The sequence below is a fragment of the Clarias gariepinus genome, chromosome 11 (genome assembly GCF_024256425.1).
Source record: "Clarias gariepinus isolate MV-2021 ecotype Netherlands chromosome 11, CGAR_prim_01v2, whole genome shotgun sequence".
In the NCBI taxonomy this organism is placed as follows: Eukaryota; Metazoa; Chordata; class Actinopteri; order Siluriformes; family Clariidae; genus Clarias; species Clarias gariepinus.
In genome coordinates this window covers 2,871,657-2,943,745 of record NC_071110.1, presented here as the reverse complement: position 1 = coordinate 2,943,745, position 72,089 = coordinate 2,871,657, and the positions used below count along the sequence as shown (strand labels likewise).

At 40.9% G+C, this 72,089-nt stretch overlaps 3 protein-coding genes across 3 annotated transcripts; 2 read left to right on the top strand and 1 right to left on the bottom strand.

Moving 5' to 3' along the window:
• Window positions 1-1,581: 1,581 nt before the first annotated feature.
• On the top strand, window positions 1,582-19,240 carry LOC128533238 (tripartite motif-containing protein 16-like). Its single transcript, XM_053507496.1, has 6 exons — window positions 1,582-2,210; window positions 17,301-17,396; window positions 17,610-17,843; window positions 18,032-18,191; window positions 18,464-18,523; window positions 18,693-19,240. The coding sequence occupies exons 1-6, from the start codon at window positions 1,620-1,622 to the stop codon at window positions 19,238-19,240; spliced, it is 1,689 nt and encodes a 562-aa protein (XP_053363471.1). The 5' UTR covers window positions 1,582-1,619.
• Window positions 19,241-27,065: 7,825 nt separating this feature from the next.
• Window positions 27,066-38,768, bottom strand: LOC128532950 (tripartite motif-containing protein 16-like). Its single transcript, XM_053507101.1, has 6 exons — window positions 38,166-38,768; window positions 35,851-35,946; window positions 35,009-35,242; window positions 34,688-34,820; window positions 34,322-34,381; window positions 27,066-28,806 (listed from the first exon to the last, which is right to left on the bottom strand). The coding sequence occupies exons 1-6, from the start codon at window positions 38,742-38,744 to the stop codon at window positions 28,283-28,285; spliced, it is 1,626 nt and encodes a 541-aa protein (XP_053363076.1). The 5' UTR covers window positions 38,745-38,768; the 3' UTR covers window positions 27,066-28,282.
• A 24,725-nt stretch (window positions 38,769-63,493) lies between these two features.
• LOC128532948 (E3 ubiquitin/ISG15 ligase TRIM25-like) lies at window positions 63,494-68,187 on the top strand. The gene is made up of 6 exons (XM_053507099.1): window positions 63,494-64,099; window positions 65,327-65,422; window positions 65,540-65,773; window positions 65,962-66,094; window positions 66,274-66,333; window positions 66,578-68,187. Exons 1-6 carry the CDS (start codon window positions 63,512-63,514, stop codon window positions 67,102-67,104), a joined length of 1,638 nt encoding a protein of 545 aa, XP_053363074.1. The 5' UTR covers window positions 63,494-63,511; the 3' UTR covers window positions 67,105-68,187.
• The last annotated feature ends 3,902 nt before the right edge of the window (window positions 68,188-72,089 follow it).

The following is a 72,089-nucleotide window of genomic DNA, read 5'->3' as shown; positions in this document are numbered from 1 at the left end:
TGTTTGTCAGTCCAGTCCCAGTGCTCAGTGTGGTGAGCAGGATCCAGTTATAGAGGGAGGTGTTCAGGCCTAACAGGCTCAACTTCCTGATTGGGTGTTAGGGATGATAGTATTTAATGCTGAGCTAAAGTCTATGAACAGCATTCGAATGTAGGCGCCTTTGCTGTCTAGGTGTGTAAGGGCCAGATGGAGTGTGGTGGCGATGGCGTCATCAATGGAATGGTTAGGACGATAAGCAAACTGCAGCGGATCCAGTGAGGGGACAGCAGGGTCTTGATGTGACCATGACAAGCACTTCAAAATGACAGGTGAAAAAACTTTCTTATGTGAGGTGAGTTTATTTTGGAGTTCTACACTCCATGCTCGTGTCTGATTATGCAGTATTTCACTGGATGGCAAAAGCCTGTGACCATGTGTGTGCGTAAATCATATTTTATTTAGTGTACAGCATGCCTTTAAGGCAAAAGCAAGTCTCATTAAAGAGATTAAAAATCCATTCTCTGCTCTTCACAGAAACACTGCTCTGTTGCGATTCTTTTTAAAGGTAAAGTGCAGGTTTATTTGTTTTATTTTCACTTAACAGCAGTGATTCCGTTAGAGTGTCGATCAATCGAGTGCCATTAGAGAGATTTCTTGTTTATTTTTCAGATAAAACAGTCTTTGCGTTGTGTGCACGTGTGTGTGTAAAAGAAGTGGAGGAAGAATCTTTAACTGTGTTAAACGAGAAGGGGGAAGGGGAGGAGCTCCTTACTTTAGCTTCACACACACACACACACACACACACCACCTGCGCGCACAAATGGAAACACTTATCTGTCAGGATTTATTTCTTATTTCTTATGGGAAAATTCAATTTGGTTTATGAATGTTTTGGAATACGAGCCAGCTTCCGGAATGAATTATGCTCGTAATCCAAGGTTCCACTGTATATACTTTTTATTTAAGGATCAATTTATACACTATGTCAAAATATCAGATTGTTGTAGATGTTACTATAATAAGATTAATGGTCCAGCTTCCATACTGAGTCTAGCTGTGGACCCTAGGTGTTTTTGTGTGCTTCAGGGCCCCTTATTTTGATTTAAATTGTTTTGTCTTGGTTCACTGCTAGGTTTTCTGTTGCACAGGTGTTCACAATATTATCGTAATTAATACTATAATTTAAGCTCCATGTCCTGCACTAAGTACTTGTCTCACATCTGTTCATTTACTTTGTGTCTCGTGAATCTGTCTTCTGTCTCACGGTCTTCTAATATTTTTCGCTCTTGTTTTGCTTTCATGACGTGTCTTAACACGTTTTGTTCATTTATGTCTTTACACAACTGCTTTCCTATTTTGACTAAAAACACATTTAAATATGCAATATTTAGTCATGAATCTAAATACATTTGAGTTCCTAATGTAATTAATGATTAATATTATCATTAATCATAGGGAAGGCTATGTACACAAATTCTTGACATGTAGTGTTTTAATCCTGCCGGTCTCTTTGAAGCCACACCCCCTTTCTGTCACACTTCACAAACAAACAGATCCAGACAGCTTTTTTCCAAGAAAACGAAACTTAGTTGAAGTTTGCATTCTGAGTGAGTGTATGTGTGTGTGTGAGAGTGCAAAAAATGGCAGAAGCCAGTATCTCAGTAGCTCATAATCAGTTCAACTGTCCACTGTGTTTGGACCTTTTGAAGGATTCTGTGACTCTTCATTGTGGCCACAATTACTGTAAGGTGTGTATTAATCGCTTCTGGAATAAAGAGGGTGTGAGGAGAGTCTACAGCTGCCCCCAGTGTAGAGAGACTTTTGCTTCAAGACCTGTTCTATGCAGAAACAACATGCTGGCTGAAATGGTGGAGAAACAAAATAAGGCTGAACTCCAAGCTGCATCTCCCGCTCAATGTTACGCTGGACCTGGAGATGTGGAGTGTGATTCCTGCATCGGAAGAAAACGCAAAGCTGTTAATTCCTGTCTGGTGTGTCAGGCATCCTATTGTGAAGACCATCTTCAGCCTCACTATCAGTCTCCTGCCTTTAAGAAGCACAAGTTAGTGGAAGCCTGTGCAGATCTCCAAGAGAAGATCTGCTCTCCGCATGACAAACCGATCGAGATCTACTGTCGTACTGACCAGAGCTTCATCTGTTACTTGTGTGAGATGGATAAACACAGAGGCCATGACACTGTTTCAACTAAAACAGAACGAACTGAAAAACAGGTGAGAACTGGGATTTTTGTAAGACTATCAGTGTATCATACAACTTTATAATACTCTCATTAGAGTATTTAACTCATTAACTAATTAACTGATTAAAGTATTTGAGTTGGTAAAAGATGCAAAATAACATTTCCACTTTTCATGGAATGAATGTGAAGTGAATTTTAAGATATTAACACTGAAATTGTTAAAGAAGAGTGGAATAAAAGTGTTATGAGAAACATAATCAGTGAACTTTAAACAAGAGTACATACAGTGGGGCAAAATAGTATTTGGTCAGCCACCAATTGTGCAAGTTCTCCCATTCAAAAAGATGAGATGCGGCCTGTAATTTTTGTAAAAACATAGGTATACCTCAACTATGAGAGACAAAATAAGAAAAAAAATCCAGAAAATCACATTGTAGGATTTTTAAAGAATTTATTTGCAAATTATGGTAGAAAATAAGAACAGTGAAACCTCGGATTGCGAGTAACGCGGTTTGCGAGTGTTCCGCAAGATGTGCAAAGACAAAATAAATTTTGACTTTAAAAACGAACAAGTCTTGGTTTACGAGTACCAAGTATCGTGTATCACATATGCGCTTCTTGTTTTGACACCGAGCGTCACGTGATCAAAGTTTTTTCTCTCTCTTGCACTGCGGACTTGTGGGTAATTGTCTCCCCTGCTAGGTCTTAGTGCGCATCTCTCACTGGAATAATTACCATCCGTGCACGCGTGTACTGTTTACTATAACACTGTGATTACGTGCTTATTGGACACCGTGCCACACACACACACACACACACACACACACACACACACACACACACACAGCGAAACACTTATCTGTCGGGATTTATTTTAACCTTTTTTTATGGTAAAGTGCAGGTTAATTTGTCTAATTTTTACTTTATATTTTGTATTAATTATTTTTATGTATGTTATTATGCTGGTATTTTGGCCCATTCCTCCATGCAGATCTCCTCTAGAGCAGTGATGTTTTGGGGCTGTTGCTGGGCAACACAGACTTTCAACTTCCTTCAAAGATTTTCTATGGGGTTGAGATCTGGAGACTGGCTAGGCCACTACAGGACTTTGAAATGCTTCTTACAAAGCCACTCCCTCGTTGGCCAGGCTGTGTGTTTGGGATCATTGTCATACTGAAAGACTCAGCCACTTTCATCTTTAATGCACTTGCCCTTGTTACTTTTTTCCCAGCTTCTGATGTCCCCCCCGTGTGATTCTGTAAAAACTAACACCAAAAAGTGGGGACAACTAGTTAAGTCAAGTAATTGTAAAAGAAAAAAAAAAAAAATCACCAGGACCAAGGTGGTATATTCAATGTAAATGATCAACATTAATTGACAAAACTAACTAGCTAACTAAGACACCTAATTAGCTGACTAGCCAAGGCAGATATAAAAACTATACAAAAGACAACAAAAAACACCATAAAGTGCATGTGCAAATGTGCAAACAAAAACAACAACACAATGCAATACTCTGTGATAAAGAGTTGACTTAATGCAAGTAAACTGTCCGTTAAATAGATAAAAAGCGGTAAACATTTCTTGTTAAAGTAAAACCAAAAACAGAAGCATTCTTGGGTAAATAACAGATTATAAATATTGAACAATGAAGCATTTGTAAGTTGGTGTGTAAAATTGCTAGATGGTTGTAGATCAGTGTGTTTATGCATGTGTTTGTCATTCCAGTCCCATTGTATTGAAGTGGTTGTGTTTAATTAAACTGATTACATTTATAGCATGCACTTCATTATTTATCCATCCAGCGTTTAGCACAATTTAGTGCATCTTACCAACTCTGTTTCTGGTGGCCAACGATAATAATACAAAATCAGGTAGTTATCAATTATGAGCAAGGTAACGTAAGATCTGGGCAAATGTTTAGACTCTAAAATACAACAAAGACAACAGTTCTTTATAAAGAAACAAGAATTTATTGGACTTCTCTATAAAACTACGCTACTTAAAACACGCGCGCACACACACACACACGCACAGACAAACAAACAGTTTATAGGGTGAAAGTAAAACAGACAAAGTCACAAGAGCAGAGTCTTAAGTTTTTTAAGACCTTTTTAGTTTTGGGTCGGGTATCAATTTTTAGGAAGGTACAAAGCCTTGTTTGTTTATGTGTGTTACATTTCGCTCTCCTACAGTGGTTCGCCTCCAGCAAAGAGAATCACAGCATTGCTAATTGGTTGGTGCGCTGTTGTTGGATGACGTCTTTTGGGGAAACCTTTGGTGATGCGTTGGTTGCTTTGGTTACCGATTGCTCTAGAACTTCTTCTGAGGGTTTCTTCTCTGCAAGACTTCGAAATCCTAGCATGAAGTTGAGAGTTCTTGAAAAGTGGATGACTTGGTTGCTTGGTGGTGCAGCGGCGAAAAAGGCAATGTCGAAGAGCACCTGCAAGGGCAGAAGAACAAGAAAATGCAAAAGAACAAGTGATTTGGACCTGCAGCGGCTTCCTTTGCCTTGTTAAGTTTCCCGCTGCTCTGTTGCAAAGACGTTGCTTTGTGTCACTGATGAGATAAGGTGATGGGCTTGGAGAAGCTTTTAGACATTCCGGAAGTTGATTGATTGCTCACTTTGGGGTAGCCTGTTCATCCCTACAGAATGCTGAGCTGAAGTCTAAGAACAGCATTCAAACGTAGGTGTCCTTGTTGTCCAAGTTGGTGAAGTCACCTTAAGTCACAGACTCCTTGAACATGTTCTAGTCAGTGTTCTCAAAACAGTCCTGAAGAGCAGAGGTTTTCACCTGCTTCAGAACCAGTTTTAATTGTCTGATAAGTGGTCTGTATCCTGAAACTAGCATAACAGTCGATGTGTGAGAGCCAGATAGAGTGTGACGGGAATGGCTTTATCTATGGAACAGTTATGGCGCTATGCAAAGTACTATAGTCATCAGCCATGGCAAAACACAGCACCTGTCGTTGGAAAAAGGTGTTCTGTGCATCAAAATAGGCATAAAATCTGTTCAGAGCTTCTGGAAGGGAGCCACACTGTCACAGGCAGGTGATGAGGTCCTGTAGTTGGTGATGGCTTGTATTTCCTACCACATGCGCCATGTGTCACAGCAATCTCTCAAGTGGTTTTAGATTAGTTGGGTGTGTGCAGTTCATGGCTTCTGTTGCTCACTGTTACACTGGACCTGGAGATGTGAAGTGTGATTCCAGCACCGGGAGAAACAGTGTTGATCAGGGACAGGTTGGCCCTTGCCGTTCCTAGGGCCAACTTGTCCCTTACTATGAAGGTGGAGTCTCAGGTCTTCAGAAGTGCACGCACCTTTGCAGTAATCCATGTTTTTTGGTTGGGGCATGAGATCAGGTTCTTGGAAACAGTGATGTCATCTGTACACTTGTTGTTATAGGTGTTCCCTGATGACATGTAGTCCTCGGTAAGGTCGCCTTGTCACAGATTCCCTGAACATGTTCCAGGTAGTGTCCTTAAAACAGTCCTGAAGAGCAGAGATGGCCCAGCTGGTCAGGGTTTTACCTGCTTTAAAACCAGTTTTGATCATTTGATGAGTGGTCTGTATTCTGAAATTTGCATAACAGCCGATATGCTCAGGGGATTTTTGTGTAAACAAGATCTAGCATGTTTTCCCCTTTCATTGCAAAGTCCACATACTGATGGAATTTGGAGAGCAATGGTTTGGGATTTGCATGGTTAAAATCTTCAGTGTGTTTATACAGTTCACAGAGCGCCTCCTTAAGATAAGTGGAAATGTACACTCCGATAATGAAAAACGGTGGTGAATTCCCACAGTAAATAAAAAGGTCTACATCTAACTCCACCAACAATGAACAATAGCTGGGAACTAGTACTTCTTACACTATTTCGTGTTAATGTAAGCACAAAGGCTTTGCTGCTTTTGTTGTGAAAACAAAGATGCAACAGTCTCTGAACTCATGCCGTATAGTCGGATGTAGTTCATGTCATGCACACTCAAGCTGCAACCGGCACTAGGACCCGGAAGTAATGCGGTCGCAAACCAGGAAGTATAAAACGAGTAAACAAACTACGATTCAACGCTCAGTCATTGAGTTCAGCCCATGTCGGTTCTGGTTGTCCATCCATCGATTAGTGAGTACTTACTTTCTTGGGTTTCGCTTTCTGATATTGAGTGTGTGTTTATAGGACGCGGGTTAAATTTGTGTTTTTCCCTTGCTCCCCTTTTGTAAGAATCCTTAAACTAAATCGCGTGGTTATCCTACCTACTCGCTTTCTTCCGCGTTTGGGTTCACCATCCACGCTACATTGGGCTAATCGCTAAAGCTAAGTCATCTGGTCGCCCAGTTTAGTTCATCCTGACAGAATGACTGAGCCCAAAGCAGTGAACCCAGCAGATTACGCGCATCTCTGTGACGTGGTTGACCAGCATGCCGAGCTAATCAATAAGCTAACCGGGGAGATCGCTACTTTGCGCCAGGGCGTCCAAGACATCGCGGCCTTGCGCCGCGAGGTGGCGGAGCTCAGGCAGGAGAACGCGGATCTCCGGGCGGCTGTTGCTAGCGCGGCGAGCCGGCCCCCCGCTTCTTCTGATGTTTTTCTCTCATTACCAGAGAAATGGAATGGCATGGACGGGAAGTGTAGTGTGTTCCTAACAGCGCTCGATCTGGTGTTTGAGTTTAATTCCACCAAATACTCCACCGATCGGCTACGCATTGCTCTCCTCGTCTCGTTGCTATCTGGGCAGGCAGCAGAGTGGGCCACGGCAGTACTTAAATCAGACTCAGACACCGCCTGTAGGTGCATGTTATTCACAAGTTCTGACGCGTGTCTTTAGTTACACAGTGTCACTGACGACATCAGACGTTTCGTTGATTTCTTTGTCTCTTGTTTATTTTCAACATCAAAAACAACGGTTGTTACAGTTTCTTGCATAAATCCACTGTAGTCACGACGAGTCGCTTGCTGTGTTCTGTAGCTTCGATAGATTACAGTTACAACAACTTATTTTACTGTATTCCTTTTAGCTTACTGTCTCACGTTATCACGGTCAAAAGCTTGTGTGCTCCAAACCTTTCTGTATCCTTCCGTGTCTTAACAACAACTACAACTAACGTGCGTGATAGACATGGAACTGCATAACTGTGGGATGATGTCACAGAACAACACATGAAATGATGTCACAATACAAATTATATTTATGATACTTAATGCTTAATGTTTAACTAATAAACTGAAATAAGATAAACATAACAACAAATCACAAGAATGAAATATGGCCCTTACATTTCCAGCCCCTAATTGACAGGCAGGAAGACTGACAATTACACACATTTTTTGTTTTGTTGTTTTTTTTCTTTTTTTTACAATTGGGCCACAACATTTACTATTGGATTAAAATTTGAATTAACTTTCTTAACACTTTAGAATTAACTTTCTTAACACTTTAAACATTTTTTTTTTTTTAACGGTTTAACTTAAGGTATTCATATTGCTGCGTACCAAATAAAAGGAACATGACTACTTTATAAGGTAATTAACAGTCCATTTCACATATCAGGCACAGCTTATCGGTGGGTCTTTCCAGGGTACTGGTTTTATGACAGGGTGTTTTGCATGCTCAGGCATTGCAGACCTACCAAGACGTCCTCCTACTCTTAGCACTCCATCCTGCAGTACTGGATGGCATCTGTGCTCTCTGTAGTTTTTACGAGATTCGCTGAGGCTGAGTGTTTAATCTCAATGTCATCCTCTTTCGTCGACAGATCGTGAATGTTTTCAGGCCATTTACTCTCTGGTGTTTTAAGAAAGGGCGGACCATGGATCCAATTGTTGGTTTTCATGAATTTTTCACAGGAAACTCCTCTGGAAGCAGCGTCAGCTGGGTTTTTCGAAGTGTTGACGTACCTCCACTGCTGTGGCTTGGTTGACTCTCGTGTGATGGAGATTCTGTTAGCGACAAAGGTTTTAAAGCGAAGTTTTTCATTAACAATGTATCTCAAAACAGTTGTGCTGTCGGTCCAAAACACAGAGTCCAGCAGTTCTATTTCCAGTTGACCTTTCAACATTTTGTCGTTGTTTACGGCGACCACTGCCGCTGTCAATTCCATTCGGGGGATAGTAGTTTGTTTCAAGGGCGCTACGCGAGAATTCCCCATCATGAATGCACAGTGTGTAAGTCCATTAGCATTTACTAACCTAATATATGAGACAACTCCATATCCCATTTCACTTGCATCTGAGAAGTGGTGAAGTTGTGCTGTATTTGTGACTCCAAAGTCAACTGGTTTTACGCATCTTGCTACACTAAACTCAGACAATTGATGCAACTCTTGTAGCCAGGCCCTCCATCTTTTTATAAATTGTTCGGGAATGTCATCGTCCCAAGCGAGTCTCTCTTTACATAACTGCTGCATTAAGATCTTAGCTGGCAGTATGACTGGTGCAAGGAAGCCTAAGGGGTCATAAATTGAACTAGTGACTGACAAGATTCCTCTTCTAGTCACAGGCCGCTCTTTTAAACTAATCTTGAACTTGAGCGTGTCTGAATTAATACACCACAGCACCCCTAGAGCCCTCTCAACAGGGAGTACGTCTTTACTCAGATCTAAGTCCCTCATGTCTTTAATTCTCTCACCCTCAGGGATGGAAGCTAGCAATGTACGACTATTACTTGCCCACTTGGTGAGGTGAAACCCTCCACTTGCGCACAGTTTGGTGAGATTACTATATAGCGCAACTGCTTGACTATGACTAGAGACAGACTTCAAGCAGTCGTCTACATAAAAGTTTTTAAGTACTGTGTTGACTGCCTCGGCAGATGCATTGCTGCGGTTTTCTTCTGCTGTTTTCCTAAGGGCGAAGTTAGCTACACTTGGAGATGATTTTGCACCAAACAAATGAACAACCATTTTATACTCAACCAAGTCCTGACTCACGTCTCCCTTCGGCCACCACAGGAAACGCAACAAGTCTGTGTCCTTTTCCGGAACTCTGACCTGATAGTACATGGCTTCCACATCTGCCATCATAGCAACTTCTTCTTGTCTAAAGCGTGCGAGCACCCCAATGAGTGAGTTTGTCAGGTCGGGTCCCTGCAGAAGCTCGCTATTTAATGATATTCCCTGATAGCTAGCAGCACAGTCAAAGACTACCCTTAGCTTTTTCTTTTGAGGATGGTACACACCATGGTGAGGTATGTACCACACCTGCCCGTCTTGTCGACTTAGGTGGGGTGTGGGGACCTTGACTGCATGACCCTTCTCAAACATGTCATTCATGAAGTTTAAATACTCTTTGTGAAAGGAGCGGTTATGCTTAAACTTCCGTTTGAGGTTCAGTGCGCGCTGCATGGCTGCGCTTCGGTTATTGGGCATTTGAATAGCTGCTTTCTTAAATGGGAGACCGATGTAGAAGTGATTATCGGTAAATTGCAGGGAGTTAGTTACAGAGTCTAAAAACTGATAGTCCTCTTGTGACAACTCAGCTTTGTCATCACAGTTCCGTTCAGGAAAATCATGGTTGTACTGTTGTATCAGCATTTGTTCCACACTTTCGATGGAGACTCTGTTGACTGCAACGCTCACTTGCTCATTGTTACATGTGCCTTCCTCGACCGACTCTCGAAGAGGTCCATTTATGGTCCATCCAAGAGCAGTCTTTACTGCATATGGCCCATTGTGCCTGCTGTTAATTACTCGCCATGGTTCTAGGAGCCTGTGCTCTTTGTTACCTATGAGAATTTCAACTCCAGCATTAATGTAAGGCAGTTTTACTTCGCTGAGGTATGGCCACTTATCAATGTCGTGCTGTTGTGGAATATTTTCCACTGAGACTGGGATACTCTTTTGTGTGAACACTTTGGGGAGTTCAACAAAGGTGTTTTCTTCCAGACTGCTAACCTCTAGATCAGTAAGCACATAGCTTTTTACTTGTTTCTTCGCGTTCAGGGTGCTTAACATGATGTCAATTTTTTTACCTTGTACGTTTAATCGCCTTGCTAGTGACTCTGTACAAAATGTAGCAGAGCTACCTGGGTCCATAAAGGCGTATACTTTTACTGTCTTGTTGCCCTTTTTGGACTTTATTTTAACAGGTACTATGGAGAGAATACAGTCATCTCCAGCCCCGACACACGCACTCGTTTCGTGACTCGCTGCAACAGGCAATGTTTGAACTGGTTCGGTTTCGTCAGCCTTTGCGATCGCTTGAGCTGTGTCTTTTGCTGCAATGTGTAGCATGCGAGGATGTTTCTTTGAGCACAGCTGACAGGTAATTTTCTTCGTGCAGTCTTTGCTTAAATGTCCTTTTACTAAACAGCCAAAGCAGAATCCATTCTTTTTTAGAAAGTCCAATTTGACCTTATATGTCTCATTGTTAAACTTGTGGCATTCGTCTAGGGTATGATCTTGCTCACAGGATGCACAAGGTTTAGTGAAGGCACTGATAACTAATGCACCACTACTCTTTACTGTGATTGAGTCTCTATGAACTTTACCAACCTGTTTTACGCCGGTCGCAAAGCTGCTGCCCCTCTTTTCTTCAGTTTTTTGCTTGAATCCTGGAGAGGATTTGCTGCTGTGTTTTTTACCACTAGTCGTTGTACCACTAGTCGAAACGTTCAGGTCTCCAAAGAGTGGGTTGGACATTACCTTTGCTTCTCGTTCTACGAATTTCATCAGCTGCACGAACTTAGCTCTTTCCTGATTGCGCTCCTCGTACTTGTATACGTGGCTTCTCCATTTTTCACGCAATTTGTAGGGCAGTTTTGAGGCAACACCTCTCAAGTTGGTAGCATTGTCTAGCTCATCCATGTAATCGATGCTTGACATGGTATTGTAACATTCTACTAGGAACAGGGAGAAGGTTTTTAGCGACTTTCCGTCCTCTGACTTTATTTCCGGCCAGTTGAGTGCCTTTTGCATCAGCGTTGTAGCGATTATTTGTCTATTTCCGAAATTGTCATGTAACAGTTTCATAGCCTCTGCGTAGCCACGATGTTCTGGCATGAGCAGGCAGCTTCTCACTAGGTTCTTAGGCTGTCCTTCAGTATACTGCTCGAGAAAGAACAGCCTATCATGATTGCTATCAGTGTTGGTTTCGATGGCGTGTTTAAAGGCTCTTACGAAGGACGTGAACTCAAGAGGGTCACCATAGAATGGAGGAACGTTGCGCGAGGGTAAGGAATGTTGCCTCTGACTCTTTGCAAACATTTCTGTAAGATCTGCCTGAAGTGGCATCCTACCCTGAGGCTCCACTATGTCAGTGTTGTAAAGTGAGTGTTCGTTACCTTGGGTGGGCCGTTCCATTAGGGTGCTTGACATTATGGGTTTGGCACTCACTGGCATGCTTAAGTGGGTTGCTCGGAGGCGTGATGGCAGCTCGAGGTATTCCGTTGCCGAACTGTGGTTGCAGTGGTCGTTTTGCTCTGGTTCCGAGGGGCGTGCACCACTCGTTTCGACGACCACGCTCCGTCTGGCAGGATGTTGTTTTTTGCGGTTCTGGTAAGAATTTAGTTCAGCATCGGCCATTGCAAGCGCCGTTTCCATTTCCAGCCTTTCCTTTTGTGCCTTTAATTGTGCTTGTTTAGCCTTTAGTTGTGCTTTCAATTGCTCTTCCTCAATTTTTAATCTTGCTTTCAATTGCTCTTCCTCAGCCTTTAATTGTGCTTCCTCCAGCTCCAGCGCCTGCCGATGGCTTAAAGTTGCTGCTTTAGCCAGCAAAGCTGCTCTATTGGCTTCTGCCTTTTTTAGTCGAGCTTCGGATGCTGCTGACGTTAAGGACCTCTTGGATGCCGATGACGTTACGCTTCCTTGCCTTTGGGGGGCGGGCGTCTTACGCTCCGCCATTGACACACTGTCGTTTGGCGAAACTCCATCGTCAACTGTTTGAGACGGCTTAAAGCGATTACTAGTGTCGGCGATCCACGACTCCACTCTTACCATGAATTCTGAGCAGCGCGTTAATCTAGGGTGAAACCAGTGCTGCTGATCAGTTTCACGCTCTTCAACCTTTGCGCACGATCGCACTTTTACATTACTTTCAATAAAGTCGTTTAGCAGCGCTTTGTATTGGCGGCGCTTGGCTTTAACGTCATGCAAATTACAAGCATTGTCCATAAGCGCCTCTAGTTCATTGTATAATACAGTCAACTGACTCCACTTGCCTTCTCTGGCGCTCTTCAGTTCGTCGAGCACCATCACCTGCTCAAATTCGGCGATAGCGGCGTCGTCCTCGCCGTGTGACATGGTGAAGTTTAAGGCAGGCAAGTCCTCTTCTCGCTTTCGGTTTCGGTTGATGCGCGTTTTTGAAGTCGCACGCGCGCTCTTCACAATCTTAAGTCACTTATCTTCATTTCTGCGGCGGAGAAAGCTTTTGACTTTAATGTAGGTGCATGTTATTCACAAGTTCTGACGCGTGTCTTTAGTTACACAGTGTCACTGACGACATCAGACGTTTCGTTGATTTCTTTGTCTCTTGTTTATTTTCAACATCAAAAACAACGGTTGTTACAGTTTCTTGCATAAATCCACTGTAGTCACGACGAGTCGCTTGCTGTGTTCTGTAGCTTCGATAGATTACAGTTACAACAACTTATTTTACTGTATTCCTTTTAGCTTACTGTCTCACGTTATCACGGTCAAAAGCTTGTGTGCTCCAAACCTTTCTGTATCCTTCCGTGTCTTAACAACAACTACAACTAACGTGCGTGATAGACATGGAACTGCATAACTGTGGGATGATGTCACAGAACAACACATGAAATGATGTCACAATACAAATTATATTTATGATACTTAATGCTTAATGTTTAACTAATAAACTGAAATAAGATAAACATAACAACAAATCACAAGAATGAAATATGGCCCTTACACCGCCCATTCATATAATGAATTTACACGTCAACTCAGACTCACCTTTGAACACCCTGCGAGGTGGAGACCGACACCAAGCTTGTCCGTGAGTCGCTACACCGTGGAGTTTAGAACCCTTGCCGTACAGACATCTTGGGGAGACGCCGTGCTCCGGACATCCTATTACGAGGGGCTGGCGTCACGTATAAAATACGAGCTTGCCGGACGAGAGCTTCCAGCCACGCTGGAGGGACTAATCCAACTAGCCCTCTGCATCGATCAGCGTCTCCTCTCTTGTCCGAAGCCAGCTCAGAGGACCCTGCTGCCTGTTTCCACCTATCACCGTTCTGCACCTCCACCACCAACCACTTTCACCACCGCCACTACTGGACCTGTCGAATCTCCACCTCCTGCCGTGGTTGACACCAGAGCCGGGGAACCCATGCAATTAGGACGCGCCTCCCTGACCGCAACAGAATGCGAGCGCCGGTATCGAGAGGGTTTGTGTGCCTACTGTGGGTCCGCGGCACACCACCGGGCGATCCGTCATGTCTGTCCGGGAAACGCACAGCCCCAGTGAGGCTGAGGAGAGACTCACCGGGCCCCCTCCATATCTCCACTACGACGGACACCACCACCTCTCACCCTACGGTTCAGGTAATCCTCCAATTTGGCCACAAACGAGTCAGAAGTACTGCATTCATCGACTCCGGGGCAGCAGGTAACGTCATTGACTCTTCTTATGCCAAAAAATGGGGGGTAAAATCTGAGGCGTTATCCCAGCCCGTTGGGATCACATCTGTCGACGGCTGCCCCCTCTCCACCAGTCCAATACTACCCAGATGGAACCTATCATCCTCTCCATTGACCAACACCAAGAACAGCTTCGTTTCCACGTCACCTCCATTTCTTCACCTCCCATCATCCTCGGACATCCCTGGCTGCAACAAAATGACCCTCTCATATCCTGGAGACAACATCGGGTTCTACAGTGGGGCGCGACTTGCACCGAACTATGCCTAAAGGCAACGGCTGGGACGTGCTCTTGGGAGTCCGAGGCCCCCGACGTCGACACCAACGCCATTCCAGAGGCATATCGGGACCTGGCCGAGGTCTTCTGCAAGAGGAGAGCCACCCACCTTCCTCCACGTCGCCCGTACAACCTCGCCATTGACCTCCAACCTGGCACGATTCCATCCCGCGGCCATCTCTACTCGCTGACACCCACAGAGACGCAGGCGATGGAGGAGTACGTAACCAACGCTCTTTGCCAAGGTACCATCAGGCCCTCCTCCTTAACTGCCGCCGCTGGGTTCTTCTTCGTGAAGAAGAAGGGCGGCGAACTTCGCCCATGTGTCGACTATCGGGGGCTAAACAACATAACCATCAAAAACCGACACCCACTGCCTTTACCAACTCAGCCCTGGACGCCCTCTCTGGTGCCACCATCTTTACCAAGTTGGACCTCTGGAGCGCCTACAACTTGGTGCACATCAGAGAGGGCGATGAGTGGAAGACGGCCTTCATCACCCCAACTGGACACTACGAGAGTCTCATCATCCCCTTTGGACTGTGTAATGCTCCCGCTGCATTTCAACACCTGATTAATGACGTTCTCCGTGACATGCTTGGCTGGTGGGCATTCGCCTATCTTGATGACATCCTCATTTACTCACGCACCGCTAAAGAACATATCCAGCATGTCAGGGCGGTTCTAAAGAGACTACTCACCCATCAACTGTACTGTAAGATGGAAAAGTGCACTTTTCAAGAGCGCTCCACCACGTTCCTGGGTTTTTTCATCTTGCCCCAGGGTGTGGCCATGGACCCGCAGAAACCCACAGAAACTGAAAGTTGTGCGTCATTGGCCCCAACCCAAGACCCTCAAGCAACTTTAACGGTTTCTTGGGTTTGCGAATTTCTATTGTTGCTTTATCCGGGACTACAGTACAGTTGCTGCCCCCCTAACTGCTCTGACTCGTCCCTCATCTCTCCCTTTTCACTTCAACCCTACTGCTATCTCCGCTTTCAAGAAACTCATCGTTTTACCACTGCTCCTATTCTCCTTCACCCTGATGTCAGTAAACCATTCGTTGTAGAGGTGGATGCTTCAGATGTGGGCACTGGAGCTGTTCTCTCCCAACAGGGTCAAGATCAGAAACTACACCCATGTAGTTTCTTCTCCAAAAAAATTTACTCCACTCAGCAGCGATACTGGGTAGGGGACCGCGAGCTGCTGGCCATAAAGTGGGCTTTGGAGGAATGGCATCACTGGCTCCAGGGCGCCATTCATTATCTGGACGGACCATCAGAACCTCATCTCCATCATAAATCTGAAACAGTTGAATCCACAACAGGCGCGGTGGGCATTGTTTTTTGAGAATTATGATTTCCACCTCTCATACCGCCTGGGGTCCAAGATCACAAAGGCAGACGCTCTCTCACGACAACTGGAGTTGGATTTTCCCTGGGCGGACCCCGCACCTGTCCTCCCATCTTCCAAGATAATCGCTCCACTTCAACTGGACCTGGAAACGAGAGTTCACCAGGCGCAGACCACAGAGACCGAACTGGCAGGTGTGCCACCTGGACGACTCTATGTGCCCGGAACCATGAGATCTGAGGTCCTACAATGGGGTCATTCGTCACCCATATCGGGACACCCGGGCACAAGACGGACCCGTCTCTTTATCCAACGAGACTTCTGGTGGCCATCTCTCGCTAAGGACGTCAAAGAGTTCGTTCAGGCGTGCCCAGTGTGCTCCAGGGCCAAAGATACAAATCAACCTACATCTGGTTCCCCGGAGGCCCTGGACGCACATTGCCGTCGACTTTGTCGTGGGCCTGCCGGTCTCCGAAGGAAAAGATGCCATAATGACCATCGTCGATCGGTTCTCTAAGGCCGTGCACCTGGTGGCTCTCGCTGGACTCCCGTCAGCCAAAAGGACAGCTGAGCTGATACTAGAACACGTGGTCCGTCTGCATGGGTTCCCCAAGCCCATCGTCTCGGACAGAGGGCCCCAGTTTACTGCCAAATTCTGGAAAGCCTTCTGCCGTCTGATCGACTCCACCTGCAGCCTATCATCCGGATATCACCCACAAACTAACGGTCAGATGGAGCGGACCAACCAACAACTAAACCGCTATCTGAGATGCTTTATTGCCGATCGTCAGCGCTCCTGGGCTCACTACCTCATCTGGGCAGAACTATCCCACAATCTTCATGCCTCCTCAGCCACGAAGTTAAGCCCATTTAAGGTATGCTACGGCTTCCAACCCTCTATGTTCAACCACCCAGAACTGGAGGTTGATGTGCCGTCAGCCCAACAGTTAGTCCGCCGGTGTCGGCGGCTGTGGAACCAGGCCAACAGATCCATCCGGCAGGCCAACACCCGTTACATTACCCAGCATCGCCGTCGACACCCCCCGGGACGATTGTACCACGTAGGTGACAGGGTATGGCTTTCCACAAAAAATCTTCATCTTTACACTGAATCATGCAAACTCTCACCTAGGTTCATCGGCCCATACCGCATCACACTACGGATAAACCCAGTCACCTCCCGGCTCCAGCTGCCTGCGGCGCTCCGGATCCATCCAGTATTCCACATCTTTCAGCTGAAACACTCCACACCACATCCTATGAGGACCCGGAAGTAATGCGGTCGCGAACCAGGAAGCGGTCGCAAGCTAAGTCATCTGGTCGCCAGGTTAGTTCATCCTGACAGTTCAGTTTATTGTAAAGGAGAAGACATTGAACAGAAAATTGGATAGGAGAGACGGTCATCCAGGGTTTGTTTGTTAGCCCAGCACATACTCCTGCCCACTTGCTGTGCGATGTGCTTTTGCTTCCTTGCGCACCACTTCCTTAGGCAATGCCAAGGACTGGAGGCTTAGGCCTAGTCTTTAAAGAGGCCTGAGAAGGAGTGACTGTGATCCTTGGAGTGGGAATAGATCAACAGTGTTTCAGATGTCAAGAAAAAATCATCTCAGACGGATCAGTGTAGACAGTGTATCTGCAATGGTCTATGGTGCTACATAAAATCACACTTAACTACACATAATTAAAATAGACTAAAACACCGTACTACATAATCTGCATGTGAGGAAACAATAAAAAAAACAAAAAAAACCAAATAAGAATAGTATAGTTGCTGACAAATAAATGGTTTAAGAGTTAAAAGAGTGCAAGAGGATATTACAATAATAATAAAAATAATCAAATAATGAACCCACTGAGCTCCTAATTAACAAAATACATGTCATTTGGTCTCAGAATGAACTAAAGGAACAACAGTTGAAATCCCAGCAGAGGATCAAGGAGAAGCAGAAAAAAGTGCAGGAGCTGAAACAAGCTGTGGTCGCTTTTAAGGTGGGAAGTGAACAGATTCTTCTAATCATAGTGTCATAATGTGTAAATGCGTGTGTGAATGTTGACTGGAGGTTCTGCCACAGTCGTAAAAATGGGAATAAATACAATGGTCATTATTGGCCTCCATGCTCTCTAGTTGGATTACAGAAATTTCTTAATGGATGAATAGATACTGTATCTACTGTATATTTATGTTTATGTGTGTCCTAACAGAGGCGTTCACAGGCAGCAGTAAATGACAGTGAGAAGATCTTTACTGAGATGATCAGCTTCATGGAAAAAAAGCGCTCAGAGGCGACAGAGCTGATCAAAAATCAGGAGAAAGCTGAACTGGGTCGAGCTGAACGACTCCTGAAGCAACTGGAGCAGGAGATTGCTGATCTTAAGAGGAGAGTCACTGAGCTGGAGCAGCTTTCACACACACACGATGACATCCACTTCCTCCAGGTAACACTCACTGTCTGATCTACAGAGGGCGCTGTTCCTCACAAAGTTTTCTTTTAAAAGCTCATTACAGCAACAATAAATGTTCCTGTCTGAGATCACAAGTGTGTCTTTGGTCTGATTCAGTCTGAGATTCATTCGTTCCTCTCCTACACTTTTCTCCTTCTCTATGATGTGTTTCCTCTCTGTAGAGTTTCCCGTCTCTCTGTGTTTCCCCTGGATGTGAGGACTCACCCAGCTTCACTGTCAATCAACATCTCACATTTGATGGAGAGAGGAAATCTCTCTCAGATCTGAAAAAACAAGTAAACAAAGTCTGTCAGAAGGAATTCAACAACATCCGTCCACAAGGTAAACAAGGAAACAATCATCTAACAGAAATTAGAAAGCATTGTATATTGTAGATTTATTGTGAACTCACAATATACCTACAATGAAAAATAAAACAAATCAACAATGAAAATTGTAAATAATACCTTGATTTCAAGTTTAGGAACCCATAAAAGTGGCATTTAATTGTTGTGTTTATCTAAAACAAGGCTTGTAGCAATTCAACACCATAGCGAGTGCCGTCACAGGCTTAACATTCTTCTCAGGTTTTGGTCTCTATTTTATCTCCACAGCTGCAGCGTTATTTCAGATACTCCCTTTACAACTGAAAAGTAGAAAGGATTTTCTACAGTGTAAGTGTTAAACACACACACACACACACACACACACACACACACACACACACACACACACAGATATAAACGTGATCAGTCTTTAACTAAAGACTGATGTTGTGTGATATTTAAACATCTCTGTTTGTTAGTGAATTTTTAAAATCTGATGTGAATTTTATTGTTTTAGATTTTAGATTTCTCACTTTGGATCCCAACACAGCACATCCTGCCCTTATTCTGTCTGAGATGAACAGATCAGTAACAAACAGTTGGACAGAACAGCGACACATTAACCATCCAGAGAGATTTGACTCCTGGACTCAGGTGTTGTGTGAGGAGAGTGTGTGTGGACGCTGTTACTGGGAGGTGGAGTGGAGCGGTGATGTGTACATTTCAGTGTCATATAAAGAGATCAGCAGGAAAGGACGGGGTTATGAGTGTAGGTTTGGATTTAACAATCAGTCCTGGAGTTTGATGTGTTCTCATCCCTCTGTCTCTTTCTGGCATAACAAGGTTAACACACTGATCAGAGGTCCAGCGTCCTCCAGAATAGGAGTGTATGTGGATTACAGTGCAGGAATTCTGTCTTTCTACAATGTCTCTAACACAATGAGTCTTCTCCATAGTGTCCACACCACATTCACTCAGCCTCTGTACGCTGGGTTCTGGGTATCAAGTAGTTATACCTCATCTGTGAGGTTGTGTGATCCAAAAATAGAAATGTTATTTAACTGAGATGTGTTTAAAACGTTTATTATTATTTTTAACATTATAAAAAATCTGGTTTGGCTTTGGCAAACACTGTTTTATTTGAAATAATAAAGTTTACTAAAACTGCTGTGTCGTCCTGTGCTACTGCTGCTCGAAACACAAAAGCCATTTTTTGTATCATCACTTTAGTATCATCAGTGAACGCCAAAAACAAAAGAACTAGCCTTGCTGCTCCAGTACTTATGAGACTGAATGTTATAAAGAAATTTAAAGTAAATAAACTAAATACTTCCTACATACCAGGTCAGGACCGTTCAAAGGGTCTGATTATAATCCATGTTAAATTGTTAAGCTCTAGTTTATATAATAATAGAGATGCAATTTTCTTAAGATGCTTGCTTAATAAAGATGCAAGCAGGCACAGACTCAGCTTAGAGGAAAGTTTCTTACTGAAGCATCATGAACCCACGCGTGTTATCACGGTTCAGTTCTCACCTAACCACATAGCAAACCGTGTTTTCTCAAAACATCTCGGCTGGGCTGCTGACCCAAGATCAAACAAAGGCCAAGAAATACACTCTTATTTACAATATATGCTTACTGAACATTATTTAATAAACAAGAGAATAATTAACATGCTATAATATCCCTTTCATACCAGGATAATAATAACACAAAGTAAAAGATTATTTTTTTTTAGTAGTAAAGAATTATTTTAAAAGTATATCAGTGCTCTATAGCAAAAAATATTTTATTATTTATTTAATTCACTTTAATCATAATGTTAAATAATACATATGATATTAGCTACTAACAGATATTTACCACCTAAACAAATGTAAATTAGTGGTTATTTTTGTGGAAAAAAGTTGATGCTTTCGATTTTCAAATATTTTCTGATTAGACCAAAAAGTAATATTCAAAGTTTAGATTTAAACATGTAAGGTAGAATTTGTTGAAAGCTTTTTGTGTTCTTAATTTTTTAACAATTCAAATACTTTTAATATAAATAATTAGTAATTATTAGTAGTTAGTACAGTGTGAACAGCTCCCGTGTTCCTCACTGTGTTTGTGTGGGAAGTTTCCCGGCTCGCAAAAACATGCTTGTAGGTGCACCGCCTATGCAAAATACCCCTAAGTGTAAATAGATGTGTAAACGTGTGTGTGACTTGTGATGAACTGCCATCTTATCCGGAGTATTGTATTTCTTCTCAAACTAATCCCAAACTAGGGTAACGCAGTTGCTGAAGATGAAGACTTGTGACTGAAGACTTGTTCTGGAATAATTTTTCTTGTAGAAGGTACTGTAAAAAGATGCACAGTTTAAATGCAATGCAGAGTCTAGTCAATTTACCTCTTTTTTTTGCTGTCACCTGTCAAGGAAATCTGTGATGAGGAATTCAACAAAATCCATCCACAAGGTAAATAAGCAAACATTTGTTCTGTATCATATGGAGCCCCTAAAGAGACATGGATGAGGAGAAAAATCTGCTGGAAAAGAAAAAAAAAAGAAAAAGAAATGTAGAAGAAAAAAACCAAGACATAGTAGGAAAAAATTAAGACCCTGTTCCTTTTTTAAGCGCCAAAATACGAAAAGGGCAAGCTCAGAGTACAAACTGGATGTCTTAAGGTCAATTTGGGCCAAGCTGACAGTAAAACTCAGCTACACAGAAGTAATTCTCTCCATGCCTGTTTTTTCTTTTCCAAATTTTACCTCACCCATGTTACCTCGCCCAGATTTTTTTTTTTTTTACAATTTTTTTTTCTACCCGCATCCCTTTAGGGGCTTCATAGTATCATATTGAAGAGATTCATAAAAATTATTTTACAGAAATAAGAATTAAGTGTTGCGCCCCTAGAAATGGGGAGAAATAATCACAAGAGTGATATGTGGTGTTTCCTCAACAATAGGTTTACTGCAATGAATATTCAAAAATATAACAATTCACAGAAATGCAATTAACAGGGTTGCAATTGTTGTAGGAGAATACATACTCACATACATACTATATTTCCCTGAGACATTTTAGTTATTGTCAATAAGCACAATTCAAATTTTTCCAGCTTTCTTAGTAACCCATAAAGTAAATTTAACTATATGAACTTTTAGAACAACTATTCTGCTATATCTATACCTATAAAGTATGAGGCGCCGTATAGGGCTTAAATCAAACTTCACTCATGCACACACATATGAAACACTTGCATACACATATATGAAACACTCACACATACATATATACTACTAACTGCTCAAACAACTACATATGAAATGCGCGCGCACATACATACATACTTTCCGCACACACACACATACTTTCTGTGCACGCGCACAAAGCCAACTGTAGCGGTGTAGGGAACGAGTAAACAACGGATCTTCAGTTTAGCGGAAAAGGGAATGGATAATTTCCTATAAGTCATTACATATCGCTGGAGTGTGAAAAATTTTTACTCGAAAAATAATTTATATTTTTTTATTATAATTATTATCGAGGACAGGCACGTGCACACATAGAGATCAAAGGGGGCTTGAGCACCTGCCCTTTTTATTCCTGGAGAGAAAGTGCTTTTTTTTTATTTTTTTTTATAACATATATTCCTGTTTGCGCACAGCTTCCCTGTCAAACAAATATATTTATTGAATAATAGTATATCTAAATATCAGGTCAGGAGTTCTGAAGCGAACAAAAATGTTTTCAAAACATGCACATTGTGGAATGGTTTCCTTTGCTGCTCTATAAACCTAGTGAATACTAAGGAGACCAGGGTTTCTGTGTGAACTGATTATTTTGTAGACATCTTTTGAAAATTAAACAATTGCATGAGTTTGAGGAAGATAAAATTAACTATTTTAATTATTTTTTTTTAAAGGAAGTCAGTGTTGCGTTAATATATAATACTTTTTTGTTTAAAAAAGAAAAAAATACGTAATTACGAGAAGTGCCCTTTATTTCACTCGTGCCCCTTCCCCTCAAAATGTCTGTGCACGTCCCTGATCGAGGACATCATATAAATAGGACACAATAATTTACATTTTAAATTAAGAAATTAAGAAACCATTCATATTATATAGGCTAGTAATCTGTAAAAATAAATAAATAAATAATACGTTATATATTTTTTATGGTATCAGTTTTTGTTTCAATAAATGATCTATATTTCATGTCCGTAGCGTGAAATTTCCACAGCAGCAGCGACAGGTATCCGAGGTGCTTGTGTTACAATCCGCTAGCGGAGGCGGAGGGAGCGCGGCATCCTCCGTGTTGAGTAGAGGAGGAGGCAGAGGAAGCTTGACGTCCTCGTCGTCGATCGGTGGCGGAAGCTCATCGACGATCGGCTCCTCAAGGAGTAGGAACAAGATCGCCTTCTGCGTGGCTTTTGTGAAGATCAGAGCCTTCTGCGTGGCTCTCGTGAAGATCAGAGCCTTCTGCGTGGCTCTCGTGAAGATCAGAGCCTTCTGCGAGCCTTCACACAGGCCCTATGGCCACACACAGGCTAAGGGGCCACACACAGGCTAAGGGGCCACACACAGGCTAAAGGCTACACACAGGCTAAAGGCTACACACAGGCTAAGGGTTACACACAGGCTAAAGGCTACACACAGGCTAAGGCCTACACACAAGCTAAATAATTAAGCAAAACTGAAACAAAAACATGTCTAATGTGGTTTTAACGTAACTTTATTCTTTCATGAGTTATTTACAAGTTTTTGATGACTTATAAACAGTGTTATAAATGTGTTAAAACAATGCCAAAAAACATAATCACACACAACCAATCAATACATTAAAAGTTGTCAAAATGTCTCAAAAACTCAACTCAATAAAAAGCCAAAGAATATGAGTGTGTCTTAAGTAATGACTTAAAAATTTCAACACTCTGAGCAGACTTTATGTGAGCAGGTAAATCATTCCACAACTTCGGTCCCACCACTGAAAAAGCTCGCTTACCTTTATATTGTAATCTGGCTCTCGGAACATCCAGAAGCAACTGATTAGACGACCTCAGTGCTCTAACGGGAGTGCGGATATGTAAAAGCTCTGATGAATATACAGGCGCCAACCCATTTAAAATCTTAAAAACAAACAATAAAATCTTAAATCTAAAGGTAAGGCTAATTGGTGTTAGTTCATAAGTGTTAACAAGTATGAGGTTGAATCCAGTAATGTTGGGTAAGCACTTTAAATTTTTGTGGTCAGGTCATGTTGATCAGCTTTCTTTGAAGCCATGGCTTGTTTGGTACTCTGACATGTACCATTAGGTGGCTTAGTGGTTAGCACTGTCGCCTTGCACCTCCATCTCCTGGATTTGATTCCCATGTCTGTCTGTGTGCATGGAGTTTGCATGTTCTTCCTGTGCTTGGCGGGTTTCTACTGGTCTCCAGTTTTCTCCCACAGTCCAACAACATGCAGATTAGGCTAATTGGGGTTTCCAAATTGCCCGTAGTGTGTGAATGTGCATGTGAATGTTGACTAGAGGTTTTACTTCGGTCGTACAAAATGGTAATAGATATAATAGTCACCAGTGGCCTCCATGGTCCCTGGTTGGACTATAGAAGTTCCTAGATTCCTAGAGGTATTCACCTCCCTCACGTGATGTGTAGACTGAAGCCTTTGTAAGTGTTGATTATATAGAACGAGACACATATGATTTTGAAAATGATGTGGATCCACAGATTAATTTATTTAATCATATTAGGGACTCTTGTCAGTATTACACTGAGGAACAACTTGATGAGGTGCAAATAGCTAGAACAAGCATTTTCTTTTATACATTTCAATTGTAGAAGTCTATTAAAACACTTTTCTGAAATCAAACATTTTTTAGAGACAATTAAAGGAATATTTAAGTTAATTGCTTTAACTGAAACATGGATAAAGAAAGGCAAGAAGGTTGATCTAAAATTAAAGGGCTATGATTTATATGTCACTAACAGAGTCAATAGGATAGGAGGGGGAGTGGCCCTCTATATCAATAATGAATTGAAATGTAGACCAGTTAAATGCATGAAAACAGCTATTGATGATTTAATGGAAAGTGTAGCTGTAGAAATAGAATGAGAACGAAACAGGAATATTGTTGTTGCATGTGTATATAGAAAACCAGGATCAAAAGTGAAAATCTTTCTGGATAAATTAGAAGAAATGATTCATGGTCTAAATAACAAAAGAAATCTGGTAATTTGTAGAGATTATAATATTGACCTTTTAAAGGTAGATTCACATATTCAAAACTCAGATTTTTGAGATATTATATAAAAATGGGTTGTATCCATTAATAACGAAGCCTAGTAGAATAACTAAAACTAGTGCAACTTTAATAGATAATATCTTTATAAATGTTTTAGAGAATCACATTACTAGTGCATTGGTAATAAATGATATAAGTGATCATCTGCCTATATTTGCAATATTTGACTATAAGTTGCCTTAAAAAAATGTATACCATCAAATATATAAAAGGAAAAGGAGTGCTGATCATATTAATAAGTTTAGGAATGAATTATTAAAACAAGAGTGGAAAGAGGTGTATATAGATGATGTAGACAATGCTTATAATTCTTTTTTTGAATGTTATCTTACTTTGTATAATAAGCATTGTCCTGAGATTCCATGTACAACCAAACAAAGGCAAAATAGTAAACCTTGGATAACAAAAGGATTAAAAAATGCATCTAAAAAGAAAAACAGACTTTATAAGGAGTTTATTAAATCAAGAACAGAGAATGCAGAAAAATTCTATAAATAATATAAAAATAAGTTGACTGATATATTGAGACATGTAAGTACTGTGGTTGTTGTCCTCCTGTGTTCTGGTGTGTTTAGCTAGAGTCAGGTAAGTAGTTAGGGGTGTGTTTGGCTAGGAGCGTGTTTAGCTAAAATCTATGTTGAGTTACCGTAACTAGCATGCTTCTAGCCATAGCCCATTTGTGTCTCTAGCTGTTCTGTGTTTCCTATCCCCCTAGTGCCCCAGTGCGATTAGACTTAGAGTGCCGCCTCGCCTAGCCTTAGAGTGCCGCCGAGCTTGTTAGTGCCGCTTCGCCTAGCCACTGGGTATCCTCCATTTATGTTTCTGTGCCCACATTCCCTAGTGTGTGTTAAGCTATTAGGTAAGTGTAGCTTAGTGCATGTTGGGGCTGAAGACATGTTTAGCTAGGTGTATGTGTAGCTAACTGCCATGGTTAAGAGCAATCTTAACCATGTTTAGCTAAAAGCCATGCCTAGCTGACTGCCATGTCTTTAGCCCTAGTCCCGTCTCTCTCTAGTCTCTCTAGTCTCTACGTGTCTCCCCTCTCTCTAGTGTCTCCCCTCTCTTTAGTGTCCAGTTTCAGCTCCACGCATAGTTTGTGTGTCCTGTTATGTGTTTGTCCTCCTTCTGCCTGTGTCTCGCCACAGAACGTGTCATTTGTCCCCCTGCCTGTGTCTCGCCACAGGATGTATGTTTATCCTCCTTTTGCCTGTGTCTCGCCACAGGGTGTATGTTTGTCCTCCTTTTGCCTGTGTTACGTCACAGGATGTGTTCATCCTCCAGTCTGTGTCCTGCCAGAGAGTCCTTGTTAGCACAGAGTTCAGTATTGTTTGAGTTTGGTTGTTCCTTTGTTTGTGTCTTTATTTATACTTTGTGTTGGCTGTTCATTAAAGACTCTATTTTGATTACACAACCCATCTGCCTCTATGCCTGCTCTCTCGGCCCACGGCGATCAACACCTGCCTTTACACCCAGTTCGTGACAGTGAGGTGACTGAAAATGAAATATTATCAGTAGTTTATAAGTTGAAAAACAAGACCTCAATGGATGGTGATGGTATTGGTATAGAAATAATAAAAAACAAAATTGATTGCATTATTAAACCATTACATTATATAATTAATTATTCTTTTACAGAAGGTGTTTTCCCAGATAGTATAAAAATTGCTAACGTAATACCGTTTTTTAAAAACTGGAGACAAACATATTTTTAACAATTATAGACCAGTATCTCTCCTATCTCAATTTACTAAAGTGTTTAAAAAAATTTTTGTTTATAAGTTAGATAACTTTATTGAAAAACATGAATTATAAAAAAAACAGTATGGATTTAGGTCAAATAGGTCTACAAGTTTGGCTATCATGAGAACTTTTGAAGATATTACAAATGCAATAGATAGCAATAAATACACAATAGGAGTGTTTATTGATTTAAAGAAGGCATTTGACACTATAGATCATCAAATTCTCATTTCTAAATTATGGAATTAGAGGAGTTGTACTGAAAGGGTTAACTACCTATTTACAACAATGACAACAATATGTTGAGTTTGATGGTTATAAGTCAGAATGTATGAATATTGAATGTGGACTTCCACAAGGCTCAATTTTAGGCCCTAAACTTTTTATTTTATATATAAATATTTTTGAGGTTTCAAAAACGCTACATTATGTATTATTTGCAGATGATACAAATTTGTATAGTTCAGGAAATTATAAAAAAAATTTGGCTAATAATATTGAAGTTGAAATGGTTAAACTAAAATTGTGGTTTGATGTAAATAAATTATCTTCAAATTTGAATAAGACAAAGTTTATGATATTCAGTAATAAAAGAAAGGAGAAAGTCAGCTTATTTATTAACAATGTAAACATTGAGAAGGTGGATGAAATTAGATTTCTAGGAGTCACCTTGGATAAGAAATTGACGTGAAAATGTCATATATTGCATGTAAAAAATAAGATGGAAAAAAGCCTATTTATTTTGAATAAGGTTAAATACAGTTTACCGTATAATACAATGAAAATGTTATTTAAACTATTGTGTAGAAATATGGGGAAATACATATCATAGCAACATTATGCGTTTATTTATTTTACAGAAAAGAGCCATTCGAATTATTTTCAAAGCAGGATATAGGGACCATACAAATCCGCTCTTTATTAGGTCAGGATTATTAAAATTCAAAGACATTGTAGAATTACAAACTTTATTAGTAATGTTCAAAGCTAGAAGTAAAGCTCTTCCACATGACTTACAAAAGTTATTTGTTTTTACTTCTGAAGATGGAAATCACAGACGGCCATATGACTTTAAATATCCAATGGTCCAAACAAACCTGAAACAAATGTGTTTGTCTGTTGCTGGAGTAAAAGCATGGAATTCTCTGATGAAAGATTTAAAAAGTTGCAAAAAAAATGTTGGTATTTAAAAGGGGTTATAAAAAGAAACAACTTGAATTATATCAAACTGAAGTTTGATTCAATTTGTATGTGACCAATATAAAATGTTTAAATAAATAATAGATATGTTGGAGTTTTGGTGATGGTGGAGGAAATAATGTTAATGTCATTTATTGATTATGTTAATAAATGTTGGATGATGGTGGAGGGAACAAATGCTAATGCCATCTACTGTTTATGTTAATAAAGGTGGCAGATAAATATAAGAAAATGATTCCTCCATCTGCTCCTTTCTGATTATGGATATGTAAAGGAAAACTTAAATGAGTTGTATGTGTCTTGTACAAATAATGCATTTTCATGAAAGGAACAAATGATGATGATGATGATGATGATAGATGGATGGATGGACATACCATCAACTGTGGGGCTTTTTAATAGAAAGCGATGAGGAGATTTTCCAAAATCATGTCACATGAATGTAATTTACCACAGTTATAACTTGAGATATCACAAGCTGCAGAAACAGTTTGAAGTTGGTCAGTGACCATTCGCTCAATTTTAAGTGTTATTGGAAACAAGTTCTAAAAGTAGTTAAACTTGTAAACATCATGCATGTGTTCTGTCATATTGCCAGATAATGCTTTTGTGTTTCCACCAGCAGCAGTTTAAGTAAACTTTATTGTTTCAAATTAAACAGTGTTTCCCAAACATTTGTAACAGTTAAATGTTTCATAATGTTTGATAACAAATATTTTTAGAAGCATCCTACATTAAAAGATTATTTATGTAATTTATCTTATCTATAGAAAATTGGTTAGAAATTAGTAATAACAGTGTTACAGTACACACAGCTCAGTAAAAAAATTAATCTGACACCGCAGTTCTAAATTTTGTAAACCCTTATACTTATATTTAATTTGAGTCACATAACCTCACAGTTGAGTTATTTCCGAATACCCAGAACCCAGCGTACAGAGGCTGAGTGAATGTGGTGTGGACTGTGTGGAGTAGACTTATCGTGTCAGAGATGCTGTAGAAGGACAAAGTTCCTGCACCGTGATCCACATACACTCCTATTCTGGAGGAGGCTGGACCTCTGATCTGTATGTTAACATTGTTGTGGCTGAAAGTGACATAGGCAGGAGAACACACCAGACTCCAGGACTGACTGTTGCATCCAAACCAACACTCATCAACCCCTCCTTTCCTGCTGATCTCTTTATATGAGACTGATATGTACACAGTACCGCTCCACTCCACCTCCCAGTAACAGTGTCCACACACACTCTCCTTACACAACACCTGAGGCCAAAAGTCAAATCTCTCTGGATGATCAGAGTACTGTTGTGTCTCACCATATGTTACTGATCTGTTCTTCTCAGACAGAAGAAGGTCAGGATGTGCTGTGTTGGGATCCAGAGTCAGAAATCTAAAATCTAAAACAGTAAAATATTTACAGATTACATGTTAATCAGAGGTTTCTAGTGAGTGTTTGAGAAACATGTCTGTGTTCCTGTCCTCCTGCCCCAAATGAGAATTTAAATATTAAATAAAGTGGAACCTTGGATTACGAACATAATTCGTTCTGTATTTTAAAACACTAGTAAATCAAAGTGAATTTCCCCATAAGAAATAATGAAATTTCATATTATTCATTCCACAGCTCAAAAAAAAAAATACATAAAAAGTATTAATACAATAAATAAAGTAAAAAATTAAACAAATTGACCTGCACATTACCTTTAAAAAAAGTTAAAATAAATCCTGACAGATAAGTGTTTCTGTTTATGCGCACAGGCGCTGTGTGTGTTTGTGTATGTGTGCTTTACCAAAAAAATTAACAAGGAACATTGCTAATGGCACTCGATTGAGCGACACACTAACCTGTGTTGCTCAATCGAGTCAAGACTAAGCAGGTATCATTGCTGTAAAGTAAAAAAAAACCAAATAAACCTACACTTTACCTTTGAAAAAAATCGCGACAGAGCAGTGTTTCTGTGTAGAGCAGAGAGAATGTGTGTGTGTGTGTGTGTGTGTGGCCACAGACACAAAGAGCAGCCTTGAGCAAAGAGAGAAAATGGATCTTCAACCTCTCTAATGGTACAGACACAATACAGACACAAAATAAAATAATGGTAGGCTAACACAGAAAGAGAGAAAAAGGATGTTTAACCTCTCTAATAAAACATTCTTTTGCTTTACACACACGCACACGTGTGTTATAATAATCAGTACATGTTATTTATTATATAAACAACATATACTGTACATGCTGTACACACACGCATACAAACACAAAATAAAATATGTTTTATGTGCACACACGTGGTCACAGGGTTATCGTAAACAGTACACACGTGCACGGATGTTGATTATACCAGTAAGAGATGAGCGCTAAGACCCAGCAGGGGAGACGATTACCCACAATTCCACAGCGCAAGAGAGAGAAAAAAACGTTGGCTCAGTTGAAGTAAAAATTTATTAAAAATCTTTGCTCGTCTTGTGGAACACTCGCGAACCGTGTTACTCATAATCCGAGGTTCCACTGTATCAGACTTCAGGTACAAATATACCAGAATTATATACAAAATAGAAATGTTTAAATATCCCCCAACAGCAGTCATCAGTTAAAGACTGATCACATATACAGTGGTTAATCAATCGGAATGTAGGTCCTACCGTCGCCGCGCTCGGCGGTACCGTTTGGCTTTGTGCGTTTGCTGGCTTTTACCGTTGAGTGGCGCTATATAACTACAGGCTGACGCCTCATGCCTTAGTTCATTCTCTGCTGGATTAATGAGACAGAGTTTTAGAACTGCACGTAGTAGCGGATAAAATCAAGTAAAACATTGTAGTTAAACAAATTTATAATCACAGAACTAAAATGACGATACAAATGTAGAATTTAAATTAAATTAAATCTTATTAGGATCAAATTTAAACCAAATAAATGTTAACACAGTGAGCCTTTAAATTTTATCACGTGTAATTAGAAAAGACGCGTGTAGGGTTTTGTGTCGTCTTATATCTTGTGTTCTTTAAATTTATAGTAGATTTATTAACTAAAATAAATGACCATAAAAATTATAACATTGTCAAGACGTTCTACTGCGTCAGCTGATGTTGGTCGTTCAGCCCCGCTTGTGTTTGTGCGTTATTATAAGAATGAAATGCAGTAGACTGTTATGATCTGTAAACGGGTTCGACCCATGTTGCACGGGCGGCACCATAAAGCACGGACACGAGGCGAGATCTTACGGGAAAAGGGTCATTTATTTAGGTAAAATGGGGAATGAAAGTGTTGAAGGAGGGAGAATGGAAAGAATGGGATAAAGGTTGTGCATGTGCAGTTCCGGGGGCTGTGCCACACTGGCATGCGGGCACACAGCTGATGCTAAGTGTTGGTGCGCGGAGTGGCAGAACTGAGCACGCGGAGGCAGCGCTCCTGCACGCTCCCTCGTGACGGCGCTTCTCCCGCTGTCGATGGCCGGCGCGAGTTCTCGCTGACGCAAAAACCTAACCACACTTTTCCTCTTCGGCAGCGGGGCTGCGAGGGCGGGCACGGTGCAGGAGTGTAGATGCCGCGGGAGCTCGCGCAGCTCTTTCTCGCGCTGTCCTCAGCGCGGAGATCAAAGGGCGGAATTCTAGTGTCCTTGTTTAAAGCGCCTGGGCCGCGTCACATCTCCCCACTGACATGCTTTTTTTTATATTCTCCATCACATCACGTACTTCCCAGACCTCAGACAAACCTCCGCGCCTTGCTTTTATAATGCGGAGCAAGCCCGAGATCATATTAACGTTAATTATTGCCAGCCGGCACAAATAGGCGGCTCCGTCCATTTGCTGCCTATTCAGGGAGCCTACGGAGTGAGGGAGTAGTTATAGTAGATTTGGGCGTACACCCATCACACGCGCACGCCGTGGCAGATCATAATAATTGTCCTAAACTTGTATTTCATAAGGTTTTCCGAGCGGTGGTACAGCGCAACGGGGGTCATTATTTACTATTAAACATTAAACGAATTTACAAAACTTAATGCGTGCGATTAAGCGCTGATTCTACGTAGGAAAGTAAAGAAGAGGATCCTGATGCTCAACAATCCGGAGACCAAACCCCATTTAAATTAAATTAACAAATATTGCATGTAAATAACAATAGCCCACGTTTAAAAAAGCATTTTTATTTAGATTATAAAAAAATAATCCTGCATCTGTTTTAGGTGTTCCAGCTGCCACTGTTCTAAAATTCAAATTAAATCAAATCTTATTAGGATCAAATTTAAGCACAATAAATGTTAACACAGTGAGCCTTTTGATTTTATCACTTGTAATTAGAAAAAAAGCGTGTATGGATTTGTGTCATCTTATTTCTTGTGTTCTTAAAATTTATAGTAGATTTATTAACTGAAATAAATTACCATAAAATTAAAACAGTGTCAGGACGTTCTACTGCGTCAGCAGATGTCGGTCTTTCAGCCCCGCTTGTGTTTTTGCGTTATTATAAGAATGAAATGCAGTAGACTGTTATGATTTGTAACGGGTTCGACCCATGTTACTCAAACAACTCAGTTCAGGTGTAAGTAAATGGATAGAAAGTAATTGTCTGTGCTGTTTGGGGGAGGGAGGTGCTAATGATTTGGTCGGCTCTGTGTGTGTGTGTGTGTGAGAGAGAGAGAGGGGGGTGTCGCAGTCGTTTTCAGTGAAACAAAGGCTCAGCTGAAAAATGTTAGGCACATCAGTCACTTAACCCCCAATAAAAGGTATTTGAGTGTTATGATAGTTGTAATATAACAGATGCGCACTGAATACTAAACCTAAACCAGGCACGGAGATTAATGAACCAAGATAGCCCCCATACCCGTTTAAAAAAAATACCAAAGAATATTATTGTGTATAGACTGATTAAAAACAATGCAATTTATGCTATCATAAGGAAAATAACAAGTTCTTCCATTCCAATGATTAAAAAAGGTAACAATGTCAACTTTAGAATCTAGAATCCAGGAGATTAAAATTATACAAATTGAAATCACTGAAAGTCTCAAGAAGAGCCTCAGATTCAAGAGGTTTTTAAAGTGGGGAGAAGTGTATTTCAGTTCCTCTGAATGTATAGGTGAGAACAGCCGATTCACACCTGGGGAGGGTGAATCATTTGTATTTGAATGTTGTCTGGCATTGTAAAGCACTATAGTGACACTAAAAGAACAATCCAGGATTAATAGGAATTCTTATACTGCATAAACATTATTTAGCACAAAAAAATTCCTCGCGCTCGGGAAAACTATGCGTGTGGCTGAGCGGTGGTTAGACTATAGGAAATTAAATCGGAGGGATTTTATTTAGACTATTAAAAAAATAACCTGCGTCTATTTTTAGGCGTGCCAGCTGCCACTTTTTAGTTAGAAGTTTTCAATACAAAGCTTATAATGCCCACATGACATGACGGAATAAGGCACGGCTGGTGATGATTGGGGTTTGTTGGGTTACAGTGGATTTTACTACGCGGTGTGAGTGCAATGGCCATCCGTCTGCTCGCGCTGACTCTGCTCTCCGCGGATGGCCGTACCGCCCCCCTCCCACCTCTCGCTCCTTTGAAGTCCCCTGGGCGCGTTCCATTTGCCCTGCTTGCATGCCGCACTTCCGTGTTGTTGCACGCGCGCTGCATACACAGCGCGTAGTAAAATCCACTTTAACCCAACAAACCCCGAGTATTTTATAGCGCGGGGTGCAAGCCCGGGCAACGATAGAAACGATAGCTCACCAGTCATGTGTAATTCTGCGGTCCCGCTGCTTCGCATGTCTGAAGGGGAGGCTGCCTAACTAGTGAGCGAGGAGCGATATTGATTTGGGCGCACGCCGTGACAGGCTGAAAAAACTGTGTCAGATTAATGTGCAAAAACTATATAAAAAAACTATATAAGACTACATGCCTTTATAAGACTCAACTTTTATTTAAGCGCACTCACAATAACGAAAAAACGTTGTGGTTTTGTAAGTGTTGTGATTTTGTAAGTGTTGTAAGCTGCGCTGTTCTGTATTGTTTTTGGTGAACTTAAGCGCGTCAGAAAATGAACGCAAAAGTTTTTTTAAATGGTCAGAGTCAGTCTGCTTGCTGTTTTCCCGACGCGTTCATAATCATTAGTCTACTTCTGCCGGTGCGCTCTGGAAAACTCCATGCATGCGGCTGAGCGCTGATTAAAACTATGGAGTAAATTAATGAGGAGAATCACGATGCCGAATCGAAGTCCTGAGCCCAAACCTGATTTAAATTAAATTAACAAATATTATAAGTAAAAAAACAATAGCCCATGTTTAGAAACCGTTTATAAATTCTTTCTGACATGAGTTGGTCCGGTGTTATGCGCAGAGCGCCGGGAGATTTCCTGAAGCTCCGAAATCGCTGGGCATGTTTTCTAAATAGCCGCTATCTTTAACAACTGATGGAGGTTTTGAGCTGTATACACACGCATTCCTGCCTAAACAACTCTAAAAACTACACCTGTAACACAATAAACAGTAATATTTCAAACATTCTGCAGGCTGATATTTGGAGAAAGGAAAGAATAATGAATAAACCAGTTGTTGGGTCAAAATAACCCAACCAGGTGTTCATTTGTAAACTACATCTCATATGAGCCAACATGAGTAACCCAACAATGTGTTTAAAGTACCTAAAATAATCCAGAACTTAAATAACAATAAACCGATACAGAGATACGCTGTATAACGGTCACTGTTGTATTTACGGCAACAAGCGAAAATGTCACTTTGCGCCACCTGGCGGCTATTTTACGAATTACTTTGAAATGCAACTGATTTATTTTGGCCGCTGACGTTTTTACGCGGCGGTGAGCGCGACGGTAATAACCATTCCAATTGATCAACTACTGTAAGTGTGTGTGTGTGTGTGTGTGTGTGTGTGTGTGTGTGTGTGTGAGTGTTTATACTTACATTGAAGAAAATTCTGTCTGCTTGTCAGTTGTGAAGGTAGTATCTGAAATAACGCTGCAGCTGTGGAAATAAAATAAAGACTGAAATATGAAAACAGCGTCCAGCCTTATTACAGATAGACACATCAATTAAATCCCACCTTAGTGGGTCAATATTCTCAAACTTGAAATACAGATATAAACTACAATTTTCAGAACTATTTCTAAGATCATTTTGCAAACTTTATTAAATTCCATTTACATCATTTGTCTGGTAAATTTATCTTGATAGTGTACAAGGCTAATGCTAAAATTCCTCTGTCTACAGCAGCGTATTAGAGACCCTGTAGGTTAAATAGAGCTATATTTCAGATGGTTGCTTCTTTACCTTGAGGACGGATTTGCTCAACTTGCACTTTCATCTGTAAGAAAGATTCCCTTATTCCATCAAATGTGTGATGTAGATTAACAGTGTACAGTGAGTCCTCACATCCAGGAGAAACACAGAGAGACGGGAAACTCTACAGAGAGGAAACACATCATAGAGAAGGAGAAAAGTGTAGGAGAGGAACGAATGAATCTCAGACTGAATCAGACCCAAGACACACTTGTGATCTCAGACAGGAACATTTATTGTTGCTGTAATGAGCTTTTAGGAGGAAACTTTGTGAGGAACAGCGCCCTCTGTAGATCAGACAGTGAGTGTTACCTGGAGGAAGTGGATGTGATCGTGTGTGTGTGAAAGCTGCTCCAGCTCAGTGACTCTCCTCTTAAGATCAGCAATCTCCTGCTCCAGTTGCTTCAGGAGTCGTTCAGCTCGACTCAGTTCAGCTTTCTCCTGAGCTCTGATCAGCTCCGTCACCTCCGAGCGCTTTTTTTCCATGAAGCTGATCAGCTCAGTAAAGATCTTCTCATTCTCATCTACTGCTGCCTGTGAACGCATCTGTGAGAGGATAGGGGACATACCGCACCCACACACACACACACACACACACACACACAAATATATATATATATATATATATATATATATATATATATATATATATATATATATATTTTTTTTTTTTTTTTTTTTCTAGAACTTAGAAGTATTTCTTCTAAATCCAAAATATAAGTATTGTTTATTAGAGTGCATATTTAAAGAAAATTACATCACAACACATCAAAATAACCCAAGATCATGCAGCATTTGCAGAGCTTTAGTAAGTCAAATAATAGAAAATGCAAATAATCTGTAAACAAATTATGTTAATGCTTCGGCTAAATAAGATTAACAAATCAGTATTTGGTAGAATAATAACCCTGATTTGCAATTTCAACTTTCATGCATTTTGAGATCCTCTCCAGCAGTTTTTTTACATTGCTGTTGGGTAACTTTATACCCCTCTTTTTTTCTTTTCTTTTTTTTTTGGCAAAAAAAGCTTTGCTTGATGGTTTGTGACCCTTCATCTTTCTCTTGATGACATTCAAGAAGTTTTCTCTCTGTCTCTGTATGCCTGTATGTATATGGATATCATGATTAGGAGAATCTCTCAGCTCTCTACCCACCTTAATAATGTCTACAGCCTTGTTCAGCTCCTTCGCCTCCTTCTGCTTCTCCTGGATTCTCTGCTGGGATTTCATCTGCTCCTCCTTTAGCTCATTCTGAGACCATCGAGGAGATCAGTGGGTCAATTATTATTATTATTATTATAGTCTCTTGCACTCTTTTCACTCTTAAATCACTATTTACTTGTCAGCACTGTAATATCCTTATCTGTGTTTATTATTGTTGCTGTTTGCACCCACGGACATTATGTAGTCCTGTTCTGTAGTTTATTTTAATTATGTGTGGTTTTATACAGAACCATAGACTATTGCAGATACACTGTTTACTCTGATTCATCAGTGATCCTACCACACAGTACTGCATGTCAATGTGTGAATAGTTTCGAATGTAGTATTAAATTCAACTGCAAATTTTATTTGTCACATACACAGTCATACATGCAGTGAAATGCTTCATTCTTCTTGTTAGTAGGCAGGGGTCAGAGCGCAGAGTCAGTCATTTTTTACGGTGCCCCTGGAGCAGACAGGGTTAAGGGCCTTGCTCAAGGGCCCCACAGCAGCAACCTGGTGGAGCTGGGGCTCGAACCATTAATCTTCCGATCCGTAACTCAGAGCCTTAACATTCCGCGCCACCACTTCCCCATTTCCACTACTTTATTATACAGGAACTGAAACCTTTAAAAATCTCAAATGCAAACATATTCAAATAAATGAATAAAACGTTAAAAACCAATAATGGGATCTGTGTGGTGATACAGTGGAACCTGGGATTACGAGCATAATTCGTTCCGGAAGCTGGCTTATATTCCAAAACACTCGTAAACCAAATGTAATTTTCCCATAAGAAATAATAGAAACTCAAATTATTCATTCCACAGCTTAAAAAAAAACCCCATAAAAATAATTAATACAAAATATAAAGTAAAAGTAAGACAAATTAACCTGCACATTACCTTTAAAAAAAAACTTAAAATAAATCCTGTAGATGTTTCGGTTTGTGTGCGCTGGTGCTGTGTGTGTGTGTGTGTGTGTGTGTGTGTGTGAGAGAGAGAATCTAAAGCAAGCTCTCCTCTCCCCCTCGACTTACACAGTTACCCTTCCTCACACACAATGGAAACACTGTTTTATCGGAAAAATAAACAAGAAATCTCTCTAATGACACTTGATTGAGCGACACACTAATGATATCACTGCTGTAAATAAAAATAAAACAAATTAACCTGCACTCTACCTTTAAAAATAATCGCGACAGAGCAGTGTTATTGTGTAGAGCAAAGAGAATGTGTGTGTGTGTGTGTGTGAGTGTGGCCACAGACACAAAGAGCAGCCTTGAGCAAAGAGAAAAAAAGGATCTTTAACCTCTCTAATGGTACAGACACAATACAGACACAAAATAAAATATTGTAGCGTTTTTCCGCTGGAAAGAATGTTGGAGAGACGAGTGAGCTTATTTGCTGCCCAATGCAATGGCTGGGAGTACTTTATTTCACTCACGCAGTCTAACAAACAGCATGAACAGCACATTCACATGGGAACCTACATCCAATTCAGCCTCAGCATGAACCGGAGCATTTCACACGTCACACACACCCACACACACAAACAGGGCCGAAGCCACTAACCCAAACACCTTTTCCCAACACGGTGAACACACCGACTTTCCACGCAAGGCATGCTGGTCGTCAGCCGCCGCCCCGCCCACGCCACAATATGTTTTTCGCACAAACACGTGGGCACAGTGTTATAGTAAACAGTACACACGTGCACAGATGTTGATTATACCAGTAAGAGACGCGCACTAAGACCCAGCAGGGGAGACGATTACCCACAATTCCATAGCACAAGAGAGAGAAAAAACGTTGGATCAGTTGTGATCATGTGATGCTCAGCATCAAAACAAGAAGTGCATGTGTGATACATGATCCTTGGTACTCGTAAACCAAGACCTACCTCTTTCCAAATAAAAATTTATAAAAAATCTTTGCTCATCTTGCAAACCGCGTTACTCGCAATCTGAGGTTTCACTGTATATAATTTGCCCCACAAAAGAATTGTGATACATGAGTAAATCAATTTCAGCCATCACTGAGAAAAGTTAACTGATTATGGTTCTAATAACACATCTATTCTACTCTTCATTAACATTTTCAGTGTTAATAACTTAAAGTTCTTCGCGGTCTTTCCATAAAAAGCTGAAATGTTATTTAACATCCTATAAGTAACTAAATCACCTTAATTAGCTAATTAATTAAATACTGTAATGAGAGTATCATAAAGTTTTCCCAGTTCTTTTCACAAAAAATCCCAGTTCTTACCTGTTTTTTATTTCTTTCTGTTTTAGCTGAAACAGTGTCATGGCCTTTATGGTCATCCATCATACACAAGTAACAGATGAACCTTTGGTCAGTACGACAGTAGATCTCGATCGGTTTGTCATGCTGAGAGCAGATCTTCTCTTGGAGATCTGCACAGGCTTCCACTAACTTGTGCTTCTTAAAGGCAGGAGACTGATAGTGAGGTTTAACATGATCTTCACAGTAGGAGGTCTTACACACCAGACAGGAATTAACGGCTTTGCGTTTTCTCCCGATGCAGGAATCACACTCCACATCTCCAGGTCCAGCAAGAGAAGCTGTTTGAAGTTTAGCCTTATTTTGTTTCTCCACCATTTCAGCCAGCACGTTGTTCCGGCATAGAACAGGCCTTGGAGTGAAGGTCTCTCTACACTGGGGGCAGCTGTAGACCCTCCTCACATCCTGATGATCCCAGAAGCGATTAATACATGCCTTACAGTAATTGTGGCCACAATGAAGAGTCACTGGATCCTTTAGAAGGTTCAAACACACTGGACATTTGAACGGTTCCTGATCTGATGAGATCCTCGCTTCTGCCATTTTCCCTGACTTATACACACTTACTCTAATTGCAAGCAGGAACTAAGTTTCGTTTCTTGAAAAAGAGCTTTCGGTTTTTGTTTGTGGTGTAGTGTGACACAGAGAGCAGGTGTGGCAGAAATTTTAGGCTTTACAGAATACATGTTAAGAACTTGGACTAAAAATATTTATAACAATTCACAATAAAATTTATAAGAATGCGTGTATTATCATGAATCACATAGAAGACTATTTACACAAAACTTTATTTTGCATATTTAAATGTGTTTTTAGTTTGTATATGGAAGTAGCTGTGTAAAGGGTTAAATGAACAAAACATAAAGACAAGTTAAAGCATGAAAGAGACAGTTAAACTAGACTCAGCACCAAGAACATTCATTTTATTACAGACACTTAAATGAGATCTTTGGAAATTGTGGGCAAAAAAAAAGCTTAAATAAAAAGTCCTGTTAAAATTATGTGTAGTATATTATGTTTATTAACCCCCACCCCAGATTGATGCTTTCATCTGAAAATTGAAAGCATCAACTTTTTACTATAAAAGCTAACCTGTGAATGACCTGCTTCTGTACATAAACAAAATTTTCCAAAAGGATCAAACATACAGTAATTACAGTAGTTAGTTCCCCAGATGTCGGGGAAATCATTCATATCTGAAACGTTTTAAGGTTGCAAAGTTGAATAAGCGAGTCACTCGATCTGTCCGCTGTGCTTCGATACGCTTTTTTGGTTCCAGGAGAGGCACAGTCTTAGTGGGCACAGTCTTAGTCTGACACACAAACACGTTGTCTGTCAGAAAGGTCTCTGTTTATTAACAGCTAATTATTAGATGTAGTTTTTATATGTTTGACCAAATGCCTGTGCCATCCATATCTGTTACTACAACAAATATAAACCTATAAATGTCCTGGTGAATTCCTGAAGAACAAAAAAATGGAAGTTGGACAGATGTTCGTCCAGAGACGAACCAGGGAGTATTGGCTTGAGTTAGGGGGAGACAGAGAGAAAGAAAGAGAGAGACATAAAGAGAAAATGAGAAGTTGAGCGTGGGAGCGTTAGCACCTCAAGAACAGATGCAAGAGGAGAACGGAAGGTAGTAGCATGGGAGATTTATGGTAACACGTTAATATTAGATCCATGAAGAAGAGAGAAAGAGACCAAAATTAACTTCTTTTATTTAAGAAAATTCTCTTACAGTTGCCAGCTTATATTCCAACAGAATTTGTAAAATGTCAAATAGTTAACATAGCAAGAGATATTAACGTGAAGAAGCAGGGATTTATGATTAGTAAAGTCAGCAAAGATGACGATAAGATGGATGATAAAGAAAACAATTGAAAAGAAATTTAAAATCACATATCACAGATAGAAATGAGAATTAATGTTATGTAATAATACAAAATCTAATACACATTTTAACCTATATTTGTATGTGAAAAGGTGAGAAGTGAAGATAGCCCCCTTTTTAGTTATTTTCAGGATGTGTGTAACTTCACTAGCCCCTCGGTTGTCTGTAGTGCCTTGTTCACATGGCTGGCGTGAATCCACTGTGGCTGTGACTCTCTGAACAGCTGTGCAAGTCACTGTAGTTACAGATGTGGGTGTAATGTATGCAGCATCCCCCACCTTCCTTGGATTTAAACTTTTTACCAATGTTGTATCACCTGGAATAAAAGAGTGAGTCGGCTTGACTGTAGGCAAAGGGAGAGAAGCAGATACATTACCATCATGACAATCATGTCCAGCAGTGGCGATTTCTTTAAAACTGCAAGGCTCAGCTTCCCCTATAATGTGACAAAATTAATGGTCAAATTATGTACTATTGTATTAACATTTCATTGACTAAAAATGCGTTAGAAAACATTCATTTTAAAGACGAGTTCGTTCAGAATCAGTTAGATATAGCAGGTCGGCTGACTTGATTTTCTTCTCATACATTCCCGTAGCGTCACAGTGCATTTCCCCGTTGAAGCCCGGCGTCCATTAACTTCAATGCGGCTGCTTTGAAAGTTTTTTTTCAGTGCTTTAAAACTAGACGGTCATTGGACAAACGCTGCAATTATGTCCAGGGCCAGGACGCTGGGCTGCTGCATGATGTATGGAGGAGCTGTTTAAAGAGCGGAACACCATAAAAGTATACACCAGCGCTACAGAGATCTGAGTTGCGAGATCTCTGAAACGGCAAGATACGGCGTGCGCGTCTGTATTGTTTTTTGTGAACTTGAGCATGTCAGAAAATGAACGTAAACATTTTTTTTAAATGGTCAGAGTCAGTCTGCTTGCTGTTTTCCCAACGCGTTCATAATCATTAGTCTACTTCTGCCGGTGCGCTCTGGAAAACTCCATGCATGTGGCTGAGTGCTGATTAAAACTATGGAGTAAATTAAAGAGGAGAATCACGATGCCGAATCGAAGTCCTGAGCCCAAACCTCATTTAAATTAAATTAACAAATATTATAAGTAAAAAACAATAGCCCACATTTAGAAACTGTTTATAAATTCTTTCCGACATGAGTTGGCCCGGTGTTATGCACAGAGCGCCGGGAGATTTCCTGAAGCTGGGCATGTTTTCTAAATAGACGCTATCTTTAATAACTGATGAAGGTTTTGAGCTGTATACACATGCATTCCTGCCTATACAACTTTAAAACTACACCTGTGACACAATAAACAGTAATATTTCAAACATTCTGCAGGCTGATATTTGGAGAAAGAAAAGAATAACGAATAAACCAGTTGTTAGGTCAAAATAACCCAACCAGGTGTTCTCATATGAGCCAACATGAGCAACCCAACAATGTGTTTAAAGTACCTAAAATAATCCAGAACTTAAATAACAATAAACCGATACAGAGATACGTTATAAAACAGCCACTATTGTATTTACTGCAACGAGCGAAAATGTCACTTTGCGCCACCTGGCGGCCATTTTACGAATGACTTTGAAATGCAACTGATTTATTTTGGCCGCTGACGTTTTTACACGGCGGTGAGCGCGACGGTAATAACCATTCCAATTGATTAACAATGAAGTAACTACTGTAACTATGACTAATGCTGTGAGGGTGTGTGCGCATGTCAGGAAGTATCACCGCTTTCTATGTGTGAACAATGTGTACAAGAAGAGACTTTTTGAAAATTGCTAGCTATTTGTGAGTATAATTCTGTTTTCTAAATATTGCCATTAGAACTATGAATATTTATTGATCCATGATGACTAAATAATTGTTAAGAAAATGCAATGCATTGAGAGAATGAGACATGAAACAATAACCTGCCCATTATCGCTCATGCACTCTAACATGTGTTGAACACAAACATTTTGTATGCTGCCTAAAGACTTTAAAGAATATTATTGGAAGTATAGGTCCTATTATCATAAATCATATCTAAATAGATTTGCTATGATGTCAGCTAAACAATTGTGATAATGTGTTGTTATTCTTTTACATTTACTGTTTTCTCTGTTGCTATTTATGGCTAAATGAACAGTGTTGGTGGATGTTACTGTTTAAAGTCTAATTACATTACAGTAACTCAATTACCTTTAATTACAATTACCTCAGAGTGACTGACACTTCTAGTCTCCAAACAGACGTTTCATTAACCTCTGAAATATACTAGGAGCATTGCAAAGCCCAAATGGCATTCGATTCCACTCGAACAGCCCAAATGGGGTGCAAAAAGCAGTCTTATGTCGATCCTCCTCAGCAACAGGAACTTGATTGTAGCCACTAGCCAAATCCAGTGTAGAAAACCAATGAGCACCAGTCAACATATCCAACGACTCCTCAATGCGCGGCAATGGAAACGCATCCTTCCTAGTTTTGGAGTTTAACTTACGATGGTCCACACACATGCGCAGACTACCATCCTTTTTTTTGACAAGCACTATTGGGGAAGCATATGGGCTACAACTATCCCCAATGACCTGGGTCTCGAGTAACTGATTAATGTGTGCCCTCACCATCTCATACTCAGAGGAAGGAATACGCCGATACCGTTGTTGAATGGGAGTGTCATCAAGAAGAGGAATATTATGAAAGAGCAGATCAGTACACCCAACATCACCCTCAAACGCAAAAAATACCGATTGGTAGTTTAGTAGCAGCGTCCTAACCTTACTCTGCTCATCACTTGACAGACCTGCCAAATCTAAAGCCTCAATCTGCTCCTGCACAGATGAGATCTTCACTTGAGACGTAATGGAACAAACAGTCCCGGGGCATGGCCTGACCCCCGAAACGCCTGGAGGCAAGCTAATTACATGCACGCTCGACAATGTGCCAATCACTCGCCGAGGAAATAAGAGAGCCTCAGTAGTACCTACATTGATTACTGGTATGTACACAGTTACCCTACTCACCTTAACCAAAGCTGGAGAAATCAACAGCCCCACGGGGAGCCCAACATCAGGGGGTTCAAGAAATGCAACCTCCCTAGAGAAGGAGTCAGAACAAGTGGCCGCCACCAACTTCATTACACCCCCAGGAATGCGAGTGGCTCGGGGGCCACGCACCTTCACCTTGCCTACACTCTCACCAGGAGGCTGAACACTTACCTGATGACAATACTCCTGGTAGCATCGGCTCAACACATTCATGCCCAAAACACCAGGGGCCTGAGCACACACACCACCAGGAGGATCCCGAACCACCAATATGCCACATTTTGGAACCATTCTACCACACAGTTCAACATCCAATTTAATATAACCCAAATATGGAATAGACAATCCATTGGCCGCCTTAAGCTGTAGCCAATGACAAGACCGAAGATGCTCCTGGCCCCATGGTTCAAAGCATTCCCGAAAACAACTTTCAGTAATGGTGGACACCATAGACCCAGTATCCACTAAACATGAGACAGACACACCACTCATGGACACAACCAAATGTGGGCATGATGACATTAAAGTCGACACGGGGCCAACACTGACCAACAGGTCTGAGCCGCCATTTTTCCCAACCAAATTGTGACTCAGCAATTCGGCGGGAATTAGTTTTTCGACGCTGAACCGGAACGAGACTGTCTACTATTCCCCACCTCACGTGTAGTAATTGAGGGTCGTATAGAAGAGGGAGAACTGCGCTCATAATTGCACTCTCTAGCATAATGGCCAGGTTTTTGACACTTCCTACATATCACTGAGGTGCTACGAAACGGCCGGGCCCGCAGAGACTGATCCTGTAATTTGGTTATACTTTGGGTAAGCTGAGCTAACTGTTGCTGCTGTAGTTTGAACATCTCTCTGAGCTCACACATTTTGGACTGCTGAGACGGATGATTCTCTGTCATCTAACCCTTTCTAAAAGAGCCCTTAAAGCAAGAGAGAACTCCAACAACGTCTCGCCATCCTGCTGCTTTCGAGAAAAGAAGGCTTCTTGCAACGCGATATATGACTGCGAACACCCGTAAACATCCTGTAAAGCCGCAATAACTTTAACCGGATCCTCACATTCTTCTCTCGACCGATATTTAATCTCTTCTCGTGCTTCTCCCTCTAAATGATTAAACAAAAAGAGGGATTGGTCTACTACCGACAGATGACCGGCCTGCATACACGCCTGTACTTCTTCAACCCACTCATTAATCCCTATCCCGGATCGACCATTACATTTTGGGCACTGCCTATCCCTCTGTATAAAAACCAAACGCTCTGTTAAAACAGAGCCAGCACCAACAGGTGGAGCTACGGATGGAGTCACCGATGGACCAGGTAAATCAGACTCATTAATGCGACTGGGCGAACCAACCCCTTCTCTCTCCTGTCTCAGTTTTAGGTTATCAGCCCTTAACTGAGCTACTAACTCCCTAAATTCCTGCAGCTCCTCCTCCATGATAATAAATAAAATATATATATAACAGGAGAGCCCCCGAAAGATCTTACCACCTTCAGGAAACTCCTGAGAGCCTAAAAGAGAAAGAGAAAAAGAATTCTCCACCCACTAACCAGCACTACTGTTTTGCTCCAGTCAACCAAGAAAAAGAAAACAACAATGTATAGATTTAAAAAAAAAAAAAAAAACATCCACGTCCCTAGTTAAAAATTGAGAGGATTCTGCCGATTACGCCAGAATGTGGCGGTGTGGTGGGTGTCTTTTTCTCTATGTCGGGAAATTAAAAAAAATTCCCTTTGACCAACCTTAAAAGACTGAGTTACCGATTACGCCACCCAGGATTGGTTACCCGGGAAAAGTTTAAGACACGCAGATTTGAATCTCTCAGTAAGAACACAGGGACATGGATACAAAAATAAAATTTTTTATTCATACAGGAAATTTCCAGATCAAGCAATATCAAATTGACCGTTAAAACAGATTAAAACATCCCCAGCAAAGAAACAAAGAAAAGAAATTGGAGCTGGGAGCTTAACCATAGAGGGGCAGGCTAGGTACGGGACTACACTCCTTCCCGGCAATAAATAACCACACGTGCACCAACCCCTCACACTAGTGAAAATGTAGTACCACTCCACACTTTGTAAACATAAGCACGCCACTCTATAAGCAGCTAGCCTGCCTTCTCTCCATTCCCAGCTCCAAAAAGAAAAAGACAAATAAATTTAATAATCACAAAAACAAAAAAAAACTAAAAGACAAATACAGCTGCAAAGCAACCTCCAAACTTGGAGGACAAAAAAAACTCAAGCGTTAGTCAGTGAAATATTACATTAAAGCAATGCCAGACAACACCAAGCAAAGCAGCACAAAACAAAATATAGAAATAAGCCAGCCCAAGGCAGCAGCACAAGCAAAGCAAAGAGCTGTTCAAAAAGCAAAGCGAAAAAAAAGAAACAAAAAGGAAAAAAAAAAAAAATAAACCAAAACAATCCACTGAAGCAAAACAGCAGTGCTAAAGCTGCAAGCCAAGTTGTAAGCGACACAAAGCCAAAGACAGGTGAGAAAAGCACGCTCGCCAACCGATCAATTTACCTAAAATGTAAAAGAACATTGAAGTAAAGATACAGCACATACCTGTATGGCGGGCGCCAACAAAAATAAATCCTACCTACCACGCAATGCAGACCACATCCATCTGGCGGCCAATCCTGCAACAAATCGAAAACATAGGACAGATATATAGGTCACATCATATGCCTAAGGATCTTAAGCCTGCTATATAAAGAGAAAGTTGATCGGCATACCAATGATACGGTAGCATTCGTCTCCTGCAGTACATGCGCACGAATTGCGCCACTCTTTTAGAAAGGGTATTTATACATAGACGGCAATACGCTGCTTCTCCGCTGCCTCGGACACAATAAAGATCCGAAAAATAGCCGGCTTTCCAAATGAAATTACTATTAGCTAGATGATAACATTGACAAATAGCCAAAAATCCAGCATGCCAAACATACCTCCTGTACACCAGAACTGGACGACACACTTCCGGAAGCGCCACCTGGGGGTGAATTAGCGCCACACCTGGTTGATCTCGCCGCACCCTTTTTTACTCACCTGAACTACACCCAATAATTAATCTCAGGTGCATAGCTGGAAACCTGGAAGGAAGTACGAAACTCCTTCTCACCACATGTGCCCTAACAGGTGTGTTCACAGAGAGCAGTAGATGAGAGTGAAAGGATCTTTACTGAGCTGATCAGCCTTATGGAGAAAAAGCGCTCAGAGGCGACAAAGCTGATCAGAGCTCAGGAGAAAGCTGAACTGAGTCGAGCTGAACGACTCCTGAAGCAACTGGAGCAGGAGATTGCTGATCTTAAGAGGAGAGTCACTGAGCTGGAGCAGCTTTCACACACACGATCACATCCACTTCCTCCAGGTAACACTCACTGTCTGATCTACAGAGGGCGCTGTTCCTCACAAAGTTTCCTCCTAAAAGCTCATTACAGCAACAATAAACGTTCCTGTCTGAGATCAGAAGTGTGTCTTTGGTCTGATTCAGTCTGAGATTCATTCGTTCCTCTCCTACACTTTTCTCCTTCTCTATGATGTGTTTCCTCTCTGTAGAGTTTCCCGTCTCTCTGTGTTTCTCCTGGATGTGAGGACTCACCCAGCTTCACTGTCAGTCAACATCTCACATCTAATGGAGTGAGAAAATCTCTCTTAGATCTGAAAAAACGAGTCAAGGAAATCTGTGAGAAGGAATTCAACGAATTCCCCCACAAGGTAAATAAGCAAAGATTTTTTCTGTATTATACGGAGCCCCTAAAGGGACAAGTATGAGTTGAAAAAACTGCTGGAGAAAAAAAAAATTTAAGAAAATTAAGAAAAAATGGTACCTGTTGAGAAGGCATCTATAGGCAGGCAGCAGCAAGTGGAAGAGTTCAACTTGTGTGCCCAGGATAGAAGTCTACTAGGAAAATTAAAAACTAATTTGGGGGCTTGTTCATGTTTATTTAATTTTTTTTTTTTTGTAAATTTGTGTATTTAACCTATTCCTGTCCCCTGTCTATTTAGTAAGACTAGCCGTTGTCTATATACCCTTTTTTGTGTTTCTTGTGGTCAGTTAGTTTTTTTTTTTATTATTATGATTTGCCATGTGTTCATTTTAACCTTATTTTGTGTTTAAGGTTATAGATTTAAAGTTATCTTTTTGACTTAGTTGCCCTGTATTTCTAAGTTTGGATTAGTTTGGTAATCCCCTTAAATTGTTAATAAATTACTCTTTTTTAAAATATAAATTCATCTATTATATAAACCAGGAGTGTGTATGTGCATATGGATATAGTTTAGAGTCAAGGCCCTTAACCCCTCAACTGCTCAGATGTATAATGGGGTAAAAATATAAGTTGCTCTTGGATAAGGGCGTCTGCCAAATGTATGCCCTCGATTATGATCAAGTGAAGTTGTCAATTTTGAAAAAGTATGACTTTAACAATTTATGGACAGAGCTTTAGGTCCCTGTATGTGGAATCTAAAAAGACTCCAAAAGAACTTTTGGAAAAACAGCAGGGTTATACTAAACTAAGGTGTCCTTAAAATGCTGTAAAAACTATTCAATTGTGTTGTGTGTCTAAATAACAGTAACAATTAATAGTCAGGAGCTGAAATCAAATTGATTCTGGAGGCACACAGATGTTGGTACACCAGCAGTATGTTCGCCCTCATTCCATATATGTCACTCAAACAGTGGCAGTCTGCTGTGTTTGAATCAAAGTGAATAAACACATGTATTAGTTGAATTTTGGTGTTATAAGTAACCTGTCATTCCCTGTTGTTCTAGGCCATAACCTGCCAGTTCTCCTGGACTTAATAACCCAGTTCAGTTATGTAATGCTGTTATAACCTGGGCCCACGTGAAGAGAGTTAAAACCAGAATCTGGTTTTATTTGCTAAGTATGTTGACACACACAAGGAAATTCATTCCAGCGGTTTGTGGCTCTCAAAGTACAGACCAACATAAAACTATATTTGTTACAGATAAGACACTATACACAGTAGGCACACAACATTTACAACTATACAGATTAAATGAGAAAAGAAAAAATTCTTAGTATGTAGCAGATGCCCAAAAACTGTGTGTATAAGCTAGTGCACATAACCATAGTGTGCATCAGTGTATAGTAGGGCAAATAACAGCAATGTGCAGTAAAATCTAGGAAGTTTGTAAGAAGGATTTTGGCAATTTCCATAACATGTACAAAATGTTTGAGTAGTGCAAATAGTATTAATACCCACACTGTAAAAAGTCAAACTAGATAACTATATTGAAATAAACCTAGAGAAATGTAATATTGTAACGTTGGGCCAACTTCTTACAGTGGTATTTATTGAGACAACAGGTAACATTGTGTTCTTGAAAACTTTGGAGACACATACTAAATAAACTAAAAAACTCAGAAATATACCTTTATTAAGAGCAATCACATGATTTTATAAAAACCACTACCTCCCTCCCCCCACACTAAACTGCACTAGGTGAGGTGAAGATGGCCGTTTTGTGAATTCTTTATTTTGGAACCATAGGAGAAGTGGTGAAGGGTTTCAGCTGAGACTGGATGGATTCGGAGCGCCGCAGGCAGCTGGAGCCGGTAGGTGACAGGGTTGATGCGGAGTGTGATGCGGTAAGGACCAATGAATCTGGGTGATAATTTCTTGGACTCTGTGTGGAGATGCAAATTTTTTGTTGACAGCCATACTTTGTCACCTTTATTATACATTCGTCCCGGTGGGTGTCGGCGGCGATGTTTGGTAGCGTAGCGGTGATTGGCCCTTCGGATGGCTTGAGTGGCTTGTCTCCACAGCCGCCGACAATTGCGAACCAACTGTTGGGGCGACGGTACATCAACCTCCGGTTCTTGAAGTTCGAACAACGAAGGCTGGAAATCGTGGCATACCTCGAATAGGCTGAGATTTGTGGCCGAAGACACATGAAGGTTGTGAGATGGCTCAGCCCATATGAGATAGCGGGCCCAGAAGCGCTGACAATCTGCGACAAAACATCTTAGATAGCGCTCCAGTCCACTCTGTCTGACCGTTAGTCTGAGGGTGGTATCCTGATGACAGATTGCAGGTGGAATTGATCAGACGGCAGAAGGCCTTCCAGAACCAGGCAGTGAACTGGGGCCCCCTGTCCGAGACGATGACTTTTGGGAACCCATGCAAGCAGACTACGTGCTCTAGAATCAGCTCGGCTGTGTCTTTAGCTGATGGGAGTCTGGGGACAGCCACCAGATGCACAGCTTTGGAGAACCGATTCACGATGGTCATAATGGTCGTCTTTCCTTCTGAAGCCGGCAGGCTCGTGATGAAGTCGACAGTAATGTGCGTCCAGGGCCGGCGAGGAACCGGAAGTGGCTGGAGTTCTCTAGGCGTCGACTGGTTGGTGGTCTTGGCCCTGGCGCACACTGGGCACGCCTGAACGAACTCCTCGATGTCCTGGATCATGGAGAGCCACCAGAAGGCGCGTTGGACGAACTGGAGGGTGTGCCTAGTGCCAGGATGTCTTGAGGCACGTAGAGTCGTCCAGGCGGCACACCTGCCGGTTCGGTCTCCGCAGCCTGTGCCTGGCGAACTCTTGTCTCTAGATCCCAATGGAGAGGTGCAAGGAGAGGTGCAATGTTTTTTGAGGGGGGGAGGACAGGCGCGGGTTCCACCCGGGTGGCGTCCCCCTTAGGTTGTCTGGAGAGGGCATCTGCCTTGGTGTTCTTGAACCCGGGCAATAGGACAGATGGAAGTTATAATGTTCAAAAAACAGGGCCCACCGCGCCTGCCTCGGGTTGAGCTGCTTGATGTTCTGGATGGTGATCAGATGCTGGTGGTCGGTCCAGACGATGAAAGGCTCGCTGGGGCCCAGGAGCCAGTGTCGCCATTCCTCCAATGCCCACTTTATGGACAACAGCTTCGTGGTCCCCTACCCCGTATCGCTGTTGAGTGGGATAAATTTTTTTTGTAGAAGAAGTCACAAGGGCGTAGCTTCTGATCTGGACCTTGCTGGGAGAGAACAGCTCCGGCGCCCACATCCGAAGTGCCCACCTCAACAACAAACTGTTTGTTGATGTCTGGATGGAGAGGGATTGAAGCAGTGGTGAAACGTTGACATAATTTGTGGAAGGCGAAGATGGCGGTGGAGTTGAGGTGAAAGTGATGAGATGATGGGCATGTCAGGGCAGTTAGGGGTGCTGCAACTGTACTGTAGTCCCTGATAAAGCGACGATAGAAATTTGCAAACCCGAGAAACCGTTGAAGCTGCTTAAGGGTCTTGAGTAGGGGCCAATGATGCACAGCTTCTAGTTTCTGCGGGTCCATGGCCACACCCTGGGGCGAGATGACAAAGCCCAGGAACATGGTGGAGCACTCCTGAAAAGCGCACTACTCCAACTTACAATACAGTTGATGGGCGAGCAATCTCTTAAGCACCGTTGTGACATGTTGAGTATGTTCTTCAACTGTTCGTGAGTAGATTAGGATGTCGTCAAGGTAGGCAAACGCCCACTGCCCCAACATGTCTTGAAGGACGTCGTTTATGAACGGGGGCATTGCAGAGTCCGAAGGGGATGACAAGACTTTCATAATGTCCAGTGGGAGTGATGAAGGCCGTCTTCCACTCATCGCCCTCTCTGATACGCACCAAGTTGTAGGCGCTCTGAAGGTCCAACTTTGTGAAAATGGTGGCACCAGAGAGGGCGTCCAGGGCAGAGTTGGTAAGAGGCAGAGGGTGTCGTTTTTTTATGGTAATGTTGTTTGCCCCCGATAGTCGACACATGGGCGAAGTTCACCCCCCTTTTTCTTTAAAAAGAAGAACCCCGCGGCGGCGGGCGAGGAGGAGGGCCTGATGGTACCTTGGCGAAGGGCGTTCGACACGTACTCCACCATCGCTCGTGTCTCGGTGGGTGTAAGGGAGTATAGATGGCCGCGGGGGGGTCGAGCCTGGCTAAAGGTCGATCGTCAGGTCGTAGGGGCTATGAGGCGGAAGATGGGTGGCGCGTTTCTTGCAAAACAACTCAGCCAGGTCTCGATAAGCCGGAGGGATGGCGTTGGTGTCGACATCGGGGGCCTTGGACCTCCTAGAGCACGTCCCAGCCGATGCTGGTTCGCTGCAGGCCGGTCCCTATTGTAGAATCCGGTTTTGGGTCCAGGATATGAGAGGGTCATGTTGTAACAGCCACGGATGTCCAAGGATGATGGGTGGTGATGAAACAAAGGTCTGATGAAATTGAATCTGTTCGTGATGTTGCTGGATGATCAGGGTAATGGGTTGTGTCTGGGTGGTAATAGGGCTAGATGATCAGGGCCGGCCATCTATGGAAGTGATGCGAACGGGCTGGGATAACGCCTCAGTCTTTACCCCAAGTTCTCTGGCATAAGAAGAGTCAATAAAGTTACCTGCGGCACTGGAATCGATGAACGCAGTACTCCTGACCCGTTTGTGGCCAAACTGGAGGCTTACTTGGACCGTGAGATGGGGGACGTTGGTAGTGGTGGCGAATCTTCCCTTGCTCACCGTGTCTGGGCGTTTCCCGGCTTGAGAGGGCAGATGGCTCTGTGGTGGGCTGCTGAACCGCAATAGGCACAGAGTCCCTCCCTGAATTGCCGTTCCCGTTCTGCAGCGGTCAAGGAGGCGCGTCCTAATTGCATGGGTTCCCCGGCTCCTGTGTCAACCACGGCAGGAGTTGGAGAACCGACAGGTCCATGAGTGGTGGAAGTGACGGTGGTTGGCGTCCGTGGAGTGGTAAACGTGAAAGTGGGTGCTGGCGGCAGGGTTTTAGGGGCTGGCTTCGGGTGAGATAGGAGGCGTTGGTCAATCCGTAAAGCAAGCTGAATTAATCCCTCCAGAGTGGCAGGAAGCTCTCGCCTTAGTATTTGATGGAATTGAACTCAAACACAACGTGGAGAGCAGTTAGAAAAACACTGCATCTCCCGTCTGTGCCATCCCATTTATTCGGTAAAGCAAGAAAGACATCAGAAGTTGGAGGAGGGAGAGGGGGCGTAGCTGCGACTGTTGCGACGGGCGTCCGGTTAGCCGCGCTAGCAACAGCCTCGCGAAGGGCCACGTTCTCCTGCCGAAGCTCCACCACCTCGCGGCGCAAGGCCGCGACGTCTTGGATGCTCTGCCGAAGAGTAGCGAGCTCTCCGTTTAGGTGGTTGATTAGCTTGGCGTGCCGATCAACCACATCGCAAAGGTGCGCATAATCCGCTGGGTTTATCCTGGAGGACTCAGTCATTCTGTCATGAACTAACCGGGATGATCAGAAGACTTAGCACTTTTGTAGCCTTTGTAGCGTGTATGGTAAACCCAAACGCGGAAGCAAGCGAGTAGGCAGGATAACCACGTGATTTAGTCTAAGGATAGCGATTTTAATAGCGATAGTAGATTTGGGCGCACACCCATCACAGGCGCACGCCGTCACAGAAAGTAAAGTTGAGGATCACGATGCTCAACATCCCGAAGCCCAAACCCCATTTAAATTAAATGAACAAATATTGTAAGTAAATAACAATAGCCCACGTTTAGAAAAGCATTTTTATTTAGATTGTATAAAAATAATCCTGCATGTGTTTTAGGTGTTTCAGCTGCCACTGTTCTGATGGCTCTGTCAGAGTCAATCATTCTGTAACAAACCTGCAAATTTCCATGTAAAACAGGTACACCTGTATGAATAAACTGATATGATGAGCTATTGATTAGTGACTTATGTAAACGACTCAGTTCAGATGTAAATAAATGGAAAGAAAGTAAATGGCTGCGCTGTTTGGAGGAGAGACGTGCTAATGATGATTTGGTCTGCTGTGTGTGTGTGTGTGTGTGTGTGTGAGAGAGAGAGAGAGAGAGAGAGAGAGAAAGAGGTGTCAAAAGGTCTTTTATACTCATAAAAAGTCAAGGATTATTTAGTGAAACAGAGAATCTAAAAAGAACAAAAACCCAGGATTAATAGGAATAAGAGGCCCTTACTGCATAAATATTATTTAGTACAACGACATTCCTCCGCGCTCGGGAAAACGTTTTGGTGCAGTTGAGCGCTGATTAGACTGTAAGAAATGTAGGAAATTATGATGTAGAAAATTAAAAAGGAGAATTTTTATTTAGACTATTAAAAAAATTAACCTGCGTCTATTTTTAGACGTGCTAGCTGCCACTTTTTAGTTAGAAGTTTTCAATACAAATCTTATAAGGCCCACATAACATCAAACATTCCCCTTGTTAATATTTTAACTATTAATTTTACTATTTTAGCTATTAACATTTTGTTTACTTCCAAATAACATTAGAACAAGAATAAAACATTTTTTTTATATATATATTGTTGACTACATTTGGGCAGTGTAACGGGTTTGACTCTAAGTGCACGGGCGGCACCATGAAGCACGGACTCGAGGCGAGGTCTTACGGAAAAAATTGGGAAGAAAAGAGTTAAAGGTGTGAGGATGGAAAGGAAGGAATGTGCACGTGCAGGTTTGGGTTATATGCGGGCACGGCCTGGTGAGTCGTGGGCAGCGGACAGAGTGGCAGCGGGGGCCCGCGAGGACACCAGCTCCTGTCTCCGTCCGCTCTTGCTGACTCTGCCTTTCGGACCGGCCCCTCCCATCTCTCGCTACGTTTAAAGTCCCTGGGGCGCGTTCCATTTGCCCCACTTGCATGCCGCACTTCCTCGTTGTTGTGCGCGCGTCGCACTCGCACCTTGTAGTAAAATCCACAGTAACCCAACAAACCCCAAGTATTTTATAGTGTGGGGTGCAAGCCCGGGATCATTAGCAAGGATAGCTCACCAGCAGTGCCTAATTCTGCAGCCCCGCTTCTTCACATATCTGAAGGGCAGGCCGCCTAACTAGTGAGCGAGGAGTGATATTAATTTGAGCGCACGCCGTGACAGACTAAAAAACCTAGTGTCCTCAAAAATGTAACAGATGAGGACTCTGATTAATGTGCAAAAACTATAATAAACCTATATAAGACTACATAGCCTTTATAAGACTTTTATTTAAGTGCACTCACAATAACAAAAAAACGTTATGATTTTGTAAATGTTTAAAAGCAAATAAGCTGCGCTGTTCTGTATTGTTTTTGGTGAACTTAGCGCGTCAGAAAATAAACGCAAACGTTTTTTAAAATGGTCAGAGTCAGTCTGCTTGCTGTTTTTCCCGACGCGTTCACAATCATTAGTCAACTTCTGCCGGTGCACTCTGGAAAACTTTTTGCGTGCGGCTGAGCGCTGACACATGACATGACAGAATTAGGCACGGCTGGTGAGCCGTTTTTTACCGTGGCCCTGAAGTGCAAAACAAATTAACAAAACTGAAAACACGTTAACAAAACCCAAAACAAAATAACAAATTCAAAACCAAATTAACAAAATGGAAAACAAAATAACTAATATCTGACTGGCCGAGAAGTGCAATACAAATTAACAAAACGGAAAACAAATTAAAAACCAAATAACAATTGTTTTGTTATTGTTATTTTGTTTTCGGATTTGTTAATTTGGTTTTGAATTTGTTAATTTGTTTTTCGTTTTGTTAATTTGTATTGCACTTCTCGGCCAGTCCGATACAAACCGGAAAAGGTAGGTCTAGTTTGCAAATGAAATGCTTACCGCTAATTGGACTAGACATCTGTCACTCAAGATATACAGGAAGTGCTGTAGTAGCGGTAGATTTGTGTGTGTATGAATGTGCAAACATTATTGTGGTATTAAATATGGCGTACTTACGGTGGCCCTGAAGTCAGTTTTGTTAATTTTTTTGCACTTCACAGCCATCGTAGTTTAAAGTAAAGCAGAACACACAAAAAACAAAGATAAAGAAACAAGTTCCTACTTCCTGTATATCTTGAGTGACAGATGTCTCGTTCAATCAATGGTAAGCATTTCATTCGCTAACTATACCTACCTTTTCCGGTTTGTATCGGACTGACCGAGAAGTGCAATACAAATTAACAAAACGGAAAAAAATTAACAAATTCAAAACCAAATTAACAAATCCGAAAACAAAATAACAAAACCAAAAACAAAACAACAAAACTCCCCCCCCTCCAAAAAAAAAATTGTTTGGGTTTTGTTATTTGGTTTTTAATTTGTTTTCCATTTTGTTAATTTGTATTGCATTTCTCGGCCAGTTAGATATTAGTTATTTTGTTTTCCGTTTGGTTAATTTGGCTTTAAATTTGTTATTTTGTTTTGGGTTTTGTTATTTTGTTTTGAGGTTTGTTAATTTGTTTTGCACTTCAGGGCCACTGTAGTTTTTTAATCACTGGAATGGAAAAAATAGAAAGTTTCCTTATCGTAACATGTCTTGTATTAATTTTAATCGCTCGATACACAACCCATAATTTTTTAATGCTATTTTACGAGGGTAAATACAAATGGAATAATTTATTTTTTTGTTTTTTTTAAATAAAATTTAAAATTAAAACTTTGTAGAGTAATTAAAAGCATGCATGTTATGATAAGAAAAATCCCATTCCAGGGATTAAAAACGGTAACAATGTCAATTTTACAATGTAGAATCCAGAAGATTTTACATTAACACAAATTTAAGAAGAGGCCTAAAGCAAGATCCAAGATCCTCCACTTTGCTAAAATCATGCACAGTGGGGAGGGGTGCATTTTATTTTCTCCGAGTGTAAAGGTGAGAAAAGCTGATTCACACCTGGGGAGGGTGTATTATTTGCATTTAAATGTGTCTGACATTGCAAAGCACACATAATAACACTTGGACAATGGAATATCACAGAACGTGCGAGTTGACGCCCTTGCACCGGTTACTAACCATTAAAATGTTGGATTTGAATTAAAATGCCACTTATATTCGTGTTTAATTAAAATTCTTGAATCATCGTGTTCACCAATTGGGTTTACTGCATAAACACCAGAACAAAAAGTCTAGGGACAAAACAAAGAAGTTTCTTTTTTCTTTTTTTTTGCATTGAGTTTAATCATGCAGCACTTTTAGTATTCATAGCAAAAGCAACCCAACAGTGTGATTAAAGTACCCGAAATAACAAAGAATTTTGATCCAGCATAAACAACCCAACGATGTGTTTACAGAAACCCAGCATTTTTTTTTTGTGTACTACTACAGTACTAACGAATGAAGTGCAGTCAAAGCCCGGGGATTCTGCGTGCTGTTGCGTTGTATTCAGAGAGTAGTACATATTTTTGTGGTTATTTTTTTCATTTCATGTCTGTTGTTTTATCGATAAATCTGCTCATATCTGTGCACGCGTTTATCAGCCTTTTGATTAAAAAGTCGCATGCGCAACTCCCTTTCACTTTGCACAAGACAGTGTTTATTGTTTAGTGTATATTAAAAGCGCATAAACACAATAGAACAATTGTTTTAGGCTAACATATCATATATCATTGTAGTCTTTTTGCGTTAAATAAGTATCATTATAGAAGGAGAGAAGAAAATGAAGAATAAATACATATTGGTATTTACAGTTTGAGCTCAACACATTTATGAGCTCTGTCGCTTGCTGTCAATGGGCGCCTAAGACCTTGATCACACAGGCTTAAAATTTTTGGATAAACGAACGTGCTCTGAACGTCTTGACGTTTATGTTGCGTTTTGTAGTGGCGCTTGATTGACTTCTACACCGGCGTTCGTTTGTCTCTGTCTAACGTCAGCCTGCAGCCCAAATTGTAGTTTGTGTGTTAACCTGTGGGGGCAGGAACTGGATATGAAAGCCCACCGCTACTGGGTTCACTCTCTGACTGCACAACGTCGGATTAAAGGAAGTTTTTTTGTGGATTATGAAAAAATGCGAAGAATTTCCGCGTAAGTTTTTCAACAATTATTTTTTTTTTATTTTGCCTTTTTCCACATTTCCCTATGTATAGCATGTATGATCATGGGTTATATTTGGTCCTCCGAAGCGTAAAATGAACGCAAAGAAAACGAACTAGAAGGTTTCCTTGTGTCCGTTGGGTTTTGAACGCCAAGAAAAAGCTGCATGCAACGTTTTTTTAACGCTGTATGAACACGCAGCTGGACAAATGCACGTCACCAAAGCCCGTGTAAACACTCATTGACTCCTATGTGTAGAAAACACTCTGTGCTTAATCCGCGCTCACCGGACACTACAAACGCAAGAAAAAAGCTCTATTTTAACGCCCATGTGAACAAGGCCTAAGAGAGAGAACACATTTTCGGCTTCAGTAGACACACAATAGTTCAGACTGAAACACGACTGCCCCCTACAGGTAATGAAGGGCATTTTCTCTCAAGTCTTTTGCAGACTCCGAAATGTTTTCTTCCAAGATTGCCCTGTATTTGGCTCCATCCATCTTCCCATCAACTCTGACCAGCTTCCCTGTCCCTGCTGAAGAGAAGCACCCCCAGAGCATGATGCTGCCACCACCATATTTGACAGTGGGGATGGTGTGTTCAAAGTGATGTGCAGTGTTAGTTTTCCGCCACACATAGCGTTTTGCATTTTGGCCAAAAAGTTCCATTTTGGTCTCATCTGACCAGAGCACCTTCTTCCACATGTTTGCTGTGTCCCCCACATGGTTTGTGGCAAACTGCAAATGGGTTTTCTGTTAACAATGGCTTTCGTCTTGCCACTTTTCCATAAAGGCCAACTTTGTGCAGTGCACGACAAATAGTTGTGCTATGGACAGATTCCCCCACCTTAGCTGTAGATCTCTGCAGCTCGTCCAGAGTCTTCATGGGCCTCATGGCTGCATTTCTGATCAGCACTCTCCTTGTTCGGCCTGTGAGTTTAGGTGGATGGCCTTGTCTTGGTAGGTTTACAGTTGTGCCATACTCCTTTCATTTCTGAATGATCACTTGAACAGTGCTCCGTGGGATGTTCAAGGCTTTGGAAATCTTTTTGTAGCCTAAGCCTTCTTTAAATTTCTCAATAACTTTATCCCTGACCTGTCTGGTGTGTTCTTTGGACTTCATGGTGTTGTTGCTCTCAATATTCTCTAGACAACCTCTGAGGCCGTCACAGAGCAGCTGTATTTGTACTGACATTAGATTACACACCGGTGCACTCTATGGTGCACTCTATTTAGTCATTAGCACTCATCAGGCAATGTCTATGGGCAACTGACTGCACTCAGACCAAAGGGGGCTGAATAATTATGCACACCCCACTTTGCAGTTATTTATTTGTGGGTCATTGACGGATAAGACTTTTTAATAGGCCAATTTTAAAATACCAAAAATATGGATATGTTTGGCCATTTTCTAAACCTTTGGAATGTAGTGTACACATGCCTTTATAAAGAAAAGTAAAAAGAATTGTCATTTTAGTGTTTTTAAACTTAAGTTAATAAAACATAGCCTTAAAAAAAGTCATCTGGGGCGACCGTAATATATCTCAAAATTCACATTTTTATGTATCATTAAGACTAGTTGAACTCATATCAGTAAGTAGATAAACTGATGAAGAAAGATAAACTTTAGTGCCCTTTCATTTTATGAAAACCATTATTTCACAAGTTTATTCTATAATATCAGAGTCTCCCTCATTATCCAGTTAAAATAAATGTTTATCCCTATAAAAGGAATGGAAAATGGCTGAATTTAGAAAAAAAAAAAGATAAAATATACAAATAATTATACTTAAACAATTAACTCTATGTATATAATTGATGTATAGAATATGAAAACTACAAATATAGGACATATATCTATCATTTAAAACATTTAGCAGTGGTCGCCCCACATGATACTCGGTTGCCCCATATGATGTTTTCAAGTTTACTCAAGTATAACAGGCTAACAGTTAGCCTCAGAAACCAAACTAGTTTCTTTTAGTGACAAAGCACTATCAAATTTATCATCAAAATATAGATTTGTGGGAAAAAATTATAATTCACAGTTTTGGGTTGGTCGCCCCACATGATGACCAAAAGTGACTACGACATCACAGCCGTTAAAAAACATATTTTTCTTACTATATGAGAGAGACTGATTTACTATACAGTTGTTTCCAGGGGGTCTTCACTTGTGTCTGGCTGATGCAGTATCCCATCCTTGAGATTTTAAAATAAAGGTCCCAAAATTGTGGTTTGTTGATGGTCGCCCCGGATGAAATGGATAGAATCAACATAATTCGGACAACATTCGTTTGTATATCATGATAGAAATATATGTGCAAATGCTTTATAGTTTTGTCAATGGATGTAAAACATGTTTAAAATGATGCCAACTAGGAAAAGGGATATATTTAAGTTGATTTAAAGTGTTTTTAAACCAGTTGTCCTAACTAAAGTCAAGGCCGGACGGTCGCCCCATATGGTGTTTTGGCACTTCGGATAGCAGAAAAATGATGAAAAACTTAAAAATTTGGAGAAGTTAGAGTTTAGTGGGTAAAGAAGGTATAACAAGTAGATGAGAAATTTTTATGTATTTTTTAGTTTTTTCTGCAAAATTAAATTAACCTGGACAGAAAAAGGGGGCGTCACGTCATTGACCCTTGTAAAAAATGTTTGGAATCATGTATGATTTTCGTTCCACTTCTTAAGTGTACACCACTTTATATGTCATAACCGAAGCAAACACCTCGATTATGCCTCGTTTCGTTCAGTGTTGCTAGGCAACGCACCACGCGCCTAATCGGCGGGAACGTGGTGCACTTGGCCGCGGTGTATTATAAACCTCAGAATGTTTCACTGTTTATGCGCACATAAGAATCATGTAAGAAAAGCGAGGGAAATGTTGAAGTGATGTGTGGCCACTCAATGAGAACTAAACCAAAGATTTTGGTAACTATACTGTGTGTAACATCTGCATATTGACACTAAACAGCTGAAAAACTTAACTTTTCCATTTACCTCTGAGAAAAAAAGCTGTATTTTGTTTGTTAATATTTAGAAGTTTTATAACAGTACAAGAAAATAACAGTTTGGTCTGTGCAGTGCCCTTGTAGAGAATAAATAAATGAATAACATCTGCCTTGTTGATGCTAGAGGTCAGAGGAGAATGGGTCGACTGATTCAAGCTAATAGAAGAGCAACTTTGACAAAAAAAAAAACACTCGTTACAACCGAGGTATGCAGCAAAGCATTTGTGAAGCCACAACACGCACAACCTTGAGGCGGATGGGCTACAACAGCAGAAGACCCCACCGGGTACCACTCATCTCCACTACAAATAGGAAAAAGAGGCTACAATTTGCACGAGCTCACCAAAATTGGACAGAAAGACTGGAAAAATGTTGTCTTGTCTGATTAGTCTCGATTTCTGTTGAGACATTCAAATGTTAGAGTCAGAATTTGGCGTAAACAGAATGAGAACATGGATCCATCATGCCTTGTTACCACTGTGCAGGCTGCTGGTGGTGGTGTAATGGTGTGGGGGATGTTTTCTTATTTATGATGTTACCCTCATTATTTTATCAGTTAATGATTGGATCTAGTTCTTTCTGCCATATACCACCATTTACATACAGTTTAAAATAGAACCCTGAACCATTCTTTTGCTGTATGGCCCAACACTAGACTGGGACGTAACACCATATTTAAATTCAAATCAAAATCAAATTCAAATTTTATTTGTCACATACACAATCATACAGAGTACAATATGCAGTGAAATGATTTTGTGCGACCACAGAGTCGCGACGGCAGCCACCTAACCGGCGCCATCATAGAAGATAAGAAATAGATACATTAGGATAACGAGGGTAAAAAATCCCCTCCCAGACTGTCCTTCGAAAAGGGCAGTGTGCGATCAGGGGTACAAAAATACCTCAGCAACAAGCACATAAAAACATGTAAACACAAGACATAAACATTGCAACGATTAGGGTACAGGGGATAGGAAATGTCCAATGTAGGCAAACAGCTCCAGTCCCTGCAGCTAGAGAGCGCTGGTCCCGATTCCGCCTGCCCACACTGAAGGGAATAAGCACACGAAGGCGTTGGATATGGGGAAGGTAGAGTGTCTATCTGTAGCTGTTATGTGTGTGCGTGAGTGCGTGCGTATCAGTTTGTAAGCCTGTAACATCCCGTAATAGTCTGCGCCAGGTGTCCTTAAGGGGGGGGGGGGGAGTAAGATTCCAGAGCGTCTCGTTATCTTGGTCTTCGGGGAGTTAGTTATGTCTCCAGCCACGGCCTTGAAATGCAGTAGCTGGAAAGAAAAGGGGCAGCCGAAAAGAAAATCATATTTTCCAGGTTTCGGTCAATATCTGCCAATTTCACAGATATTTAATGTCCATCACTGGTCTCCAGGTCTGTCCAAATCACGTTGCATAGCTGCTAGTCTCACCAAGATGTTATCCAATTTGCGGTCCAAAACCACAGTCTGATTACTGACAGCTCTCGTCACCACTATTTCCCAGCCAGCCAGTCTCTTGGGGTTGAGACTGACTGCTTTTAAGATTTTTCGATATCCAAGTATCCCACCTAATCCAATCAGCAGAATCCCTGATAGCAGTTATCAAAGTTCCGAATAGGTAGATATCTTCAACGTCCTCCAGAGACAGTGCGGCCAGGCACACAATGCGCCACTTCTCCCAACCGTCCATTGTGTATCCAGCAGCAAACGTCCCAGCAGGACAAGTAGGTTCCCCAGAACCCACACTTCTCATCGAGAAGATCGTGTCAATTGCATTCAGAGACCACTTGATCAAATCCATATTCCTTTTTATTTTCAAGAGCAAGATGAGGAGAGTCTCTGAATAGTATTCACAAGACAGACAAGAGAAGCAAGCGGGGAGAGATAAGGGAGGGAGAGCAGATGCGACCGCCTTCGTCAAGAGCCAAGAGGAAAAAAAAAAAAAAAAAAAGTTATTTAAGTTATCACTTTGATTTTATAAGCACAAGAAAGACAACAGTTTTATTATGCAAACGTGTTCCTTCAATTAAAAACAACTAGTTTAAAATTTATATCTGCTCATCTTTTTTAAACTACGCTAGAATGCCACATGCCACCCCCGCTGTTAAAAAAAAAATGTAAATCTGTAACTTTTACTCTGAGTAAATTTTTTATGAGCTACTTTTTACTCTACCTGAGTAGATTTTTTATAATGGTAACTTTACCTGTACTTCAGTAAAATTTCACTGAAGTAACAGTACTTGACAGTATTCACACTTATGGACATTGTCTCTTTGCACTCATTCTGGACGTTCATGGACACTTATGGACATAGCACACCTGCACATTCATGCACATTTACCTATTTCTATTTTATTTCTTGGCTCATTGCACATAATTCACTTTAAATAAGACACTTTCATGCATATTTACACACCTCCTGGTCATTTCTATTTACACTAAAATTTCTATATTTTTTATATTGTACAGAATCATATCTTCTCCATTTTTGTACAGATAAGTTATTTTTCTTATATTTTTCTTAGATTGCATATTTTTGTCTTCTAAAGATATATTATTCTTATCTTAGCTAAATTTATTTTCTATTGATAATTTTATTTGTAAGGTCACAGGCAGTCATTTAAGCATTTTACTGCATATCGTACTGTGTATGACTGTGTATGTGACTGAATTTGAATTTGTTGTGAAAGCCTAAAATTTCCGTCTGTTTAAAGCCACATCTGACTCTGTCAAACTACACCACAAACTGAAACAGGTAGCTATTTACAAACAAAACTTAGTTCATGCTTGCAATCAGAGTGAGCATTTGTATTAGATCCCTGGTGACTCCCAACGTAGTCATTACATGAGATCTTCCAATTATTTATGAACCACAGCTTCTTGACAGAAATGATAACAGAAACACAAAAACTGGGGAGATTTACGGGAGAACTGGAGTTCTGATTGGCTTCTGCACTGTACTACACTGGGGGTTCCAAACCATTAAACAAATCAGTCAGACTGCCATTGGTTAGGAAGCACAACAAAGTGTGAACGAGTCTGAGAAGGAGAGTCTGTGATCCTTGGAAAAGCCAAAAATAGATCTTAAGTGCGTCAGATGGCAAGAGAGATCATCATTGGTGGATCAGAGTACACAGTGTATCTGCAATGCTCTATGGCGCTTCATAAAAACACACAAAACTACACATAAATAATGTACATGTGTGCAAACATCGAGACCAATAAACACAGATAAGGACATTACAGTGCTGACAAGTACATGGTTCAAGGTGTGCTTTCACCTAGCTCTTAACATAATTTGTTCATTTACACCTTTACATAGCTGCTTCCCTGTTCTGACTAAAAACACATTTTAAATATGCAGTATATGGTTTTGAATATTATCATCAATCGTAGAGAATGCTAGTTACACAAATAAATTCTTGATAGGTCTTTAAATTCTGAAGTTTCTGTTTCTTGTTTAAAGCCACGTCTGTCTCTGTCACACATTAAACAGAACAAGGAAGTTCTTTTCCGAAAATCAAAACTTAGTTTCAGTTTGCATTCTGAGTGAGTCTATGTAAATACAAGAAAATGGCAGAAGCCTGTATCTCAGTAGATCAGAAACAGTTTAGCTGTCCAGTGTGCCTGGACCTTCTAAAGGATCCAGTGACTCTTCATTGTGGCCACAATTACTGTAAGGTGTGTATTAATCGCTTTTGGGATGAGGAGGATGTGAATGGTGTCTTCAGCTGTCCTCAGTGTAGAGAGACTTTCACTCCAAGGCCTGTTCTACGCAGGAACAACATGCTGGCTGAAATGGTGGAGAACCAAAATAAGACTGAACTCCAAGTTGCTTCTCCTGCTCACTGTTTATCTGGACCTGGAGATGTGGAGTGTGATTCCTGCATCGGAAGAAAACTCAAAGCCGTGAAGTCCTGTCTGGTGTGTCTGGCGTCCTATTGTGAAGATCATCTTCAACCTCACTATCAGTCTCCTGCCTTTAAGACCCACAAGTTAGTGGAAGCCTGTGAGCTCCAAGAGAAGATCTGCTCTCAGCATGACAAACCGATCGAGATCTACTGTCGTACTGACCAAAGCTTCATCTGTTACTTGTGTATGATGGATGAACATAAAGGTCATGATACAGTTCCAAGTAGGGCAGAAAGAACTGAAAAACAGGTGAGAACTGTTTTTTTTTTGAGACCATAAAACTTTGACACACTCATTAGAGTATTTAATTCATTAACTAATTAACTTATTAAAGTGCTTTAATTAGTTAAAGGACACAAAATGACATTTTAACTTTCATGGAAAGACTGTGAAGTGAATTTTTAGTTATTAACAGTGATAAATGTTAAGGTCAAGGAAAAGTTAAATATATGTCATTGAACCACAGTCAGTGAACTTTAAAAAAAAAAGTGCACACATCTTTGCTACAAACAGTATGTACTGTATATTTACAATAGATACAATAGATGGGGAAAATGGATTGAGTTATGTATCAAGATTCTTTTGTGGGGCTATTCATTCTCTAAAATATATTCTTAAAATATATATTTATTAGTTTATATATGATTGTATTTAAATTTTTAAAATGTTGCAGTTCTATGATCCTATATGTGGCACATTGTAAACTATACATAGACAGGCAGCATAGTTTCATGTGTGGCAGGAGCAAATTATTTTCTAAGTTTGTTTAAAAGTGTAAACAACCCCCCCCCCTCGCCTAAATACATAAATACATAATTTGTATTTATTTTTAATACAACTAAAATCGACACCAAGGTTATAAATATCTATTGGATGATCCCTGGTGATTTATATTCCTAATATCTACAAAAGATTATATTATCATTCATGAACCACACCTACATAATGTGAAATGTAATTGCATAACACCATAAAGTGGGGAGAACTGAGAGAGAACTGGGATTAAGTTCTGATTGGCTTCTGCACTGTACTAGACTGGGAATTCAAACCATTGAAAAAAAATATTTTTTGTGACCCCAAGTCTCAACCATAGTCCTGGTGCAGCCTGTACCATGTATCTATTTTTGTTTGTTTGTTTGTTTGTTTTTCAAGAAACCCGCATTTTGTTCAGGGATAAAGTGGCAAAAAAAAATCTGTTAGACTGCTATTGGTTAGGAAAACACGCAAAAGCAACAAAGGGTGAATGATACTAAAAAGGAGAGTTTGTGATCCTCCTCAGGCTTTCGGATGGCAAGAGATATTTGATAGATCAGAGTACTGTCGACAGTGTGCTGGTATTTCCAGGGTGCTACACAAAACTACACATAATTAAAATAAACTACAACGCAGGACTAAATAATGTGCATGTGTGCAAACAGTAAGAACAATTGTCCCACTGAGCTTTCAAATAATAAAATGTATGTAATTTGGTCTTAGAATGAGCTAAAGGAGGAGCAAAGGAAATCCGAGCAGAGAATCCAAGAGAAGCAGAAGGAGGTACAGGAGCTGAAACGGGCTGTAGATACTATTAAAGTGAGGGGAGAAATTCTTCTAATCGTGTCTACAAATACATACAGAGAGAGAGAGAGTTGGGAGTTTACAGTATGTTTATAAAGAGTTTTTTTTTTATGTGTGTGCTTGTCCTAATAGATGCGTTCACAGACAGCAGTAGAGGAAAGTGAGATAATCTTTACTGAGCTGATCAGCCTTATGGAGAAAAAGCGCTCGGAGGTGACGGAGCTGATTAGAGATCAGGAGAAAGCTGAACTGAGTCGAGCTGAACGACTCCTGAAGCAACTGGAGCAGGAGATTGCTGATCTTAAGAGGAGAGTCACTGAGCTGGAGCAGCTTTCACACACACACGATCACATCCACTTCCTCCAGGTAACACTCACTGTCTGATCTACAGAGGGCGCTGTTCCTCACAAAGTTTCCTCCTAAAAGCTCATTACAGCAACAATAAATGTTCCTGTCTGAGATCACAAGTGTGTCTTTGGTCTGATTCAGTCTGAGATTCATTCGTTCCTCTCCTACACTTTTCTCCTTCTCTATGATGTGTTTCCTCTCTGTAGAGTTTCCCGTCTCTCTGTGTTTCTCCTGGATTTGAGAACTCACTGTACACTGTCAATCTACATCACACATTTGATGGAATGAAAAAATCTCTCTCAGATATGAAAAGACAAGTTGAGCAAATCCATCCACAAGGTAAACCAGGAAACATTTTTCTGTATTACAGTAAAGAATAAATTCATCTAACAGAAATAAGATGGAAACAGAAACATATGATTGCTTAATGTAGATTTAATTTAAAGAAAAGAAGAGAAGATCTGAACATCTGAAACAGGTCTGATGCTTATATCTTGGTCTCTATTTTATCTCCACAGCTGTAGAGTTATTTCAGATACTACCTTCACAGCTGGAAAGCAGACAGGATTTTCTGCGATGTAAGTGTAACACACACACACACACACTTACACACGCACACACACACACACACACACATGTCATCAGTCTTCAACTGATGACCGCTGTTGGGTGATATTTACACATCTCTGTTTTGTTTATCAATTCTGATATATTTGTACATGAAGTCTGAGATTTAATATTAAAGCATCTCATTTCGGGCAGGGGGACAGGAACACAGACAGTGTCTCACACATATAACCTGTAAACATTTTAATGTTTTAGATTTTAGGTCTCTGACTCTGGATCCCAACACAGCAAATCCTGACCTCTTTCTGTCTGAGAAGAACAGATCAGTGACACGCAGTGAGAGACGACAGCAATACTCAGATCATCCAGAGAGATTTGACTACTGGGAGCAGGTGTTGTGTAAAGAGAGTGTGTGTGGACACTGTTATTGGGAGGTGGAGTGGAGCGGTGATGTGTACATATCAGTCTCATATAAAGAGATCAGCAGGAAAGGAAAGGGTAATGACTGTAGGTTTGGATTCAACAATCAGTCCTGGAGTTTGGTGTGTTATCCTGCCTCTGTCACTTTCTGGCACAATAATGTTAGCACACATATCAAAGGTCCAGCCTCCTCCAGAATAGGAGTGTATGTGGATCACAGTGCAGGAACTCTGTCCTTCTACAGCATCTCTGACACAATGAAGCTCCTCCACACAGTCCACACCACATTCACTCAGCCTCTGTACCCTGGGTTCAAGGTCTTTAGAAATAATTCAACTGTGAGCTTATGTGACTTAAATTAAATAGTAGTAAAAGGCAGTGCCAGCCTGTCCAACAGGCAATACAGGCGGTCGCCTAGGGCCCACCTTACAACAGGGGCCCCACACATGTCGTTAAAAGTATTTCCTTTTCAACACAATAGAACGTGATTACATGAATCAGAATCAGACTAAATACTGTACATTAGATTCGGTTACAGAGAGCCCATGGCTTAACAGAGCATAATCTGTTTCTCATCATTGCTGCAGTCACAATTTTATTGTGATACAGTTTGCTCATACAGATGGTTTGTGTGTTTAGGTGCGATATTTTAAAATGACAATTCTTTTTAAAATTAAATATAGAATTAAAACGTAAATAGAGAAAGACATGTGTTTAAGTCTGAGATTCCTTTTTGGTATTTAATTCAAGCAACAACAACAAAAAAGACTTTCTATACATTCTTAATTGAAGACTATTCAAATATTCAAATATATTATCAAATATTCACTAGTATTTACTATTACAAATGTTAACGGTTTAAAAATTTTTTGGTTTGGCTTTGGCAAACACTGTTTGATTTAAAATAATAAAAATTTACTCCAACTGCTGCGTCTTCTTATGCTACTGCTGGTGGAAACACAAAAGCTTTTTTTAATTTTTTTATCTATTCATTTTAAGGTCAAGGGTCTGATTAACATTCATTGGTCTCTAAATCTTTCAATTCCTTCCCTCATTACTCTTCAAAAAATAATACTCCATTATGACAGAATGCACAAATAAGTTTTTACAAGTTTAATTTCTTTTAAATAACTAGATTATCAAAATTTTAAAAAGAATTCAGGCACTTTTTAATAACACCTAAAAATGAGCCCATGGCTATTTTTACTGACCGACTTTTAACTGTTTCTCTATCTTGTGATATCTCAATTTATAACTCCTCTGTGTTAAATTACACTGATGGGACATTCTTTAGGAAAACCTTCACATTTCTTTCTATAAAAAGCCCCACAGTTAATGTTACATGTCATTGCTGTCCCTAAGCATTTACTTGCTAATACTTGTAAACTATGGAACTCCAAGGTGTTCAAAATTAAATAAATAGGACATGATGAAATAAATAACTCTATAAATAAATAAATAAGGCACATATACATGTAATACGAGAATGATATTGTTATGACCCCCGGTCTAAGGTTCAGGGACGCAACAAAAGAATAAATAAAAAAAGAACCTTTACCACCAATGGGTTAAGTGTGCGTCGTCTTTTATTTATTTTTTCTTTCTTTTTTACGCGCACACACACACACACACACACACACGGGAAGCTCTTGGCTTCTGGGGGGGGGGGCCAAGGCCAAAACAATAAACAAAACCCTGTCCCTATCTCCTCCCGTAAAGCTAACTAAAGTACAAAAAAAAAAACTATAAACCAAAAACACAGGGCTAACCTAACTCCCTAACTAAACATACAAAAACAGGAGAAAACGTGTTTAACAAAAATGGCACCCAACCCCAACTGCTCCCACTGAACAAACAAATAAAAAGGGCTGTTTACAATATTTACAAGGACAATGAAATAAAAAAAAAAAGAAACAGAAACCAACGCTCACAACACCCAACCTCACAAACATTGGCGCGACCCAACAGTTCGTACACAAAAACACAACACAAGCCAACATCTCACAACCAACATAATCGCGCGCTCCCGACTTTCACCCGCCACTTTGAAAGGACGTGCTGCTCCAGGGCCAGCCAATCCCGACGCACGTCACGGCACGAGAGAGAGAGCAGTACCAGCGGACACGCATGCGCACATACGTGCGCTACACCTGCACGTAACACCCCCACCCATAAAAGTCAAAATCTTATTTAGACAAAAAAAAAAAACTTTACGCTCTCGACAGTGCGTCCGCCAAAACATTTTCTGCTCCTTTCTTATGGCCTATTTCCAGATTAAAACCCTGAATGATTAATGACCACCGCATAAACTGCTGGTTCGAATTGGCCATTCGAGATAGGAAGACCAAGGGGTTATGATCCGTGTATACTACTATAGGCCTAGAGCTACCACTAACATACACTTCAAAGTGTTGAAGAGCCAGAGCGTTTTTTATTTTTTATTTTTTTTTAAATAGCACACAGGGTGGTCAATTTCCGACTCACTTTGTTGTAATAACACTGCACCTGCACCCAATGCGCTTGCATCCACCTTTAGTTTAAAAGGTTTCTACATAAAAGATCTTTTGCCGCGTTAAAAGCATTATTGCATTTACTGCTCCAAGCAAAAATTTTGGACGTACTCAACAAGTCCGTTAAAGGACATACCACGGAGGAAAAGTTTTTGCAAAAGGCACGGTAATATCCAATCATGCCTAAAAAACAGCGTAGCTCCCTCTTCGATTTGGGAATGGGAAATTGACTAATTGCCTCTACCTTGGCATTAACAGGGCACACCTGTCCTTGGCCAACTTGCTTACCCAAGTAAGCGACTACAGCTTTTCCAAACTCACATTTTTTTAAATTGACTGTCAAGGACGCTTTGTCTAAGCGAGAAAATACCTCACGCAACGAGTTTAAGTGGGCATTCCACGAATTAGAATAAACGATCCAGATACGCTTCGCAGTTCTTTACACCTGATAAAACCTTTTGCATTAACCTTTGGAAGGTAGCTGAAGCATTTCGCATTACAAAGGCCATGACGGTGTATTGTAAAAAATTATCTGGCGTTACAAATGCGGAGATGTCCGACGCACGTTGTGTAAGCGGCACTTGCCAGTAACCTTTCAATAAGTCAAGTTTCGTTACAAATGATGAGGCACCAACACGGTCCACACAATCCTCCATTCGAGGTAACGGAAAACAATCTGGTTTCGTTACGCTATTGACTTTTCTATAATTTGTGCAGAATCTAACAGACTCATCGGATTTTGGCACCAGCAAACACGGTGAGCTCCACGAGCTCGAACTAGGCACCGCCAAAACCATGCGTAAGCAAGTATTGTACTGTACCTCCTTTCTCATCTCTTCTCTCTTCTTTGGATTAACCCGATAAGGGTGTTGGTTTATCGTATGAAACGTACATTCACATCAACTACCAAACAGAGTTTTATCAGTAATCTCCCAGAGTTCCCAACTTCGATTAGATCACCGTCTGACCCCACAGAACTCGATCAGGCGACTGAATATTTAGAGGCGACATTTCACTATACCTTAGATAATGTAGCTCCAGTCAAAAGAAAAATTATTAGAGATAAGAAACTTGCTCCCTGGTATAACGATCACACGCGCACTTTAAAACAGACCGCTCGGAAATTAGAACGTAAATGGCGTCAAACTAAATTGCTAGTATTTCAAATAGCATGGAAGGAGAGCATCTTGAATTATAGAAAAGCTCTTAGTGTAGCTAGATCAACATATCTCTCCACTCTTATAGAAAATAACAAAAATAATCCTAGATTCTTATTTAATGCTGTAGCCAAATTAACCAGAAATAAGACTAACTTTAGATGGCCTTTCTGTTCCATCAAATGCAACAGTGAAAGACCTTGGTGTGATTATTGATTCCAGCCTTTCATTTAAAGCTCATGTTGATAATATTACCAGGATAGCATTCTTTCACCTCAGAAATATTGCCAGGATAAGAAATTTATTGTCGCTAAACGATGCAGAAAAACTAGTTCATGCTTTTATCACCTCTAGGTTGGACTATTGTAATGCCTTACTGTCTGGTTGTTCAGCTAGATGCATAAATAAGCTTCAGCTAGTCCAGAATGCAGCAGCGAGAGTCCTCACTAGAACCAGAAGATATGAGCACATCACCCCTATCTTATCTTCACTGCATTGGCTCCCTGTGAAATTTCGCATTGATTTTAAAATGCTACTCTTGACATATAAAGCATTAAATGGTCTCGCGCCGCAGTACCTGAGCGAACTGCTAGTGTCTTACGAACTGCCATGCCTACTTCGATCAAAGGATGCAGGCTGCTTGTCAGTACCGCGTATTATGAAAAATAATTTTTCTTACTTTTTCTTACAAAGCCCCAAAATTCCAAATAGTATTCGGGACTCAGACACAGTCTCAGTGTTTAAGTCCAGGCTAAAAACCTATTTATTTAGCCAAGCATTTTTATAAATAGATTTGCCATAGGTAAAGGAGCAGATCTGGGGGACTCATGGATGTAGAGTATTATGGTGAACTGGTATGTTTGGATGCTGTCTTCCTCACTCTCATTGATCACTCAGGTTTGCTGACGGTGAGGTGATTGGTTGCTTTACATCTCAGGAAGCCCTCATGTTTGTGTTTCCTTCTGGCTCTCCCTTTTAGTTATGCTGTCATAGTTAGTCCTGCCGGAGTCTCTGCTTGCACTCTACAGTTAACATACATTCACATTATACATTGTGTGACCATACCTAACTGCCATCTCTCCTCTTCTTCTCTTCCCCCCCTCTTTCTCTTTCCTCTCTCCTCCTGTCTCCCCCTTTCACTCTTTCTCTCTCTCTGTCGAGCTACACATGTCGTTCCTGAGCTGCCAGTGATCCAGACTCCCTCTGCCCTCCAGACCTGTCTGACCCATCCTGGTGCCCCGCTTCTGGCTGAAGATCTCGTCACATGGATGCCCCGTGTGTCTCTCTGGGATGCGTCTGGTGTCTGGGGATGGTTCTCACTACCTAGAAAATGGTTCTGGCCTTGACTGGTGTTGGCAACTGTTTCTCTGGGGACTTGACAGTTCGATAGTTCAGGACTGGAACTTCTTACAAGTCTACCTGGGTCTTCAATAACTACCTGGACTCCATATTACCATCAATTAACATCAGCTATTATAGCTGAACTGCCTCCCACCCTACACACTGTATAAATGCAGATCATTTACTGCTTTCTGTTTCACCCAAATGAGGATGGGTTCCCTGTTGAGTCTGGTTCCTCTCAAGGTTTCTTCCTATTACCATCTCAGGGAGTTTTTCCTTGCCACTGTCGCCATCGGCTTACTCACCAGGGACAAACTGACCATTTTGATTCATACAAAT

Coding starts and splice junctions, on each gene's coding strand:
- LOC128532948 (XM_053507099.1), top strand. CDS start 63,512: ATGGCAGAAGCCTGTATCTCAGTAGATCAGAAACAGTTTAGCTGTCCA. Junction 65,774..65,961: donor ATCACATCCACTTCCTCCAG/GTAACACTCACT, acceptor TCCTCTCTGTAG/AGTTTCCCGTCTCTCTGTGT. Junction 66,334..66,577: donor CAGACAGGATTTTCTGCGAT/GTAAGTGTAACA, acceptor TTAATGTTTTAG/ATTTTAGGTCTCTGACTCTG.
- LOC128532950 (XM_053507101.1), bottom strand. CDS start 38,744: ATGGCAGAAGCGAGGATCTCATCAGATCAGGAACCGTTCAAATGTCCA. Junction 35,947..38,165: donor CAGAAAGAAATAAAAAACAG/GTAAGAACTGGG, acceptor CGATGGTCTCAG/AATGAGCTAAAGGAGGAGCA. Junction 34,821..35,008: donor ATCACATCCACTTCCTCCAG/GTAACACTCACT, acceptor TCCTCTCTGTAG/AGTTTCCCGTCTCTCTGTGT.
- LOC128533238 (XM_053507496.1), top strand. CDS start 1,620: ATGGCAGAAGCCAGTATCTCAGTAGCTCATAATCAGTTCAACTGTCCA. Junction 2,211..17,300: donor CAGAACGAACTGAAAAACAG/GTGAGAACTGGG, acceptor ATTTGGTCTCAG/AATGAACTAAAGGAACAACA. Junction 18,524..18,692: donor TAGAAAGGATTTTCTACAGT/GTAAGTGTTAAA, acceptor TTATTGTTTTAG/ATTTTAGATTTCTCACTTTG.